The sequence below is a fragment of the Mytilus galloprovincialis genome, chromosome 13, assembly GCF_965363235.1.
Source record: "Mytilus galloprovincialis chromosome 13, xbMytGall1.hap1.1, whole genome shotgun sequence".
Lineage (NCBI taxonomy): Eukaryota > Metazoa > Mollusca > Bivalvia > Mytilida > Mytilidae > Mytilus > Mytilus galloprovincialis.
In genome coordinates this window covers 6,651,066-6,723,154 of record NC_134850.1, presented here as the reverse complement: position 1 = coordinate 6,723,154, position 72,089 = coordinate 6,651,066, and the positions used below count along the sequence as shown (strand labels likewise).

General features: G+C 31.7%; 2 protein-coding genes and 1 pseudogene across 2 annotated transcripts; 1 reads left to right on the top strand and 2 right to left on the bottom strand.

Moving 5' to 3' along the window:
• Window positions 1-13,188: 13,188 nt before the first annotated feature.
• Window positions 13,189-23,547, bottom strand: LOC143057377 (vitamin K-dependent protein Z-like). The gene is made up of 8 exons (XM_076230683.1): window positions 23,541-23,547; window positions 21,289-21,390; window positions 19,558-19,575; window positions 18,377-18,400; window positions 17,149-17,184; window positions 16,157-16,180; window positions 13,951-13,986; window positions 13,189-13,355 (listed from the first exon to the last, which is right to left on the bottom strand). The coding sequence occupies exons 1-8, from the start codon at window positions 23,545-23,547 to the stop codon at window positions 13,333-13,335; spliced, it is 270 nt and encodes an 89-aa protein (XP_076086798.1). The 3' UTR covers window positions 13,189-13,332.
• A 30,180-nt stretch (window positions 23,548-53,727) lies between these two features.
• On the top strand, window positions 53,728-58,255 carry LOC143056688 (uncharacterized). The gene is made up of 6 exons (XM_076229838.1): window positions 53,728-54,202; window positions 54,756-54,898; window positions 55,177-55,487; window positions 56,135-56,257; window positions 56,623-56,815; window positions 57,283-58,255. The coding sequence occupies exons 1-6, from the start codon at window positions 53,792-53,794 to the stop codon at window positions 57,806-57,808; spliced, it is 1,707 nt and encodes a 568-aa protein (XP_076085953.1). The 5' UTR covers window positions 53,728-53,791; the 3' UTR covers window positions 57,809-58,255.
• On the bottom strand, window positions 58,126-62,514 carry LOC143056689 (uncharacterized; annotated as a pseudogene).
• Window positions 62,515-72,089: the final 9,575 nt, after the last annotated feature.

Here is a 72,089-nt window from a genome sequence, read left to right as displayed (position 1 = left end):
GTATATCAACAACTTGCTAAACGGCATATGGGGTTGTTATATTCGACACAGAATGGTGGATTTCGAGCGATCTAGAAGAGATCAAGGTAAGTAAAAGTATCAAAGTTCTATTTCTGAGAATTTTGATGAAATTGACTTTGTAGTTAATTTTTCGTCGAAATGAAATGTATCGCTCGGAATGTCAGATTTTGAATCTAATGGATGTGAGGCATTTATCAAAATAATGATATATTTGCTAAGAATTTGGTTTTTTGTGACAGTTACTCTAAGCCACTTGACCTTCTTGGGGTTCCCTCAGATTTTCCCCTTGATTAAATGCCCCTTTCGCAACCTCTCTCGGTAAAAACAGTAATTTTGCCACTTTCAAATTTTAACACAAATATAGTTTTCGTTTAAAATTTCTCTTCTTTCTTACAAACAAAACTACGTTTGCAGCTTTGTTGTGTTATCTTTTATCATGATTATTATTCTGAATATATTTTTTTTTGTCTCCATCGTATTGAATAAAAACTCAATAAAAACAGAGATTAAATTTTTGAAAAATATTATTAATTACAATATAAATGATTGCATGTACCCTCTTCTTCTAGGATCAAGAATAATGACAGAGAGTGTTCTTACTTCTGAACAATGTTCTCCATAAAGGTAGTTTTCTTTTCGGGACCATCGTTAAAAGAAACAAAATGAGACGTCAGACTATGTTTTAAATTAGTGCATCGAAAAACTGTTCTGAAGTACCCACTTCAAATTGATTTACAATTGTCTTTATTGAAGGATACGCTACAAAAAAGAGTGATTTTCTTACTTTTGATCATTTTCATTTCCTTTGCAAAAAAAATGACCACGTGTGTCACTAAATGTGAAGTATCCAATAAGATGACAAATGATACTATTTAGCTACCCAATTTCATGAGAAAAAAAAAACAATCAACATATTTATTAATTAACCCGTTGTTGTCGTAATCGGCTGATTATTGATTTTCTATCAAAACTCGTTGAGTGAAATCCCGGTATTATATGGTCAGCGAAAAATAAACAAGATGGACAAAATTGAATCGCTGCATTTCTTTCGCCAAAGTCTTATGCCAATAATGAATTTAAAACGCCACAATTTGAAATCTTTTTGAAGCGGATTTATTCTTGGCCACAGGGATCATACAATTCCGACTGTGTATCCTGTATTTATCATTTTGCAACTGAAAACCATTAGATCTTTTTACTGACTTTAGTACCGTACCTTCATATACTTTACCGTGTTTAATTGTTCGACCATAGTTGTTGAGGTTGTCACATTAGCATTAATACCACATCTTATCATATCAATGGAAACGAAAGTATAAACGCATGCGTTTATCGTGTATTCGAATACGACATGATCAACCGTCGAATAAAGTCTACAGCTATCTTTTTAACATTGGAAACTTTTACATAATTGTCACTGTTACGTTGTGTGTTACAGATAAAACAATATTATATAAATACACTTCCGGAAACAAAGGATAACTCACCGGAATATTTTACTAGGAGGTTCAATGTATATGATGTTGTCCATTTGGTTGATGTGTTTGAGCGTTTGATTTTGCCATTAGATTAAGGACTTTCCGTTTTGAATTTTCCTCGGAGATCAGTATTTTTGTGATTTTAGTTTTTTTCCGAAAGATGGGACTGGTTCTTTTTTTATGATTAGGGACACCTTTTCCAATTTCTTCTTTGTCTTATGCTAAATTGACTGTTGCTGAAATTTAATGGAACTCACTTAAGATAGAAGAGAACCCCTGGTCAATATTTCTGTTTTGTATTTAACTTTTGATTCCTCCCAAATATGCAAACCCAAAGAGGACTTTAATTTTGCTTCTCTTCTAAACGTTTGAATAGTATTCGTAAAACTTAAAACATTGATGTTAACTGATTAACTTCTCCCTTAAATGGTAATCGTCAATATAATCACGGATCCTTTTATATTAAAAAAATACCCAGAACACATAACGATTCCAACATAATCTAGGTGTAACTTAATTATTTCATTGTAGCATACATTGTGTAATCATGCATTCAAGGAAATTATTGCAATAGGTCGAGTTACTACGTTAAAATAAGTAAGTATCGTGGAGTGTTTGGTCGAAGTATTGTGAATTTTTTTAGATTCTATAATCATTTCAATAAATGATATTAGAATAAATAATGAAATTGTCTATCAATTAGTGAATTCATTAATAAAATTAATAAGACATGTTTTGCAATTATCACAGCTTATACGATTCTAGTTCCAATCTACAACATACAGCGTGTCTAGCAAAGGACTTGTTATATTTGACAAGGAAATGTGTCCTCCACAAACTTGGGAAATCATCTGAAAAAAGAAAAGTTTTAATTGATTTCCTTAATGAGTAATGAGATAACAAGAGTAATGAAATTTTTTTTTTTACCATATTGGATTTCTGAAATAAAAGAGACAGATTACCATAGGATTGAGATAAAATAATTTTTTGGATACTCATTCTTCACTTTACTAAAACCATAAATAAAAAAACTACCCAAAGAAATAGTATTATATAAAACATCTTTAATAAACAAAAACTGATTTCCATCACTATAGCTGTATTTAGCAAAACCCTTTGGGTTCTCAATGGTCTCCAAGCTGTACTTTATTTGACCTTTTAACTTCTTGATTCGAGATAACTGATGAGCTTTTGTAGACTGACGAAACGCGCGTCTGGCGTACAAAAAATATTGGATTTCAGTCTGATTGGACTTAATCCCATATGTCTTTTTTATGAAATCAAAGCGCTTTACTTGCGCAAAAAAACCCATCTATTTTATACTCAAATATATATCGTTTCATTAGACGCAGTTTCATTTTTTTTTTAAATAAAAAATATGTAACTCAAAAGATCAAGCGCATATGCAAGACATACTTGCCATATTACTAACAGTAGTTTATGCAGTATACCAACAGCCAGCAGATGAAAAGCCTATGATCTTATGCAATTGGCATGCATAGCGCATTAAATAAGAAAATTTACACAAAATCAATGACAATGTAAACACATCTTCCTTTTATCACCCATTATGACAAACAATTCTTTTAGGTAACAAATCATTTGTAGGACACTTGCACTTTTTATACGCGTCCGTATTCTCTTCATTTACAGAATATTTTGCATTTTAGTCACTATTCGATATCAGAAACAAAATAAAAATACCTGCAAACCCTATTTTTAGTTGAGGGGAAAAGGAGGGGGGTGGTGTTAAAAAAATGCCAATACCTCACTTAATGACTAGTAAATGAACTTTAGTCATTTTGATCAAAACATCATTCAGTAATGTTCAGTTTTTTAGTCAATTTTCAGAATTCTCCTTTACGGTAAATTCAGGACTGTTCAGAAAATTCGCTTGCGGTAACTTAGTACTGTTCAGTAACTTTTCAGACAATTCAGTTTAATGGTAATGTCAATAGGTAAATAATAAATACTGAACAGTCTGAACGTAGACTGACATAAATGACTGAAAGTGTGTTATCCAAACAGTACTGAATTGACTGCAATTGAAAAGTCTATAAATTGACAGAAAGACTGAACACAAGCATCCAATTATTTTTCGAAATACACATCAAGTGCAGTAATACTGATAACTTTAATGATATTATCTAAAACTCAGGCTTTGCAATAAAAATAGAAATGGGGAATGTGTCAAAGAGACAACAACGATCAAAGAGCAGAAAACAGCCGAAGGCAATCAATTCAATTCAATTCTTTATTTACACTTAGACACAAAATATGTGTTACATGAGGACAAATTACAAATCAAATACAATAAATGACAGAATAGACAGGTAACTATTAACAAAAGTGTAATTTCTAAAGATAATAAAACTTGTAAGATACACGCATCTTTCTAAATGAAGGTAGACAGTTTATTAATAAATATAGCTAGATTATACAATAACTGACAGTGACACAATGACAGCATATTTTGCATTTTCAGTACAGATGGGTATGTTGTATAATATTTCGGTATATATTTCTTCCGAAGTTCAGTAATAGAACTATTATTACATACATATAAATAATGATATTCATCACCAATACATGATTCATTACATAAGGTACATATGCGATCTGTTCTAGCGATGTTGTACCATCTGCCAGTTTCCATAGGAATTTTTAGGTTACATGTTCTCAGTTTTGAAATCCATATTCTTTTATCCTCTGGAAGACGTAATAGATAATTTTCCAGACCAAACTGAGATTTAAATAACTTATAATATTCGCCACGAGACGAGTTATCAATATTACTGGACCACTTTTGAAGAAACTGATCTTGGAGAATCTGTTTTATAACGGGTTTGAAAGTTGAATAATCAATGTATTGGTTGAAAAATATAGATTTTACAAATGACACCCATTTAAATTCACAAATACCATCAGCATGTAATTTGAAAATAAGCTTATACATAGAACTACTAAGTTTGTTTTCATTTTTAGCCATTCTACTCCAAAACAATAACATTCTTAATTTTACTTTAATTTCTAGTGGAAACCTTCCTAATTCTCCATATACCATAACATTTGGAGTACTTGATCTCACATTTAAAATTCTCTTGCAAAATTGTAGATGAACTTTTTCAATTATATCAATGTTTTCAAATCCCCATATTTCTGATCCATACAATAAAATAGGTTCGACAAGATAATCAAACAATTTAAGTTGTAGGTCAATAGGTAAATGTAAATTTCTTATCTTTGTATAAACAGCAAAAAGTGATTTTTGCGACTGTTCTACAAGCTTTTTCTTTGCACAAACAAATGACCCATTATAATTAAGCAAAAGACCAAGATATGTATAGCTATCTACAATTTCAAGAGATGTACCATCAAGTTTAAAATCAAAATCCATTTTCGATTTTCTTTTGCTAAAAACCATCACTTTAGTTTTACCAATATTCACACTAAGTTTCCACATTTTACAATAGTTTTCAAAAACTTTGAGAGCATTTTGCATTTCATCATAATTATCAGCAAAAATAACAGTGTCATCTGCATACAACAAAACAAAAATTTCTAAAAATACATGTAATTCATTATAACATTTTTCTTTAATTAATTCTAAAGGTAAAACATGAAGTTCTCTAAAGTAATCTTCTAAGTCATTTAAGAATATGGAAAACAAAAAAGAGGAAAGATTTTCACCCTGACGAACTCCAATCATACAAGGGAAGAAATCTGATTTCGTATTGTTGTACTGAACACATGATTTGATATTAGTATACATATTATATATAACTTGGAAACATTTTCCTTTTATCTTGCTTTTTTGTAATTTAAACCAAAGTCCAGTTCTCCAAATGGTATCAAAAGCCTTTCTAAAATCTATGAATGTACAAAACAATTTTTTACTAAAGGACAAATACAATGAAACAAGTACATGTATGACAAATATATTGTCTGTAGTTGAATGGCCTTTCCTAAAACCGGCTTGATTTTTAGAGATCAATTCCAGTTCATTAGAAAAGAAATTCAGTCTTTCGTTTATAATCGAAGTGAAAAGTTTACCCAGACAACTAATGAGTGTTGTTGCTCGAAAGTTGTCAGGATCTTGTGGATTTCCTTTATTCTTAAACACCGGCTTAATTATACCCAGGAGCCAACTATCTGGGATAATACCTGTGTCTAGCACAATGTTAAAAAGTTTACAATACATTGAGATAAACTCAGGTGGGGTGTTTTTAAGATATTCGTTTAGAATGCTGTCAATCCCAGGTGCTTTACTATTTTTCAATTTTTTAATAGCTTCAGCAACTTCTGTCTGGGTAATAATCCCATTTAATATTTCATCATATATAGGATTTTCTTCTTGCATTTCATCCTCCGAATTATCAGAGTTAAGATTTTTGAAATATTCTGAAAAAGTTTCGACAGATATATCCGGACTATCTTTTTTAGAGTTACTAAATTTATTCAACAACTTCCAAAATTGCTTCGAGTCGGATTTTGAAAAATTTCGCAGCTCATTTGCGCACTTATCTTTATATTTATTAAAACTGTTGCTCATTTGCTTTTTAAACTCTCTGGATCTCTCATTAAGCAATAATCTGACATTATCGGATTTGTCATGCTTAAATTTTGCCTTTACCTGATGAAATGCATCCCTTTTCCCTCGACAAGCTCTATCAAACCAAGGTTTATTACTATTACTCGATTTATATGAACGAATATTCGAGTTGCCCAATACACTACTGGCTGTCTGGGTCAACACATTGCCAAGGTCATTGACAACCATATTTACCTGTTCAGTTGTAATGTTTTGGTTACTATCTAGGTCATCTAGCGCGCTGTCAATTTCACCTAAGCGATTTGATAACACCTGCTGAAATTGGTTAGCATGAACAGGATTCCACTTAATTTTAGTATGATCTAGGTCATTTATGTTTTTGGGATTTACTTGTTTCAAAGTCTGGAAACTCAAGGTAAAATGTATTCTGTTATGTACATCTGAGATCATCGGATCAAAATCTAATACATTAAAGTTTGTAATATAATTAAATAAATCAGGAGAAATAATCAAATAATCAATGAGACTCACATTTTTACACGTGGTTTTACCAATTGTATCATCAAATAATCTACCGTTAGCAATATACAATGAGCACCTTTTACACATGTCAATTAATTTTGAACCAAACCCATTAGACTTTTTATCCTCTGAAGATCTTTGCAAAGGGATATTGTAGTCTAATAAAAAATTGTAAGAATACATATTTTTAAGACTATCTACATCCTGATTATCAGTTAAATCTAAAATGTCAAATAGTGTATCATCAGGAACTATAAAATCAGGCATTGTTGCAGTTCTAGCATTAAAATCACCCAGCAATATTGTAGAACTAGCATTTTCCGAAAATTGCATCATTTCTGTTTCAATTTCAGAAAACGCATTATCAGTTAAATACTTAGAGTACTCAGGGGGAATATAAATTCCTCCAACTAAAATATTGGCCCGTAACCCAGTTAATTCCGGGGAAATTTCAAACCACTGAACATAGTCGGAATCAGTATCTAAAAATTTCAAATGTTTGTCAAAAATTTTCTTAAATGCTATTACAATGCCGCCTGACTTTCTTTCGAATTTTTTTCTGTGTTTTGCATAATAAGAATAATTTACAGGTAAGTCGAGTACATCATATTTATCAGTTTTTGTTTCGCAAAATGAAAAAAAGTCATATTGATTGATTATATCACAAAAGTCATTGTTCAATAACTTGGATTTTAATCCACACACGTTTACAAAGGAGAATCGTAATGACTGTTCATGTGTGTCTGATGTGTTGTCCTAACTTCCGTGTACATGTTGATCAGGGGGTGCACCACGGGGTTGGGGCTCATACGGCTGGCCATCGACAATGAGTTGATCATATACAATTTTAGCGTTTCTACGGGCCCTTTGGAACTCTTTTAACTTCGGTACTAATGCCCGTCTACGATCATTAATTTCAGCGGGGTACTGCTGCTGGACTGAATAACGTGACTTATGCCTTAGTTTTGCTGGGACGACTCGAATCACACGTTGGTGGTCATCGTATTTTGAAAATTTCGCTATAATATTTCTCGGTTTTCCGTCATTTCTTGGTCTGAGTCTATGAACATTCTGAAAGGAAATTGTGTTAGCGTCTCGGATTTCAAGTTCAGTTTCGATAAAGTTTTTTATTACACTTTCAGTATCTTCTTTGGATTCATTGTCCTGCTCAGTTATACCACTAAAAATCAAATTATACTTCATTGAATGTGTTTGGAGCCTTAGAAATTGTTCTTTAAGTTCAAAGTTTTCATTTTCAAGATATGTGTTGACTTGTTCCATTGACTTTACTCGATCTTCTATGATGTGATGGTGATTTTCTTCTTTTGCCAACGTATGTGCTTGTTGTTCTTGTGTTGCTTTAATGTTATTTATTTCAATTTTCATATCTGTCATGTTTTTTTCAAATATTTGGAGTTTTTTGCTGATATCCTCCAATAAGTCAAGTTTTTGTAACTGTTGGTATATAACTATGTTAGAATTGCTGACACTTTCTAGTTTTTGATTCATAATACTCATGTTTGAAAACATCATTTGTATTGCGACATTGGGGTCTGAATTAATTGGTAGGGTAGCAATTGATATAGGTAGCCCTGAATTACAAGAAGATATCTGTGGACACGGCATTGGAGACTGAGAGATGCGTTGAGGCTCATGCACCGGTGTACTTTGCAGAGGGTAAGGTGGTACCGGGGGTCTCTGAAATATTGATTTACTACAGTGCTGAGAATTAGGTTCTACAAATGAGACTGCAGCTGTGGGACTAATGTTTCCATGTAAAGACTCATGTGCTTCGGAAATTACTTGCGACAGGTCCATTGTTTTGTTTTGGTCTATTGTATTTGACGCCGCCATTTTTGTATTTGTTTTCTCCGGTGGGGTCAAACCTGTTTTCGATGAGTTGTTTCTTCGACGCTTTTTTCCCATTAAACCAGTGAATATGTCCAATAATCAATTGGGAATACACCAAGCACAAAAATGTTAATGTATCTCACTAGTATCATGGTGAAATTATAATTTTCGTTCTCCCACTACTGACGTGGACCCTGTCTATTCCGCCATTTTTATTTTTATTAAAAAACTTCAATGGGTCTTCAACACAGCGTAAAATCCTGCACCCGGAGTCAGGTTTAACCGGGAGCTTAAGCAAAAAATGTGTAATAGTTCAGTGAAAATGGCATCATACTAAACTTCAAAACATGTATTTTTAGACTGTTATGTAAGGAAATTTGGTAGATTCAAATATGTGTTTCTTACCTATATATAGTTTTATTTTCATGGAAGGGAGATAACAGAGATCTTTCGTTTGAATTCACATGAATTTAAAAAGAAATTTATGTTGTGTCAGTTACCCAAATAACAGTACTGCTACAGGACACCACTACACCAGCTATACTTTGCAAATCACCATTTATCCACTGAGCGGCTGGTACATAGTTCCCAAAGGAAGGACAGTTGTCTTTTATCTATATAATAATAACAATATCAACAAAATGATAAAAAACCATGCAGACAAATTGATTACTGTATGTATAACCAAAATAAATTAACTTAAAAATGGAGTATATCCACAATGTTCAAACATTTAATCAAATAGAAATCAACGGAATTTTTGTCAGATTTTTTATGTTGAGGTAAATTACAGTCTCGTGATGAAAGAAAATTATTTTCCATATACGGACGTCTTATGTAAATGACGTACAATAAGAAATTAAACTTCTAATGGTTTTCTTATACGTATAAATAATCAAAGGTTATATGTTATCCAAATAGGGAGGTAAAAGTTTTGAACGATAAAGTCATTTAAATACTACATAAATTGATAAATCAAAACCTTGAATGCCTTTTAGAAATATACACCTTCCTATGTCATGAATCTGCTGTTCAGTAGTTGTCGTTTGTTGACGTGGTTCATAAGTCTTTCTCGTTTCTGGTTTTTTATATGATTAGACCGTTGGTTTTCCCGTTTGAATGGTTTTACACTAGTCATTTTTGGGGCCCTTTATAGCTTGCTGTTCGATGTGAGACAAGGCTCCGTGTTGCAGACCGTACTTTGACCTATAATGGTTTACTTTTACAAATTATGACTTGGATGGAGAGTTTTCTCATTGACACTCATACCGCATCTTCTTATATCTAATATGATATTCAGGGTTATCAATACGAGATAATAGCCTATGGTGGTAAAAAATGTATGACACGCCTTCACTTATGTACTAAAACACGACAAACAAATCTAACGAAGCAAAGTGAAAGTTCTGATTCTTACGAGAATGTCTTGTATATATAGTGTCAATATTTCCTTGCGGTTTTTTCTATTCTCAATTCCAAAATGTACACAGTATCGGTGAAATCAACATATTTTATTTGAAAATTTAAATGATTAATTGTTTTGATGAATTTTTCTTTTACTATTATTACTTTCTGGAATTGATTGTGTATCCCGGTTTATTCAAAGAACAACGGATTAGTGATGTTTGACATGGCCAAATTCCTAATATATGCCTGTGTTGTAATTAGTATCATGAATTAGTTTTAGTGTAAAAGGTCAGACGCATGCATTTTTTTACAACCGTACAATAAAACATCACTGACTTTGATCCCTCTGTGCCATTTTGATCCAGAAGGATCTTTACAATGTCTCATTACGAGCGCATTAGCAGATTTACCGGAACACTCAACTGCACCATTCATATGTACACTTTGTCCGGAAGCTAGGTCCATGAGAAGGTCTAATTTATTACATAAACGTTCTGAAATATTCAACCATATATTAAAACAAAACTTTACGACAAAAGAGATGATTTCAGCTTTCCAATTGTGAACTTTCCATTTCTAAGTAGCAACATTCCAGCAGCACCTGCATACGGGGTATATATCTCCCAATTGAAACGATATTCCCGTGCTTGCATTTCCTATCATGATTTTCTTGATAGAGGGTTGCTGCTCACAAGGAAGCTATTAAACCAAGAGTTCCAAATGGTGAAGTTGAAATCATCCCTTCGTAAATTTTACGGACGACATCACGAGTTGGTTGACCGTTATGGAATAACCGTATCACAAATGATATCGGATATGTTCCTTACGTCGTAACTACAATCCCATTCCCTTTCCTGAATGTGACCTACCGAATTAGACTATTTACCGGATTTGTTATCACATAAGCAACACGACGGGTGCGGCATGTGGAGCAGGATCTGCTTACCCTTCCGGAGCACCTGAGATCACCCCTAGTTTTTTGGTGGGGTTCGTGTTGTTTATTCTTTAGTTTTCTATGTTTTGTCGTGTGTGCTGTTGTTTGTTTGTCTTTTTCATTTTTAGCCATGGCGTTGTTAGTTTGTTTTAGATTTATGAGTTTGACTGTCCCTTTGGTATCTTTCGTCCCTCCTTTAAGAAATAATTGATGCCAGCTATACTTTATTGTAGTTTTAACATGGGTAGGCATTACATTCGTGATTTCTTTTGCCAGAGCAACTGATTGCAAAGTTATCAATCGTAATAACACAATTAACAACAAACATATTTTACACTTGAGTATCTCTTATTCATCTTTAAGAATGATGGAAGATATCAGTTACTATGCAAATTGGCTGGAAAAAAAAACCAAATGAAATTTACAAAATAATTTAAACGAGTGCGATAAATATTGTTTTTCAGTCTACCTTATCAGTGTCAGCGTACCATCAAGATTTTTGTTACCGTGGCCGTTCCCTTGAATAAACCTTACGCTCATGAAAAAATTAGAGATAGGAATTATATTTAATCAATAGGGAGATGTGTTATCATTGCAAATGAAACAACTATCCAACATCTAACAGTTTTGAAAAATTACGTGCTTTTGGTAGTCCTTTGAAATGTTTCAATTCGGTTGCAATTGACATTTTGTTTTTGACTTTATATAATGAACTTCCTCCGAATCAAATCAAGCAGGAGTTTTTATTTCATTTAATAACGTGGTTCTTTGCAAAATCTGATTGCAAATTTGTTTCTTACTCATGTTAGTACTCATATTTTAAATCATATAAAGGTAACATGTAACTCATGTTGCAACTAATATAAAGCTAACATGTAGATCATGTTGCAACTCATACAAAGCTAACATGTAACTCATGTTGCAACTCTTAAAAACAGTTATTCTAGATACAGTTACTTGAACTGTGATTAGTTGAATCAATATGTTATTTTTCATATTGTCACCTCTCTATACGTTTTTGCAATATAGTATATCGACAGGCTGTAGGTTTTCCTTATCACCAATATCGCCCTTGACGACGAAATTCGATAAGGATCCGCCATAACTCCTTTTATAAGAAAAACCTACTTATCCTTACTTTGATATTTTTCCTTCAGATTATCAGCAGTTCTCTTATTTATTCTAAGTACGAAAATTAACAAAATGAAACTGACTTTGAATAAATTTGATGTAAATGCCAGTATGTCTGCTTTCCTAGATTAACTGATTTTTTTAATAATAATGATTAAAGTGATTTTTTATTTTCGGGGATTATATCTGGGTCACATTAGCCAGCAAGATACTTCTCCTTTACATTTTATTGATAAAACCGATATTTATGTACAAAATAGCCCCTAAGGTTAAAATGTCGTATACATTTAGCAAATACATAGTTTGAAATCGAAAAACATGTTCATATTTTGACCTTGTCTCAGAGGTAAAATATAATTTCGTTAAGACATTTTGGGAGTATCTATAACTTCATTGCAAATACAACATTTAAAGGTGTGTCTTTTTCAAAAGATTTAATTGGTTTCATCAAACTTATAGTGTGCGTATAGGATTTGAATATTAGATTATAAAATATATATTGGGTGCTAAATATTTTTGATGGTTTCAGCTGTCAACTTTCGTCATCTTTGAGCGTTGAAAATGTAAGTGTTTCATCGATATGATTACATTTAGCGTTATTTTTCTTTGTTGAATTTGGAGGTAGACTTTTTCAACAAATTGTCGACTTTCCTTCGGGAAAGAACTTTGCGACTCACCTTGCCGACCATTCTTATTTTCATATGAGTTGGAGTTCCTTCAGACACTTATCCAAAACAAGAAGATCAAAGAAGCTAGATCATTTTATTCACATTCTGATATATTGATGATGTTCTTTCTATTAACAATCCAAACTTTTCTGATTGAATTCCATTAATATTTTCTCCAGAACTAGAAACTAAAGATTAAATCTTCTTCCGCTTCTTTTTAAGACTTATACATAAGTGGTAATTGCAGTACCAGAATCTATGACGAACGAGACGATTTTAATTTCATAATTTAAAATTGCCCCACCTTAGCAGCAATATACCAACTTCACTTGCATCTGGGTAAAAGTAAAATAACAAAAATACTGAACTCCAAAGAAAATTCAAAACGGAAAGTCTTTATCGAATGGCAAAATCAAAAGCTCAAACACATCAAACGAATGGAAATCAACTGTCTTATTCCTGACTTGGTACAAGCATTTTCTTATGTAGAAAATGGTTGATTAAACCTGGTTTCATAGCTAGCTAAATCTCTAAATTGGAAGATATTATATTGACAACAATGAATGAGCAAAATAGACAGACTTAATAGGTAAAATGTCAAAAATTGTGGTACAGCAGTCAACATTGTTTTATAATCTTTATCACAATAAAAACTAATAGCTATCAAAGATTCCCAACTCATTCTGTATTCAAGAGCTTGCAGCAGATACTCAGACTTTATAAAACGTCAACAGTGTTTGAGCAGAAAGTTGATAAACCAGGGTTATGTTAAAGAAAGTATCGTCCTTTTCCTAAAAAAGAAAAAAACTTTTATCGGAAGATACTAAGACCTTGTTGATATATATTCCGTATTAACTTCATAAATGATACATGATCGTCTTGAATATAGATTATAGGTACTGACATTGTTTATAATATTAATTACGTGTTATAGTGCTCTTTTTATTTGTCGTTATATACGTTTAACCTTTACTATTAAGACCATGTTTTAATATACTTTTGGGGTGGCTCGGTATTTATACGTCCCATCATTGTGCTATAGTGCCATGGTCCTGGTATTTTTTTTTTTATTTTTATTTTTTTTTATGTCGTATATACCGAAAGTAATATACTATGAATGCGTTTTAGAAATTTCATGCGTCCGAAGCGCCTTTGTGGAGTTACCTTCATCACTTACGTTCACAATCGAATATTATAAAAAGCCGGAGGAGTTAGGGAGCTATATGACAAAAGGCAATCATACCACAACTTCTTATCTTTCTAAACTCAGCATGATAGCCAAATACATCTAAGGTCAACTTTGTCTGAGGGAGCTAAAACTTTAGTTTCTCAATAATTTCTAAATTCATAAATGGACAATTTGAAATATAAAAGACAGACACGTACTTGATCGTTTTCCGTGAGGTCCAAAAGGTAGCAGTGCTGAAATGAGTTGAATAATTAATCTTATAAGTTAGTAAAGCATTAGAGCGGTCTGAACAAGAGCATGGCATCACATATAAAGAAGATGTTTTATTATTTTTACTGAATTTCATATAACACTAGGGAAATGTTTGGTACCTGTTAATGATATAGCAATGCAACATGTCGTTCTGTCGGCCTGTTTTCGTTTGTGAAATAACTGAATAAGTCCTAATAGCAGATTTAAACGTGTAATCAATAAAACGCGGAAAGACAAATCTTTACAAATAAAAAAAATAAAAAAACCAAACAACCAAAACGAAAACATAATCTTGAAATCTGTTATGACTTATATTACTAGTTGATTTAAGATACTAGGCTTACTACGCTAGCTGCATTTTCCAGATGAAACCAAATTTTCTTTAAAATTGATCTCAAAGTAATAAAATGTACAACAAAAGGGAACTCTAGTGACCCGAATATCTCAATAGGAAAATTCTTGCATTTTAATACTTATGTCACGTTTTTGTAGGAAATTTTAATATTGAAAAGATAATTTTTTCTTCACCCCTTGAATTTGAAAAGAAAACCAATGGTATGTCGGCGTCATGTTCAAACTAATTGTTAGTATTTTGATGGTACGTATACTTAGATAAATGAAAGTAGCATTATATTATTGACGTTATATCAGTTTTAAATCGTTGTGAACCAATCACAACGTTAAGGTTTGAAAATATTAACCGGGATGAAAAGATCTGGAAATAGTAAATTATAAATCTACTAAAAGGAATTATTTTGATTTTCACAAGATCTTATATTAATCTGTGAGATTGCAAAATGATTTCTTTTAATCTCTATTTGACTTAAATATTTGAAGTAGAACTGCAAACTTCAGTCATCAACTTAAGAAATGTCAAATATTGCCTAGTTATATTGAACTTGTTATTGCTTGTTGGATATGAAAAAAATATTTTTTCAAAAAGATTTTTTTGTTACAAGATGTTAATGTAGGTCATGTATCCTATGGTGTGAGGATTTGGTTCATATCTAATATTGCCAAAAAACTATACGTAAAATTGTATATATGGTGAACGTTTGTGTCAAAAAGGAAAATTCCGAAATAGTCATGATGTCATACAATGTCATATCGACGGCACAGCTCTTATTTCCGCACAGACATTTTCATTCATGAATAAAAAAACATTTGTGACAAAACTGAAATACAACTATCATGTTCACTACAGGGGACTATTGATAAAGGTGTATTGCAACAATTTTGAGGAATATACCTATATATCATATTACATGAGCTTACATTTTAATTTTTCAAAGAAATCGATATAAAATATTTAATGCTATATTATAATTTTTGTTATCAAACATCCCCTCATTCTCATTAAAATAAATAAATATTTTCAATTGTGCAGTTCCCGAGTGGGTTAAACAAAGACTGATTTCACTATTTAGTTCTTCCGTTCAGCGAAAAAACTATTAATAGGAGCACAATTCATTATGAAATATTAGCTAAAACTTGCCCGGCAACCATCCGTCCACATACAGACAGACATTTGTTTAGAAGTCGTTTGAAAAATTTAGTAGATATGTAAGGAAGGTAGATTTTTGACATTTTGAGCATTGCTATTCCCCGTCAAATATCGTTAAATATAAGACATTTTATACATTTTAAACTCATTTTTGTATCTTCAGTGAGTTTGGTCGCAACTTTTAAAAGGTAACACACCTAAAGTTACACTTATAAGGATTCTGACTAAGATATATTAAGAAATTGATTAAATGCAGATCATTTGAAAATTCTCGATAGCGCAAGAAAGGATCTTATGGACATTGTTAAATATAATAAATCTCGAAAACCGTAAATCACTTCAGGTTATGGGTTTTATGCTTAAATAGTCAATCAGATGTAAACGGGGTCATTATGTTTTATTGCATATGACTGATGTTCAGACTCCAGAAACTATACAACTTAGAAAATTAGTTATGTTACCGTACATCTTCCCTTTATAATTATTGCATGTATTGATTGGAAGCGTTTCTGAAGAAGTAAATTCAGAAAAAAGTTGTACGTTATTTTCATACAATGTTATGTCTTTGATTGATACATGATCATTTTACATCTTGTTTTTAAAAAAAATATGTACTCATTTTGTCTGATTATAAATAACTGACTTACGTCCAGCTCCAGAAACTGTTGTAGCTGTAAAAATGTCATGCAAATGTAAAAAAGTTATTAGGTTTTTTTTTATCAATCCCTGATTGCAGTTTTATTAAAACAGAACAAAACACACATTTTAACGATGAAATAAAGATACGAAAATATTGAATTATAGTATTCCTAAGAATTGTTTACTAATCTCTTGACAACAACTTCCACAGATGGAGAAAACGCAGTTTAAAATCATTTAATTAGAATCTCTAAAACTAAGCTGAGGGATAACAGAATTAAAAATATTTTCAAACACCAAGATGTTTAGCTCAAAAACAGGTATCTTTTCCTTGAAAAAGAAGGGTATCAATGTCCGTATATAGCCAGAGAATATGAAGTCTTTAATAACTACAATCTACAAATGAGATAGAGAAAAATATTTTTTTTAAATAAAATAAGTAATTCAATATCTTCAATGTTTTTTTGCGTAATAATTCGAACGTATTTATCAAAATTTAACCTATTCTTTAATTTTCGGAATGCTCAATACAAGAAATAATAAAATTCAGAGATACTTTCTCACCACATATGCAACATGTATACACGTTCTTTTATCTTTAAATCTGATCTGATCGGCAAATCTACCGATTGTTTGCTATACCTGATTGTGACTTTTTGACTGAGTGATGATTTGTATGATAGGAGATACATACATACTTAGAGACATCACTAAATTAATAGTTGTTCTTGGCTGTTTCCAATACTTTCCGAATCCCAAATATACTCAAAAGTAAATATAGAAAAAGGCAAATCTACACTTTGTGCAAAGTACACAAACCCGATTTGAACTCTTCGAAATTTTTCCTAAAATTTCCAGTAATTTAGTAACTTTTTAGGTAAATGCAAGAACTTGTTGGTAACATTTCAAGTTATACTGAATTTTTGACAATACATTGACCTTGCTGCACGTACGCATTTCAGCAGACTATATATACATGGCATATCATAATTTTACATACTTGATAGTTGTCCATAAGGTCCTAAAGGCAACAATGCTGGAAGAAGTCAAATTTACAAACAATTTAATCTTATTTTTTTAAGAAAAATGAACAGGATGACAGTAGACGAAAATATTTAATTGGTACCCAATTTCCCTTCGTATAATCGATAATTCTTTTTGAGTGCAAACATACACGTGATATATATGTTAAAAATTCAAGAATTCCGTTTACTTTCCTCATTTAATTGAAGAACAGCTTCTAAGTTTGATAAAATGATATTAAATATAACCACAAAAAACTTGATTTAAAAATATAATACTTTTCATTAAACGTCCATAATATATCTTTGTGATGTTTAAATAAAACGAAAAAAAAAAAATGAATTAGGGCAACATATCTAAAAAAAAAATATTCATTCTCAATTCATTCTGAAACGTGACTGTTTTGTACATTTGTAGGCAATTCTCTGAGTTCTAAATGCAACGTCCTCTTCATAAACGGGAGAAATGACGCCGAATTGCGTAAATTTTGCAGAAATTACAGAAACCTTTATACAGTCATTAATGGTGTGACAATAATAGTAAATATTGATCTTCTTAGGATTTCTATGTTCTGTCAAATGTTCCCCTTTTTTTGTGGTTCAAAAAACCATTATTTCCATTTTACAACTATGTTGTATTTTGATGGAACGACAGTTGAGTTGCTTGTTGAACCATATTATTATTTACAAACTAGAACCTTAGTATCATAATTGGGATGCGTCAAAAATATTTTGGAGTTTAAGATATGAATTTCACCAAGATGTTTCAGATGACGGACAGTTAGTTAATTCAAAGCTAAGTTACTTCAAATGCCACACTTCCCGAAAAGTCAAAGTAACGTCTTGTATCTTGACCACACTCGTCTTCTGATTTTAATTGTCCCTATGGGATCTTCTGACTTTTTTTTTTATTTTACTCATGCTATAGTTAAATACACTATCATCAGGATGGCACAAATTTTATGAACAACTGTATACTTCTTTGTCGCGACAAGGCATTGAGCGAACATCTTCCGCTTCACAATGCATCAACTGTGAACATAACTGATAATGTAAAGCTAGGAGGTGCTACAGGTTGATTTTAATTTTGTAAATTTTTTCATGACAATATTTGCCTATGTTTGTTGTACAGACCATTTTTATTTTTATTTTAATAAGATCAATGTGTATATAAAGTTAATTTTTAACATGAAATGAAAAACTTACGCATGGCTCCAGTCGTTATCGCTGCTAAAAAATACATAAATACATAACGTTAATACGCAAACTAAATAAGACATCTTTGAAGCAAGTGGGCTAGATACCGACCTTAGCTCTTAAATTGGAGTTCTATGGAGAAATATTCTATTAAACTACAGGTTATGGATATTTCAAATAATTCTAGCAAATCTAAATTGAAAACAACGTTCAAACCTATGATTGCGTTGGATAAAAACCTCAATTTTGTACGTGTGCATATAAAACAAATTTCGTTGTAGAGGGGTCTAAATACAGCACAAACAACATTTTCCAAAAAGACCAAAAAAGTGAAAAGCATATTTTAACAAAACGCATTTGACTAACAGGTCGAACAAATGATGTTCTTCAACCCTGCTGACTGCCATTGACGATTGCCAAATAAATTGATCACAAGATGTAAAAATTGATCTTTATTTTAATTTATATCAAATAGAATGGAAAACCACAAACATGAGGTGCTTAAATTTATTTCACCATATCCAGATTTCCACAATTAATGTCTCTTCAGTGATGTTAGGGATCGAAACAGTATTTGGTCGGCCATATAATTTACCTCAATTTAGAATAGACTCTTGAATTTTAAAGAGTCGAAATAGGATGAACGGGTTATATAAACCGGAGGGAAAACATAATACAAGCCCAAACGAAATAAATATAGAAAAGTCTAAATTGAAAACAACGTTCAAACCTATAATAGCGTTGGATAAAAACTGCATTTTTTATACGTGTGCATGTAAAACAAATTTCGTTGTAAAGGGGTCTAAATACAGCACAAACAACATTTTCCAAAAGACTAAAAAAGTAAAAAGTATATTTTAACAAAACGCATTTGACTAACAGGTCGAACAACTGATGTTCTAAAACCCTGTTTCTATTTGATATCAAATTAATATAAAGATCCATTTTTGCATCTTGTGATCAATTCATTTGGCAGTTGTCAACGGCAGTCAGCATATATCAATATTTACAAGGGCATGTTATCTGGTAGACTCACCACATGGTTTCGATCCTGATTTTTTTGGTTTGTAAATCAATTTACAACATTTCTAACACTCTCCTCTTACCTAGTTAAAACCATGGGAGCAAAGTTTGTTTTATGCTCGTAACCTGAATTACATTACCATTACTGAAAAGATAAAACAACTTACCGTGTGTAGTAGTCAGTGCTGAAAAATTAGTGTTTCACTTTAAATAATTATCGCACTGTTATTTCGCAAAAATCGTACAAACCCCAATATAACCATTATGATACATTAAACAAAAAACCGGGTGTTCCGGATGATAAGCAGATTCTGCTTCACATGTGGCATCCGTCGTGTTGCTCATGTTAGGTAGCACTCCACAGTTAGGTGCGCATTTAGGCCCCTGTGGATTTTTCAAATGTGAGAGCTAGTGTGCAATAAAATTCATTTTTGAATAGCGGAAGACAAATTAAAATAGCCTTCATAGAGGGTTAAAAGGAACATCAAGATTATGTAATGTTTGTAATATGTGTTGTTTTCTGTATGACAGTCTGTATTTGCATGTCCATACCAAACATTGGTCAGGCAATTATTGTAATGTATTTTTCCAACTTTTTGTCGCACGAACTTTGTGATTAAATTTTACGAAAAAAAGAAGGCGAAAGACACCCATTTTTTAATTGATCATTTGGTAGATAAATGTCAACATTTATGAAAAGGTATCACTCAAAGGCAGTGAAATTCTAGTTTGATCCAAATTTTGGGGGGATATATGACATTTTCACCCCCTTTTTTTCCAATATTTTATTGTAAATAAATGCAGAATGCTGCCATGGATACACAAAAAAGAAATTATATTTCACCATTTCAACTTTTGAAAATTAAATCTATGGAAGATACAGATTACATATATATGCACATGTATAACACAAACATTTAGGTTAATGTATTAGAAAGACAGGAATATAAGAAGATAAAACATTTTGTGGTTGAATTTTTATTTGATTTTCTAACTGTGGAATGCTACCTTAGTACAAATCGGGTAATTAGTCTAATTCGGTATGTCACATTCGGAAAAAGGGGACGGTATTGTAGTTACGACATTAGGAACAAATCCGCTATCAGCTGTGGAACGGACATTCCGTAACGGTCAACCAACTCGTGATGGCGTCCGTAAAATTTACGAAGGGATGATTTCAACTGCACTACTTGGAACTCTTGGTTTAATAACTTCCTTGTGAGCAGCAACCCTCTCTCAAGAAAATCATGACAGGAAAAACAAGCCCTGGAGTATCGTATCAACTGGGAGATATATACTCCGTATGTAGAAGCTGCATGAATGTTGCTTCATAAAAATAGAAAGTTCACAATTTGGAAACTGAAATCGACAGGAAGCACAACAACAATTAACAAAAAGACGAAGAACACAGAATACTAATTCTGTATTAAATGAATTGAAAGTAAAGACAGCTTAAACAGCATACAAGAAAACATGATCCTGTTCAATGCCAAACTATAAGTATAGACAGAATTTAGGAATTTTTTAGTTATATTTTATATCATTAATAACAAAAGCAGAATTAGAACTGATTAAAAACAATATTAAGCTATTTTATTACAGTGTTTAATTGTTAACCTTAAGAACCAGTTTTGTCAAAGAATCGATTTTCCTTGATGGACTGTGTCTAATTAACAGGTAACATAGACATCACCGTTATAATTTTTGTTTGGGGGCGAGGGGAGGGAGGAGGAGGGGATATTCGATGTATATAATATTGTGTTACTTAAATTTACTGTTTCAATATTTTGGAAATAAGCAAAAATCAATAATAATTAATCATGCTTGGTATAATTATCCATATTTGGTATGATATTTGCTTCTTGGCTTAGCATAATTCTTTATCTTGCATTCTTTACCTTGATCACATTTGGTGCCTTCGTATCCAGGTTGACATACACAACTATATCCTAAGACGTTGTTTTTACAGGATCCATGGGCACATGGATTCGTGGAACAATCTAAAAAACGCAGTCATCAATTTAGAAATTGTATTTATATTGTAATAATCGATTCTTTTGATAAGGTTGGTTGAAGTAACTGTCTAGAGGACAAATATATTTAAACTTATATTATTTCTCATTTAGAACAAAATTTGGTATGCTTTCCGACTATCAAACCAAAACAAAATTAATTTATTAATTTTTTGTACATGTTCTCAAATGCTTATATCTTAAATTGAACAGAAAAGAAACAATAGACTTTAACTATGATAATAGAATGATTTTAATATGACAAAAGTACTTACGATTTATAACTGAAAATTGAAGAAATCTTGTGAAAATTTACTTAAAATAATAACAATCTTTAACATAAGCATAGAATAACTATACATTGCCTCTAAAAATAAACTGTTTTATGCAAAGCTATGTAGAAGTTCTTAACCTGTCGATACATCGTGTTTCAATCCTTTTGGAGTTCATGCCATTACCTCAGATTTTGTTTGTTTCCTTTATTTATATCTTCTTAATCGATTTACAAGATTTAAACATAGTTAGTCTTGTATTATTTTAATTTTAGTTTTAGTTGGAAATTAGTATGGCGTTCATTATCACTGGACTAGTATATATTTGTTCAGGGGCCAGCTGAAGGACGCCTCCGGGTGCGGGAATTTTTCGCTACATTGAAGACCTGTTGGTGACCCTCTGCTGTTGTTTTTTATTTAGTCGGGTTGTTGTCTCTTTGACACATTCCCCATTTCCATTCTCAATTTTATTAAACTACTGTTTTCTTAATTTGGAAAATGAAAGAATGCTAAGCTTTGTCGATTATTCTTTTCTTTATCGAACCGAGTACAAATCAAATTTGCACAAACTTTGGTATGCTTTCCGGCTATCATTTAGAAACAAATTATTCATCAATTTATGACTGTTGTCTCTATACTGCTGCAACCCTTACAACTATTTTTAATCAAATATATCGGGTAACCAGCAGAGTAAAAATCAAATTTGCATTCGAAAAGAATTTATATACAAATGTATGACTGTTGTTTTTATATTGTTGCAACCTTTACAACTTATTTAACGAAACATTTCTGGTAAAAACGATAAACTTTGATTTTGAAGTGCACGACGTGAAATTATCGCAATCTGTATTCTTCATTGATGTCATAGGTAAGAATCGACGGAAACAAATTATCGATGTCACAAACAAGGCGACAGACTTTCTTTGACTATATATCACAAATCAATATACGGGTAATTTAATTTGACTGCGCAATTAGCACAGTTACAGTATATAATTTAGAAGATGAATTGTAACTGTTTTAAGCTTAGTCAAAGAAACAACGCGTCGGTAGGTAAACTCAATTTGCGTCAATCAACAAAGGCCACAAGAAAATTGTCGTTTATCCTTGGGTTTCGTAAGTAAGAAATAACTGACTAGAGGAAATGGTTGGTATTTGTATGAATCTGTCTACAATTGTAATTATTTTGGATAACTAAATAATATAAATAAAAAATAACAAGGTTTAAAAATCAATGTTATGCATTACCTATTTAATTAACATAAATATAAGAAGATGGGGTATTATTGCCAATAAGACAAAACTTCACCAGAGACCAAATGACATAGAAGTTAACAACTACAGTTCACCGTGCAGTCTTCAATAATGAGTAAAACTAATACCGCATAGTCAGTTTTAAAAAGGCCCCGAACTGACAATTGGATACAATTCAAACGAGAAAAGAATGGCCTGATTTATGTACAAAATAATGAACGAAAATTATGATATACATCAGCAAACAACAACCACTGAATTACAGGCTCCTGACTTGGGCCAGGTACATCCAGAATATGGCTGGTTTAAACTTGTTTGAAGGCGCCAATCCTCCCCTAACCTGGGACAGTGTTTTAACAGTACAACATAAGAAAAAACTACAAAAAGCAAACGATTAAGTCTTAATGTACACAAAAATTGGAATATTTAAAGGAAAGTTATTAAAATCACCAAGGAGATCATGTATGCGTTCAATTCGTTTGCATTTACTAGAACAAAACTGAGCGCTTATTCTTATCTTTTAAGTTGTTTTTAAGGGACAATTGGTACTTTTTATCAGATTTCATTAAAGGGGTTGGACAATTGAATAGAACAGGATATACAGTCACACACATTCCATTTTATTAATAAATAGATTTTTAAAATGTTCTGTAAATTGTTTGTAAAAGCTCGCTGCCGGCATGGAAATGTTTTTCACTGCAATGTACTTCTAATAATTAAAATTTCTTATCGTATGGTTTACCAGTTGTTTGTGAAAATCAAGGATTCGTTTAAAATTTCTTCACTTTGTATATGGATTATGCTTTTTTCATTTTGAATATTTCAAGCAGTGGATCATTTAAAAAAAATTAATCATTTAGAATAGCTTTTAATCAATATCACAATATTGCCTAACTTCTTTATATTAGCCTGCAAGTGGCAAAGATTAGATAAATCGTATATCACAATTCGAAGACATGGAAGTCTTTTTCAGTATTTCATTTTTTTTACAGTTGATCTTTTGTTTTCATTTTCTCTTTTTTATTTTTTTTTTTGTCATTGTGTATCCGTTTTTTTATGGGACTTTATTTGTTATTGGTTGAAGCCGCTTTTTTCTTGTCTCTCTGTTTTCACTTGTTATTTTACTGGTCTTAACCTGATAGTCCTATTTACAAATTAATAAATAGTGTGGTATTCTTATATGTTAACGACACAGCAACTACATTACGTAAACACTTATCGAAAGACTTCAAAGAAAGTTGCAAAGATGAAATGCCTCAGTATCAATGTATTAGTGAATTTCATTGTAGGATTTTTGGGGTTACATAATAGCTCAATTTATGTTCCATACCTTGTTCACATCTCGAGCCAATGTATCCGGTTTGACAGGAACAACTATATCCTGTCGGGCTGTTTCTACATGAACCATGGATACATGGGTTCGGAGAACAGTCTACAAGAAAAACAGTTGTTAATCTAGAATCATTGCAGGTTTGAAATAATAATCGGTCATCTTTTGCAGATTTAAAACACACTTTAAGTAGGTCCTTTAAATATGTCTGATTCGAAATATATGATATAACTTCCGTTCGTATCACAAGATACAGAAATAAAAATATATATGATATATATATATCTTTCTAAAAAAGCAGGTGTGATTTAAATGTCTAAAAAAAACACAAGGATGAGAGAGGAATAAAAATATGGTAACCATTGGTCTTCCTTCGACCGCAGGTAAAACCCTCCTCAAAGTGAGGCGTTCGTTTGGCTGTGCAGAATGTATAAGTTCAAAGCCTCGTCCGATCAGAATGGGGACATTTAATTTGATGTCTCGTATAAAGAGAGTGCCAGTCTCTTTGCATTTTAAGATCCCTTGCAACAATTTTTTGAGGGGTCAAGTTGAAAGACAAATGTTTATGTCCCTATCCAATATACTTTGTCCCGTCGCAGTCCAAATTTCCCCGACTTTCATCCCGGACGGCCTTTATTACAAGACCCCTACGTATTGTATTGATTGGTAACTTGTATTCGTCCTGAACATGCATGAAATATTTGCCACTGAACGTTTAGCAAACAACAATCAATCAATCAATCAATATCAAACAAAAAATCGAGGGTAACGTAAACCTTTATAGTAAAGATTTTAATTGTAAAAGTACTTACGATTTATAACTGAAATATTAAAGAAAAATGTAAACATTTACATTATAAGCCTCGTATTTTCAATGAGTGTTTTTTTCATATCAATATAGTACATTGGAAGAAATATAATTTTAAATTCTTAATACTTTACAATGTTTCTGCATTTACAGATGTCCCATCCTTTTCGTCAACCATAAATAATATTACAAAGAAATGTGACTAAATGTTAAAATGCAAATATTTGACTGACCGGTAGGCATTTGCATTTCTCATTTAAAACTTGACGTTTCTGATTTCCAAGTTGACTTTTCTCTCTCCAAGTCGTACTAAGAAATGTGACTTTGGAACTTAAAAATATTAAGATACAACTTGGAAATGTGAAGTATGAAGTTAAAAAGTTAACTTCAAATCAAAATTGTAAAAATATGTTATTCCAGGCAGTCTTTCGAACAAACACGACCATGATAACATGTTATGTTCTGGTATGGTATGATTTCTTCATTATGACAGGTTGGAAATCAGGATTACAATTGCACAATTTCTTGAATATTTGCTAAAATTTAGTTCATATCGTATTTCGATAGCTATATATAAAAAGCAGTTTTTTTTAAGTTGAATAGTGTGTAAAGTTGTCAGATAAATCATCATAATTATCTCAGAAATTATAAACATTAACTTATCGTATTCCTTTATTTTCTCCTTCCTGACAAATTATCGACTACATGAAATGACTGGACTTTTACTTTTCATATCAATGCAACTGATGTCTAATTTGCATGAAATCTTGTTTTCCTGACCACAAGAAAATGATGGGTTAAGCCTGGTTTAAGAAAATAAGACATAGCTAACTAAAGGAAAATGGTCGCATGTGTATTGACATGCATACAATTGTTACTATTTCTAGTAGAGTATTACCAATGTTATTTCAACTGATCGGGCGGAGCTTACGTTTTAATTTGCATGAGGACAGTCGATTAAAAATGTGTGTGATTACGATGATTGCCGTTATAGTTATTACTGATTTCTAATCACCTATCAGTGACCTCGAAGGAATTTACAAAAGAATAACTTGACAATGCATTGATGAGTGTATCCTAAAACACCTATCTATAGATGGACTGGTTTATTATGAGCGAACTGGATAAACTCCGCCCAGTCAAGTGAAATAAATTGAGTAATAACGACTAATCAATTTTATAAGAAAATGTGACTTAGCGACAAATTTTAATTAAACACGTATATATATAGTCTTAACATTCAATGTTATGTTATGCAATACTTTTTTTTTACTTAAACCTAAATATCTACACACATAATTGATTATTTAAAGAAAGTGATTAAGGATACCATAGAGATCATGTTCGTTTGTATTACTAGAACAAAACTGAGCGCTTATTTTCATCTTTTAAGTTGTATTTACAAAACATTGGTACTTTTTATCAGATTAACATTAAATTGGTTGGGCAATTGAATAGAGCATGATGTCACATGATGTACAGCCACATTCCCTTTTACTAATAAACAATTTTCAAACATTTTTCACTTCAATAAACTTATAATAACTAACATTTTCTTAACGTATGGTGTGCAGTTTGTCCGTGAAAATTAAGAAGTCGTTTAAAATTTCTACACATTACTTATGCTTTTTTTAAATTTGGACTTTTTCAAGCTGATGCTACACATTATGAATAATTGTTTTAATAGCAAAGATTAGATGAATCATATATCACAAATTGATATTGAAGTCTTTTCCCGCATTTCAATACATTTATTTTTCCAGTTGATCGTAAGTTGTAATTTCCAATTTCTATTTGTTTTTTTTGCCATTGTGATGTCTGTTTTTTATTGGACTTTATTTTCTATTTTTCGATGGATGCTTTTGAATTTTCTCTCTCTGTTTTCACTTGTAATTTTACTGGTATTTTTCATGGTCATAAAAGAGGGACGAAAAATACCAAAGGGACAGTCAAACTCATAAATCTAAAACAAACTGACAACGCCATGGCTAATAATGAAAAAGACTAACAGAAAAACCATAGTACACATGACGCAACATAGAAAACTAAAGAATAAACAACACGAACCACATCAAAAACTAGGGGTGATCTCAGGTGCTCCGGAAGGGTAAGCAGACCCTGCTCCACATGTGGCACCCATAACCTGATGGTCTTGTTTACACATTAATGACAATGTATGGTATACAGGTACGTAAAATTGCAGCAACTAAATACCGCAAAAACATGCCAATAACAGACGGCTAAAAAATATAAACGGACTGGTGAACATGTATACATACTGATGGAATTGTAGACACATTAGGTAGATATAAAGACCGACTGGTATACAAGTAGACAGACTGGTGGACACATGCACAAACTAGTAGAGATGTAGGCAAACTAGTACGGGTGGAAACGTAAATTAATTAAAAACATGTAGATAGACTAGTGAACACAGAGACAGACTGGTAGACCTGTAGACATAATAGTAGACATAGACGGACAGGTGAATATGAACTCAAACAGTTGAACATGCAGATAGACAAGTGGACACATAGACAGACCGATGAAAATGAAGACGGACTAGTGGAAATCGACAGACTGGTAAACATGTAGACAGATTGTGAACACATATCCTGCTGAGAATGTAGACAGACAGTCTGGGTATGAGAAATATGCTCTTTTGAAATATGTTTAGTTTGGGGATGGTTTCCTAGACGTAAATTGTACTTCTAATTTTATTCGTCTCGTTAAGCTTCGGTCGTAATGACGAATACGCCTTGTTTTCATTATTTGCGCTGTTACGCTATGTATGTTCAATAATACTTCTTTCAAAAATGCTGTGAACGGGTACTCTCTTATATCGTAGATTCCACATCTTTTGTTTAATTATTGACGTCGTTTGTCACATTTGTTTATTGGTTGTGTTGTTTGAGTTCTGATTCATTGACAAACATGCCACATCTTTGTTTACTAATTATGACGTATCGTATTTTTGTACGGAAATAAACATAAATTTTATCATTTGTATCGTTGAACTACTGTGTCATTGATGTATATTGCTCATCATACTTATCGTTTGTGTCGTAGGATACTGTTGCATTAACGGATCGGATGTGTAACATTTTTTTAAATATGTATCGTTAGGTACATTGTAACTGTTTTTCGATACTGTAGTTTTGACAAATATGCTACATTTTAATTTGTGTCGTTAATGATATGTGTGGTACAGTATATATGTTTACCAGAAAGGAAAAGGGGAATATTTTCAAAGAGACAACAACCCGACCAAAGAGAAGAAAACAGCATAAAGCCACCAATGGGCCTTCAATGTAGCGAAAAAATCCCTCACCAGGAGGTGTGCTTCCGCTGGGCCCTAAACAAATGCATACTAGTTCAGTGATAATGGTTGACGTAAATGCCATCACATGTCATATCTTTCTTTCAACCTTTCTACTGTTCGGTATTGTAACCTTGACGTATATGCCTCATTGTTTAATTTCTGTCATATTAGAGTCTCAATAACAAATATGTCACATCTTTCTTAAAGTTTTATCTTTTGAGTTTTTCGGTACTCTATCCTTCACGGATAGTCCATACATAATTTGTGTCGTTAGGGTACTATATGGAACGCCAAAAATGTCTTGTTATGACCATTTTCATTATATGATGTGTATTTACCTTTATATGATGTGCACTTGTCATTATATGATGTACAAACACCTTTATATTACTTGGAAATATGCTTATATTAAGAGCAAGTATCTTTATCTGATGTCCAAACATCTTTATATTATGTGCAAATATACTAATAGTATGTGCATACATACTTATATGATGTGCAAACATACTTATATGATGTGCAAATGTACTTATATGATGTCCAAACATACTTATATGATGTCCAAACATACTTATATGATGTGCAAACATTCTTATATGATGTGCAAATGTACTTATATGATGCCCAAACATACTTATATGATGTGCAAACATTCTTATATGATGTGCAAATATCCTTATACGGTGTACAAAATGTACTTATATGCTGTGCAAATGTACTTATATGATGTGCAAATATCCTTATATGATGTGCAAATATCCTTATATGATGTGCAAACATCCTTATATGATGTGCATTTCCCTTATATTATGTGAAAATATAAACCCGGATCAAATATGTAGCTATCATTTTGAAAATTGTTGAGATTTTAAAAGAGAAAAACCTTGACATGTTTGTGTTTTAAGATGAAAAAATCACACCAGATAGTAATCGATGGGTCTTCAATCATGAACATACGGTGTTTACAATAATGAGCCTAGAGTTAAAGTTATTAAATCAAAGAAATTATTCTTTTATACCATGCTCTATTCTAATTGTTCTAGGCTTATATCTGACAATATCTTTATACCTAGCGTAAGCGTTTTATTTTTTAGAGAAGTAAATACATGAATTTCCAGAATGTTCATTTTTTTGTAAAGTTTGCTTTACTGATCATTTTAGCTTTGGATATTTCTCTTTATGTATCACTTTTCTCAATAAAGACACAAAAATGGACAAGCATCGGACATTGATAGGGTAATTACTAATATAATGGACCGGTCATTTGCAACCCCCATAAAGAAGGGATAGGAAGAAATTAAGGGAGCCTTTAATTTATAATTTGTTTTTAATAAAATGGTGTTATTTAATTGTTTATAGTTAAAGATTTGCCGCCGTATAATGTTTTGGCGATGGGATCTTTGTCCTTAAATACGCTGTTGCCAGACAATAACTTTTTAGAAATTAGCGGCCAAAATGGGACCAAAAACACACAATTCTTCGGGTTCTTTGATATGCTGAATCTAGCAATATATTTAAATTTCGGATATTGGACAATATTATATATTATGTGTCAACAACCTATGATTGACCTAACTGTTAAGGGTTCGACCCTCGTCGTACTCCCCCCCCCCCCCGGTAGAAAAATAATAGTTTTGACTAGAAAGACGTCAATTTTTAAGCCTAGCGCCGCTAGCCTCAACTGTTAAAATCTAAATCCTGATTTTCAACAATTAATTTCTTCCGGTATGGCCACAATAACTTTCACACATGAAGTTCTAGGTCCACTATTGGTCCAAGGACACAGTTATCGAATATAGTCCCTAGTGTAAACATTTTATAACTTGCATGTTTTATTTGATACACTTTCCCAATTTATTTCTTGATATTAAATGCATGAAATATTAAATAGGGGGATGTAATTGCATGTTAAACAAATTTGGGTGCTGAATCTTTATGTTAAGTAGTGATTTGGTCCAGTTCAAAAAGGTCAAATTTTATCACGTTTGAAGCTGTCAAGCTGAATGTTACACCCCCTTAACACAGAATTGTCAATATTGTGAGTTAGAGTTGGTAGAAGTTTTTATAATTTTGATATTATTTGTCACACTGGTAGTACACTACACTGTAAAAATCTTTTAGAGAAAGAGCAGGTGCGATTTTTTTAATTTGAATTTATTGTCTTAAAGAAATGCACTACGAAATAACTGTGTTCTCGGGCTAAACGTGCTATTTTAAACTTCTAATGTAAAAGAAAGTTAATGCGTTTTTTGTTCATTACGAACAAAAGCATTGCGAAAGGTGTGTGAAATTGTTCTATTACGGGTTTTTTTAAGGGGGGATGATAAGTTTAAGTGTTTGGAAAGAGTTTTGATTGAGTTTTTTCCTATGTCAAGGTCATGACTTGGAAAAAATAATTTACTTGTTTTAAATCTGTTCTTATCTATACTATTTTGCTAAGAAAAGAAAGATTTCTCTATAGATAAGTTATCAAGATATTAGGCAATAAAACAACAAAACTCATAAGAGCCAAAATTGCCCAAATAGGACCTTAAAATTTACCACAGAATATTTTCAGACACAGCACTATTTTTTTTAATCTATTGTAGTTTTAAATATAATCGCAAAATATTTAAAGTCACCGCCGTAATTCTTCACTTAGACAAATTCAAAACACAACTCTCTATCTGTCAGAGACCACCAGTCCTCGGTAAACAATAAATAAATACAGTGTGTTTATGTTCAATCAGGCACAAATCTAATTAAATTACAGATATTGTGTGTCCAAGCTATGCTTACGTGGATCTGAAAACGCTCTATTCTATTTTCTGTTTAAAGACAATTGGGATTCTCGGTTTTGTCGTATTCATATGCACCTTCAAAAAATGTGAAGGCGGAATTTCATTGGATGACGAAAGGAATAAAGTACTGAACATCGGATGACCGCAAGTTCTTGTGGGTGGTCACACGCACTTGTCTAAAAACTATATCTATACCTGAAATTGAGGTTAATTTACAGAGATATATTTTTTTTCTGAGACAAGTTCGTGCGTGGATGATGAATAAATAACAGGGAATGCAACCTTACCGTAATCACTATTATGTTGTAGTGTACAAATCAGTATACTCTGGTTTGTTGTTATATATCATATTAATATTTGTATATACATGTACAGTAACAGTTACATGTATATATATATTTTCATCCATTTGTATATCATTCTATTAATCCAATCTCATAATAGTGCAGTGCAAGTGCATGGTGAAAACTCTTCTGTAATAATTTGAATTTTCTGATAAATTGGATTTAAGTAGGCTTTCATATTTTCCCGCAAAAACGTTCTTGAGATATATATTCTTCACAATTTTTCTGTACTTGTGCATAGATATTGCTGATTTTTTACTTGCAAAATGTATATACACATTTCTAACGACACAACATTTTCATATTTATTTATTAATTTAATATCTTCTAAAAAAAAAATGTTTTATGAGTATTACTTGAATCGACAAGGAATGTTATTTTGCACTCGATAATGGCTGCATTTTTATACGATCCGTTACCAGTCAAAAATGAAAAAAAATCGGTCATCGCGATGTAAATGAAGCGTTGTCAGATCATTCTAATCAAAGCTTAGACAGATTATCTGTACATTGTATCTTAATCAGATAGGTTAGGCACCGACTCTTCATCTAGTGTGGACCGGAGCACGTGTACTTCCTTGTTCCAGGACAAACATATTTATCGACTTTAATGAAAAATAAACTTTTTTTTAAAATAACATGGTAGTTTTTTTTAATTACATTACTGTTTTATTTTCTCTCTCCCTTCAATGGAAACAATTATTTTCATTCCCTTCTGAAAAAGATAAAATATCTTTCAAGAAATTTGGAATCAAACTATGCCCCCCCCTCTTTGCAAATCACTAAAAAAAAATGGTCAGTCTTTTAGCCCTGTTTACTAGAATCTGGCGTTGCATCTAAGCGGCATTCCTTTTATATTACGAGTAGCTGTCTAGTGGCGGTGCTTTCATGGTAATGTTCGCCTCAAGTGTGGCTGGTCGTGGGTTCGAATCCCAGCCGGTTCAAAATAAAAGAATTTAAAATTGGTATTTGCTGGTTCCCTGCTAAGCACGCGAAATTAAGGAGTTAAATCAAAGACTTGTTCCGCTCGGAATAAGAATAATGTGCCGGGGTAAGGTGAAATGTATGAACTAGCTTGTTAAAAATCCGGCTCAGGGTGTCGGTCTAGTACAAAACAGTCAGGAGCCTGCAATTCAGTGGTTATCGTTGGTTGATGTGTTACATACCGGTATTTGTTTTTCGTTCCTTTTTTGTCCACAAATTAGGCCGTTAGTTTTCTTGTTAAATTTGTTTTAAATTTGTCATTTCGGGGCCTCTTATAGCTGACTATGCGGTATGGGCTTTGTTCATTGTTGAAGGCCGTACGACGACCTATAGTTATTAATTTCTGTGTCATGTGGTGTCTTGTGGAGAGTTATCTCATTGGCAATCATACCCCATCTTCTTTTTTGATATATATCAATTTTCCGATCGACGTCAGGCTTCCATTCATAATCATGCAAGTGAAGCTGTGCAATAAATGCATGACAACATAATAAAAAGATGCACGAGTTAAGATCATTCCATATCTCATTTAATTCATTTTTTATGGGGGGGGGGGGGGGGGGGGTCGGTAGCCGAGTGGTCCAAATATCTATATATATATATATATATCTCTTTATTCTCACAAACCAAATTGCAAAGGTATAGAGATAATTATACATATTTCAAAATTACATAAATAAATACTGTACGAAAGAAGATAGAGGCATTCACAATTGTTCACCCAGAAAAGTTCAATTTGTTATTGATCTCCTTAATAAGTTTACATAGTTCGTTCAGTTCTGTACATTTTTTTGAATTCATTAAGTCATAAAACTTCAATGTGTTTGGTCTATTTCTATAGTAAAATGCAATACATTGTTTTCTACAGTTATCAAAAGCTGAACAATTAAAAATGTAATGGTATTTATCACCAATGGCATCTGAATTACACAATACACATTTTCTGTTTTCTCTTTCTATGTTTTGCCATCTTCCAGTTTCTATTGGAAATTTCATGTTCAAAGTTCAAAATTTAAAAAATAAGGATATTTGCCTGTCATCCAAAATATTTAAATATTTCACAAACTCAAAAGAATCTTTAAATAAACGATAATTTAATGCTTTTGGTGATTCCTGTAGGCTTGCTAGCCATTTTTGTTTGAATTGATCTATTAAATTCTGTTTGATGGTTACATGTAGCCATGTTTTATTTACAAATAAGATATTGTCCCATACATATGACAAGCCACACGTGTCTAAGATTGACTTGACTTGTTTCAACAATAAAATATTTGTACCATATTTGGCAGTTGCTAAGTTATACAAAATAAAAGGCAATTTGTCAGGTTTTCCGGTTACCAACTTGAACCAATAATTTATCATTCGTAACTTAATTGAAATATCTAATGAATATTTTCCCAATTCACCATAAATCATAAAACCAGGAGTAGCCCTTTTTACTCGAAGTAATATTTTACAAAATTTAATATGAACCCTCTCGATTATTGAATTATTTCCAAAACCCCAGACTTCACACCCATACAGAAGTATTGGTTTAACAATTTTATCAAAAAGATCAAGTTGGCATTCAATTGACAGATTATGTTCTCTACTTTTCGAATAATATCGTACATAGCATGTGTTGCTTTTTCACATTGCTTTTTTTTTTAGCTCTTGAAAAGTTTCCTGACCTAGACAGTAATACACCAAGATAAGTAAATTCACTCACAATATCTAGTATTATATTATCATACTTAAAAACAATATTCTGCGGTAGTCTACCTTGTTAAAAAATTACAATCTTACTTTTTTCCACATTTACTCTTTGTTTCCATAACTCACAATATTCATATAAGGAGTCCAGTTGTCTTTGTAAATCTATCTGAGATTCTGCCTTTAAGGCAGTATCGTCAGCATATAAAATGACAAACAATTTAAATAAACATTTAACTCTATATCTAACTCATCAGAGATAGTGCACAAACCTTCTATATTATTATTCTGTAAAAACGATTCCAGATCGTTAAGATAAATAGAAAAAAGCAAAGGAGAGAGATTCTCTCCCTGTCTAACACCAATGGAACAAGGGAAAAATTCAGAAAAATCTGATCCAAAGTGAATACGTGATTTGATTTTATTGTACATGTTGACAATAACGTTATACATCTTTCCTTTAATCGAATGTTTAATAAGTTTTGACCAAAGACCAGACCGCCAAACAGTATCGAAAGCTTTCGCAAAGTCAACGAAAGCACAATATAGTTTCTTCTTTTTCCTCTAGCCTGTCAACACTTAGGTTGTGAGTCCGAATCCGACTCGTTGCAGGTAAGGACTCCAATCTTAATTGAAAAAAAAAAATATTTTATCCTACCGAAAGTCGGTGGTTGTATCCGAGACTTCTGCTTCATCCATCAATATATACTCACCGCCACGAAATAGCATGATAGTATTTTACTCGATTCTGCCAAAGCAACATTTGGTACACAAAATTTTAATAGAAATATGCTGAATTGTAATAAAAAGCATAATAAACAATGGTATAATTTTGATTGTAAAAAGGCAAAGAAAGAACTGAGAAAGACACAAAGAATGTATAAACATTATGAGTCAAATTTATTTAAAGAGCAATTACGACACTGTGGATATTATCATAAAAGTCTAATGGACGAAAACATCAAGAAGTATAATAGAGAAATAAGTGAAAATATGAAAAAATTTAAATTCAAAAATCCCAAGGAATTTTGGAAATTATTTAACAAAGATAGACAAAGAGAAAAAAGCAATATATCTATTGAAACTTTATTTGAATTTTTCAAAGAATTGAATGAAAACAAATTTGATCTGAACTCAAATCTTGTAAATGAGACACTGAATGGTGTGATTACTCATGACGAAATTATTAAAGCTATCAAAAAGGCGAAAAATAACAAATCGCCAGGTGAGGATAAAATAATCAATGAATATGTTGCAAATTCTCTTGACAGTATGATTAATTTATATGTTAATTTGTTTAATCTTATTTTTGATACGGGTATTCTGCCGGAAGCCTGGCTTAATGGAAACATAATACTAGTTTTCAAGAACAAAGGATGTAAATAAGACGCAAAAAATTATAGGCCTATTACTTTATTGTCATGCCTTGGTAAGATTCTTACATCTATTCTTAATAATAGATTGGGGGAATTTGTTGATGAACTTAATATCTTTAACGAAAATCAAGCAGGCTTCCGACAGGGCTACTCTACTAACGATCATATTTTTTCATTGTATGCACTCTTTGAGATCTTTGAGTTGCTATTTATCAAACGACAAAAATTACATTGTGCATTCGTTGACTTTGAAAAAGCCTTCGACTTTTTTCAAAGAAACTCGCTTCTGTATAAACTTGTTTTAAAAAGAATAACCGGTAAATTTCTCAGAATTGTAGAAAATTTGTATAAAGATGTGAAATCAGTGTTGTACATAATAATTAAGCATCTGACATGTTTGTTAGTGATATTGGGGTCCGCCAAGGGGAGAATCTTTCTCCTTTATTATTTTCTTTATACTTAAATGATCTTCATGGATTTTTAGAAAATAGTGATTTAAAAGGTATACATTCAATTACATCTGATATAGAAGATGAACTGGATATTTATTTTAAGATATTTGTCTTATTGTATGCTGACGACTCGATTTTACTCGCTGAGACAAGCACAGATTTGCAATTACTTCTAAATAGTTTTTCTCAATATTGTGAAAACCGGAAACTTAAAATTAATGTTAACAAGACAAAGGTTATGATATTTTCAAAAGGTAGACCACAAAATAATTTGAAAATTTATATTAATAATGAAGAGATAGAAATTGTTAAGAACTATAAATAGTTGGTGTTATATTCTCTAGAAATGCACCTTTTTTTGCAACTAGAAAATATCTTAGAGATCAAGCTACTAGAGCTATGTATTGTGTTATTAAGAAATGTAGATCAAACCATCTATCTATAATAGAATGCCAGCTCGATATGTTTGAAAAAGTTGTTTTACCTATACTCATATATGGGGCCGAAATCTGTGGATACGAAAATCTTGATATTTTGGAAAGAGTACATTTGAGTTTTTGTAAGCATGTTTTACGGTTAAAAAGATCGACTCCAAATTTTATGGTTTACGGGGAATTGGGAAGATATCCGATTTCTTTAAACGTTAAATTACGGATGATAAAATTTTGGTGCAACCTTCTTAATAACACACTTGATAACAAGATTTCGTCAATGTTATATAAGTTGATATTTATTAGTATAATAAGTATGGAATTGAAATAAATGGTGGTTATTTATCAAAAGTATTTTTGATAATTGTGGTATGTCAAACATTTGGCAAAATCAAGATTGTATCTAAAAAAATTGGATTGTATTAAGTATTGAACAAAAGTTAAAAGATCAGTTTAGACAAGAATGGTTTGTAAATGTAAATCAATCATCAAAAGGTTTATGTTATAAATTATTCAAAACAGAACTTAAATTTGAAAATTATATTTCAGTTTTATCGTTAAAAAAATGCACTGAAACTTATGTAAATTTAGATGTGATAATCACCGTTTGCCAGTGGAGACAGGGAGGTGGCAAAATGTTCAAAGACCCGAGAGGCTATGTCACCTTTGTGAATCTGCTGACATCGGCGATGAATTCCATTATGTAATGTCTTGTCCTTTTTTAAAAAAAGAACGATATAAATATTTACCACACTATTGTTGTACAAATGTTAATATTCTTAAATTTAAAAATGAATTCACTACAGTCAATATTGTCTTACTAGAAACATTGTGTAGATTTATAAACTATATATCAGTGAAAGTCTGTCCTCCTGGTTGAACTACATTTATTTATGTGTATTTCACACATGCAAAATATGTTGTATTGTATATATTATCATCTCTGTAACTATGTTATTTAGTTAATGAGAATAAAGATCTATCCATCTATCGAAAGTGGCGTTTTACACCAATCACTCAATCAAAAACTTAATCAATCAATCATCCATACCGGAATAATTATGCAAGAGTACACAATTTTGTAGCTGTCGTTATGAAATATTTTTAAAATTGAATTTGAGTTCATTGGTGTCTTTTGCAATGAATAGAAATAAGAAAGTATGGTATGCGTGCCAATGAGACAAGTCTACATCCAAATCATAATGCGAAAATAGTAAACAGTTATAGGTCAAATTACGGCTTTCAACACGGAGCATTTGCTTAAACTGAACAGCAAGCTATAAATAATAACCCCATAATTTGTTTTATCATATTTTCGCCGCAGCCGGGAAATTCTTCAACTAGCTCCTGTATTAATTGATCTTAATCTTCCTCCGAAATGTTTGAAACTTTAATTGCACTGAGTCTGTATCACTTTATCTTGAAATTCACTTTCGATAGCGAAAGCAACTTATTTAAGAACTATTTCTTCAACTTAATAACTTTAACTGTATGCTCTTTATTGTAGACCCTGTATGTTCATTATTGTAGACCCATCGATTATTTTCATCTTAAATCGAGGAACCAACACGTCAAGGTTTTCTCTTCTTAAATCGCAACTATTTTCAAAACGATAGCTACAGATTTAAGCCGCGTTTATATTTATTCCGTAGAAGCAGATCGGAATCAGTTTTAACGTAGACAGTAATCATTATAATCGTAATAATGTTCATTGACCATAACGACGATGAAAGCACATCATATAATGACGTTTCGACATCATATAATGAAGTTAACCGAACCACATGATATAAGATTACAAGCACATAATATAATGACACAACCACATCATATAAAGATGTTTGCACATAATATAAGGGGAAATGCACATCATATAAGGATGTTTGCACATGATATAAGTATATTTGCACATGATATAAGTACATTTGCACATCATATAATGATATTTGCACATGATATAAGTACATTTGCACATAATATAAGAATGTTTGCACATCATATAAGTATGTTTGCACATCATATAAGTACATTTGCACATCATATAAGTATTTATGCACATCATATAAGTATATTTATAGTATAACTAATCGCCGTATTTGAATATAAAAAAAAAAGACAACGCGTGACCGAACGACGCATGGATTAAACGAGTGCGCAGCACGAGTTTAATCCATAGCGGCGTTCGGTCACAAGTTGTCTTATTTTTGATATTCAAATACGGCGATTAGTTATTCTTTTTATTACATTGGCAAATGGCTTTTTTTTTATGAAATTAATGTAGAAAATGTAAGGAACTATATCTTTTTCCTAAGCATTGACAATTTGTTTTGATCCGACGTTATCGACGTCTTGACAACGCCTATTGTTGTATGACGTCAGAGAGGGAAATAACCACGTTTATTTCACATGTGAAATTATCGGTTTTATCTAACTGGGAAATCAATGTAATTTATTGCAACCAATGTAATAATTGGACATAATATAAAGATGTTTGGACATCACATAAAGATGTTCGGACATCATATAAAGATACTTGCACATAATATGAGCATATTTGCACGTCATATAAAGGTGTTTGCATATCATATAATGACAAGAGCACTTCATATAAAGGTAAATGCACATCATATAATGACAAGAACACATCATATGAAGGTAACTGCACATCATATAATGAAAATGGTCATAACAAGACAGTTTTGGCGTTCCATAGTACTATCTCGTTGACTGATATGCCACATCGTTCTTTTATCTTGTATGTGTCTCTAGGAATTGTCTCAATGACGGATATTCCGCATTTTTATGGTCCCGCAACAAATCAATATACGGAGTTTTTGTCTAAACGCCTTAAAATATTTGGCTTATTTTTGGCATATGAGTTAACGAAGATGAGTTACAGATCAAGTTTAAGTTCTGTTCTGCTCAGCTCATTTTTGTCGAAATTACAGGCTATGGACTTTGATAAATTGTTGAAAATCACAGTTATACAGTTAGACTTTTTTTTCTATACACATCCAGATGTGTGTCCACATGTGTTATTGAAATTGCAGATTTTTCATTTTTTATATGTGTCGAAAGGGTTCTGTCTCATTGACAGATATTCCACGTGAAGGTATGGTCTGTTTAATGTATATGACACATTTATTCTTATCTTCATGTTTTGTTAGGGTTGCCTTATTAATGAGCATGCCACTTACATTTTCTCAAATATGTTTGGTTTGAGTACGTTCTGATTATCCTATATGATACATTTTTTGCCCATGGTTAAGGTACTGTCACATAAACGAAAATGCTACAACTTTTGTTTGAAAAGTACTGTGACATTGATACATACGACACATTCTATTTAAGTCATACTTTTTAAAAAACTATATTCCAAAAATATTTCCCCCTATATTTCATTTGATTTGTTTTATTGTCCCATACAAGTAAATGTATGATGAGGGGTTGGGATTTTGACCGTTTAAAAGATAAAAACACATTCTCAAATGGAGGAGGGAGGGGTGACACCATGAACTAAGCCAATGTTGTTTTTATTTAATTTATTTTCCTGTTATCATTACTGAGGAACTTGTGTGTCTATGGTGATGCAAGGTGATGGCACAAGCTCACATGAGGGCCTTTGGGTCCAGGTAAGCTAAAAAGGAGTACCAGTGAATGAGACAGCAAACCCAACAACACAAAACCATTTTCCAATTGTTCCAATTTTATTTACTAATTACACATCCCTAACAAAATGCCTTTATTTTGAAAACATACAGGAGTTTTTTTAAAGACAATAATTAAAGAACAACAAAAACAAAAATCTCGAAATGACCATATCAAGTTGATTTGTTGTCACACATCTAATAAAACGATGATCACTCAATATATGTACATAAAACAAAATAATACTATTGTCAACTGTACAGATCATAACAATCAAATAAGTCAGTAAAGAAAATGTATTTGAAACTATTCTGAATGACTAATGCAGAAAGAGATCCGAGTCCGAATAAAATAATTGTCTGCATTTAAGAACTATTAACTAAATGTTAATTTATGTTGTATTTCATTGTACGTCAAAAAGAATAACCTTCCCGTTATCTCTATTACACACAAGCATAATATTTTCTTGTTTGTCAAAATAAATTCCACTTGGATCATGTAGTCCATCTGCTTCAGTAAGAATGGCTCTATGGTGTATCCCATCCTCAGATAATACTACTACAGTGTTGGGGTGATAATTAGACACATAAATATTCCCCCTATCATCTGTTGTCAAACCACGCAAATTTTGATATCCATCATTTCTCAAATTCCAAGTTGATGTTCCATCTAACGAGCAGCAGTATATTGATTTCTCGTCTCTCAAGACCAACCTGTCTCTGTCTACTATAATGTCGAGGATACAAGAGACTGAATGTAAAGATATAGAGCGTATTACTTTACCAGTCAGGTCCATCACTTGGATTATATTCCCCAAAATAACAACGTACAGGTTATTATCATTGTAGGACATTCCGTTGCAGATATCACTGACGATGATTGTACTGGTGATAGAACGTGTAGATATATTTATTATCAGTATGGTTTTGGCAAGTCCACAGGATACTGCTATAGTAGCACCGTCTACTTGCGTTACAACTCCTGGTGTAGAGGGCAGAGGCATGTGATGAATGGCAGTACCGTCATCATTACAAATAACAAGCCGGTCTTGATTATAGTCGGTAAAAACTAATGTATTGCCTGTTTTGATACAGCTAGCAATGTTCAGCTTTTCATTATCAGAATTTTTCAAATATATTTGTTTGCGGAAAGTGGCAGAACCAGGAAGGTTGACATTAACAGACATTTGATTCTGAGCAATTGGTGCTTCTGAAATAGATAAATAAAAAGCATTGATCAAATACTTGAAAAAATGGCTTGAATGTTGTAACATATATTTTGGTTAAGTACACTATGGAATGTTAATTGGGAAAGTTGGAATTGGCTTTATTTTCATCGGTTACTACACATGCGTATTATTGTTTGGCGGCTTTATTTTCAACTTTTCACATTTTTTTTTCATTTTTTTTAAAGACATATAAACGTTTTATTCCTAAATATTTCCTGTGTACAATTACCTTACTCGTCCAGGATCAGGCTAAGGGTCCCTGTTTACAAAGTGAAACCATATATTCAGGGGAAATAGAAGGCAAGAAAAAAGTAGTCCACTTTTAACCTTGGATTCACATTTAGTGTAAAAAATATATCCATAAAATGTTAGAAGCATCTAACAGTTCTATACTTTAAATTCAAAATAGTAAGTAAATAAGTATAAAAGAGGGACGGAAGATACCAAAGGGATAGTCAAACTCATAAATCTAAAACAAACTGACAACGCCATGGCTAAAAATGAAAAAGACGAACAGAAAACAATAGTACACATGACACAACATAGAAAACTAAAGAATAAACAACACGAACCCCTCCAAGGTACCCACATAAACGATGTGCATTTACTACAATAACCATGATAGGCTTATGCTTTTTTTATCATTTTGTTTTGATACAATCATTATTGGAATACTATAAACCATAAAAAATGTACGTTGACTCAAGCTATATTATACTATATAAAATGTCTAAATAAATCTTCATTATTTACAGACTCCAATTTTGTCTTATCAATGATATCAACGCCTTTCAAAAAAAGAACAAATTTTAGATTTGTTTCCAGATTTTATAAATATCTTGTGGTGTTTTAGGCGTTTTATTAAATTTTATTGAATTCCTTATTTTCCATAGTGTCCATTTAAAATATATGATAATTATGTTTGAAAAATTATCATATTTTAGTTCTCCCGTGTTTTTACCCAAAAGAACCTCCTTTTCACCAAAAGGATTATTTATTCCTATGTTTGACTTGACAAGTATTTCTTGGAATTTTTTTTAAAAATTAACTGTGATGTACTAGAACTGAAAAATAAGTGTTGCAGGGTTTCTATATTATTGTCATTTTGACAAATGTGGCATTTTCCATTTGATATCTTCATTTTTTTTAATCGTTCTTCAGTATATAAAATATTGTGCAAGGATTTCCATTGGAATTCTTTTACTTTATTTTCAATTTTCAAATATTTTAATCCCGACCACATATCTTCCCAAGGTATATTTTTTCCAAATATTTCCTCCCACTTAATTTGACATTTTGGAGATACATCTTTATTTAAAACCGTACGAATATAATTGAGTTTTAACTTCGATGGTTTGATTATTTGGTTGTTTAAGTTAATGATCTCAAGGTCATTTGATATGTTTAATTTACTTTCATAATGCGAATTCTGGTTTCCGCAAGATTTTAAAATTTGCACGAAATCTTTAGGAATTGCCTGTTTAATTTTTGAAAATTCGGCAATACAATTTCTCCGATCAATCAGCTTCCTATAAATTTCATTACAGCTAATGAAATCCTTAGTTTCTTAATTCCAAATGTCCTGGATAGTTGTGATACCGCTTTTTAAAAAAGGAGAGTAAAACAATGGTTTATTTTTGAAACGAATAGAAGAGTTTCCAAATATCCTCATATCTAAAATAGCACTTTTATATGGAGGTATTTCAACATTTTGAATAAATCCTGACCACGTATTTATAATTTTTTGATAAATTTGTGGTAGTTGGTTCATATCTAAACCATTTAAACTTGATCATTTACATTAAAAAAAAAAGCATCATTATATACATGTATACAATTTCTAACTTTTTCTATCATTTGTCTCCAAATATCATCGTCATCTATTTCATAACCATGGCACACCTCTAATGTTTTTACATTGCTGTGATCCATTTGATTTTATCAAATTTAAATCGTTTTCTTTTAGAAGCCCCTAATAGTAAGCCTTTTGTTTTGTCATAGTTTATCTTAGAACCCGAAGCTTTTTCGTATAAGGACAAAATTTTAAAAGTATTTTCTACAGATTTTTCATTTTTATTAAATACCTGGTTGTCATCTCCAAACATACATAATTTGGTTTCTATAAAGTTCCCTCCCCCTCCTGGTAATTTTAATCCTTCCATTTTAATGTCACCCCTTATCGCACATACCATGGGTTCAGCTTGCATGATATACAAGAGAGGCGCTATTGGACACCCTTGCCTAGCGGAGCGAGTAATAGAAAAGTATCTGGACACCAACCCATTAATTTTGATACACGTAGTAGCATTGTATAATAGCATCTTTATCCATGCTCTAAATTTCCCGCCAAATTCCAATTTCTCCAATACAAAATCTATCCATTCCCCTTCAACCCTATCAAACGCTTTTGTTGATCCACAAATAATATAATTCCTTCTTTATCTTCGTTGTCAATATATTCTATAATGTCCTGAATCATTCGGTAAGCCTCACTTATATTTCTGCCTTTGCCAAACCCCTTCTGATCGGTAAAAATAATTTTTGGCAAAACTATTTTAAGTCTTTCAGATAGAATCTTTGCACTAATTTTATAATCACAATTTAGTAAAGTTAGTGGTCTCCAACTTTTCACATTATCTTGTATGTTGTGTTGCATAATATTCTTTCGTTGTGATTTAGAAAAATTATATATTTTCAGCTCGAACCAGACCAGGATTTTCATTTTCAAAACCATCTTGTCCTATCCCATTAAAGATCACAGTCGTCCCCTAATCCAAGAAGGTTGTTTATAAAGGAGATTGAAAACAAAATAGAAATGTGTAAGTATATTCATGAACTTGAAAAACATAACCAGTAATAAAAGTAATATATTTGAAGCTATCTATTTAGGCCATGTATTTAACAGATCTATACTTTGGGAAAAGTAATTTATAAGACTGTATCTACATATCTCATGTACTGGACAGACCTATTTGAATTAAGTGGGATAAATTATTTACATGACACTATATATTTATTTATGTCATGTACTGGACATATCTATGCAGTCGGAGACGTAATTTGTTTAACTCTATCTAGGGGATGTACTTGACCGACCTATGCAGGGGATGAAGCAATTTGTTTGACTCCATCTGGGGGATGTACTTTGTTTGACGCTATTTATGTCATGTACTGGACAGACCTAAACAGTGGGAAAGTATTTTCTTATGCTACCAATCTATGTGATGTATTGGACAGACCTATGCAGGAGGAGAAGTCATTTGTTTGACGCTTTAAATCGTTTTCTTTTAGAAGCCCCTAATAGTAAGCCTTTTGTTTTGTCATAGTTTATTTTAGAACTCGAAGCTTTTTCGTATAAGGACAAAATTTTAAAAGTATTTTCTACAGATTTTTCATTTTTATTGAATACCTGGGTGTCATCTCCAAACATACATAATTTGGTTTCTATAAAGTTCCCTCCCCCTCCTGGTAATTTTAATCCTTCCATTTTAATGTCACCCCTTATCGCACATGCCATGGGTTCAGCTTGCATGATATACAAGAGAGGCGCTATCGGACACCCTTGCCTAGCGGAGCGAGTAATAGAAAAGTATCTGGATACCAACCCATTAGTTTGATACACGTAGTAGCATTGTATAATAGCATCTTTATCCATGCTCTAAATTTCCCGCCAAATTCAAATTTCTCCAATACAAAATCTATTCATTCCCCTTCAACCCTATCAAACGCTTTTGTTGATCCAAAAATAATATAATTCCTTCTTTATCTTCGTTGTCAATATATTCTATAATGTCCTGAATCATTCCGTAAGCCTCGCTTATATTTCTACCTTTGCCAAACCCCTTCTGATCGGTATGAATAATTTTAGCCAATACTATTTTAAGTCTTTCAGATAGAATCTTTGCACTAATTTTATAATCACAATTTAGTAAAGTTAGTGGTCTCCAACTTTTCACATTATCTTGTATGTTGTGTTGCATAATATTCTTTCGTTGTGATTTAGAAAAATTATATATTTTCAGCTCGAACTAGACCAGGATTTTCATTTTCAAAATCATCTTGTCCTATCCCATTAAAGATTACAGTCGTCCCCTAATCCAAGAAGGTTGTTTATAAAGGAGATTGAAAACAAAATAGAAATGTGTTAGTATATTCATGAACTTGAAAAACATAACCAGTAAGAAAAGTAATATATTTGAAGCTATCTATTTAGGCCATGTATTTAACAGATCTATACTTTGGGAAAAGTAATTTATAAGACTGTATCTACATATCTCATGTACTGGACAGACCTATTTGAATTAAGTGGGACAAATTATTTACATGACACTATATATTTATTTAAATCTGGACATATCTATGCAGTCGGAGACGTAATTTGTTTGACTCTATCTAGGGGATGTACTTGACCGACCTATGCAGGGGGAGAAGCAATTTGTTTGACTCCATCTGGGGGATGTACTTTGTTTGACGCTATTCATGTCATGTACTGGACAGACCTAAACAGTGGGAAAGTATTTTCTTATGCTACCAATCTATGTGATGTATTGGACAGACCTATGCAGGAGGAGAAGTCATTTGTTTGACGCTTTCTATTTTGGTTCTGCACTTGATAGACTGGATGCACTTGATCGACCTAAGCTGTGGGAAAATTATTTGTTTGACGCTTTATATCTATGTCATGTATTGGACAAACTTATGCAGGAGGAGTAGTAATTTGGTTGACGCTTTCTATAAATTAATAAATAATCTGTATTTCAAGAGGATAATCATAAAAGTTAAAACTAATCTTTTTGAAGGTCCTCAAAATAATTACAACATATGTATAAAGTACAATATTTTGATGATATACACACACTATACAATCGTAGATAGATATTATTGTAAAAGCTTATTTATTTGCACAATATATAAACAATTGCATCATTAAATTTCAAAGATATAAGTGTAGTACTCATCTTCATTTCTTGTAATGAACTGTTCCATATTTTCATACCAGAACATATAAATTAATTTACTGTTTTCTTAAAAAAAAATGAGATTTTGGTTTCGGAAGATTTATTAGTTTTTCATAGTTAGGAACCATATAATTCAATAAATTAAATTCAAGTGCTGCCTTTTGATATTTAATTAATTTTCCATATTTGAGCAGTATACACTATTAAATTATAATCTGGAGGATGTCATTATGTCAGCTTCTACTTTAACCCTAGCAGATTTTAAAAATAACTTATTTAGCTTATTTATTCCACTTTCATAACAGCTACCCTTTATTTGGTCTATATCTATCTTTTTATGTAATGTACAGACATATGCAGTGGGAGAAGTAATTTAGTTGACGCTATCTATCTTGTTTTTGTACTGGACAGATATATATATGCAATTGGAGAAGTAATTTGTTTGAGACTATCTATCTATGTCATGTACTGGACAGATCTATGCAGTCGGAGAAGTAATTTGTTTGACTATATATAAAATAACCATACATTGTCTCGAAATATCAATGTTATTTGTACAAGGCTTAGAAACAGGTAGAAAGCGAGGCTGTGCCGAGCATTTCTACCTGTTTCGAGCCGAGTACAAATAACAGATTGATATTTCAAGACAATGTATGGTTATTCTTTATATACTGGAACTCTTAAAACTGTTCTAAATGAAGTATTTTGGGTAAAAAACATCATTTCTTAATTTGAAGCGGACGATATTAAATTTCCGCGAACCTGTATGTTTTATTGACGTCAAAAATAAAACTCTACGGAAACACATTGTCAACGTCATAAACAAGGTGATATACGGTCAGTGACTGTATATCACATATGAATATACGGTCAATGCAATTTGACTGCTCAGATATCACAGCTGCAGTACAGCCTCGCTTTCTACCTGTTTCGAGCCGAATACAAATAACATTGATATTTCGAGACAATGTATGGTTATTCTATATTTATGTATTGGACAGACATATGCAGTTGGAGAAGTTATTTCTTTTATGCTACAGTGGAGATCACTTCTAACCTCAAATTAGAACTGTCAGAATAATCTGTCATAGAACTAAACCAGTTATAACAATAGATCTGTAAGCAAAACTGTCTAAAACTGTTCTAGCCCTAGAACTGACCAAACTAGTCAGGATTGTAGTACAGTTCTAAATGACGTCACTGTAGATAGGTATTTTGCGTAACGAGAAATGTTTAAACCTTGCTGTGATGAGAATTTTGTTAAATATATTATATTCTTTTAAATCATTTATATTTAAGACATATTTAGAGTTCTTAAAACTGTTCTATGGATAACTTAATCAATTCTAGCATTAGAACTGACCAAAGGTGCCAGTTTGACAGATCTACAAACTGTCCGATAACAGTTCTTCTGACATATTCTGACAGATTTGATGAGAGGTTAGTGATTTACACTGTGTGTCTCTATGTCATGTTCTAGCAAATATGATGTATAAGCTTCCTTTGTCCTTCAAAATACAAGAGGACACTGGTAATAACTTTGAATAAAAGCCGAAACACATTATTTAGCTGTTTCGATGTTGAACGCAATCCCGTTGAAAAATTATGAAATCGCTGAAATCGTGTTGACGTCATGAAAAATTTATGAAAATCGTGAAAATCATGATGACGTCGTGAAAAAATTATTGAAAATCCAGAAAATCGTAATGACGTTGTGAATTAATGATTAAAATCGCAGAATTAAATGGAGCTTAATTGACTATTAAAATGTTAATAGTCACTTAATTGTCTATTAGTTAATAGTATCTTTAAAAGTGATTCAGGCAACGCTATTAAATCACTCTATTAACTAATTGTCAATTAGATATTTAATAGTGTATTAGAAGTCTACCAGAGATATAGGATAGAATAGTTATCAAAGGTACCAGGATTATAATTTAAAACGCCAAACGCGCGTTTCGTCTACATAAGACTCATCAGTGACGCTCATATCAAAATAGTGATAAAGCCGAACAGGTACAAAGTTGAAAGGCATTGAGGACAAAAAAATCCCAAAAGGTTTGCCAAATACGGGTAAGGTAATCTATTCCTGGGATAAAAAAAAATCATTAGTTTTTCAAAAAAATCTAAGTTTTGTAGCAGGAAATTTATAGACATGATCATATAATTGATATTCATGTCAACACCGAAGTGCTGACTAGAAGAGTAGATTTGCAATAGGAATTTTAAAATTAATTTCACCATAGCAGTCATATGTGAGTTGACCGCTAAATAGAACACTAAAACTCATGTTAATAGGGCCTTACGTAAAAAAAAAAAGACTAACTATTCAATGTTCATCTTAACATGTTCCCGTCTTTGAAATGAAAGAAAAAAATGTATCACTAGACGTAATAATCTAACAGCAATTCAACAGTTTATCACTTGTCAGCTTACGGTGTTACAGCACTAATTTGGGCCCAGCTAGAAAGCACATACCAGAAAGAAGTACATATAAAACAAAAAATACTTCCTACGGATGAGCTTTTCTTCCAAAATGTGAAGAATATTTAGGTATTCTTGGTATCAAATAAAAACTAAAGGACTGGAGATCATTGTAGAACACTTTTGGACTTTTTCAAATTTTAAACAGGTACATTTTGTCTGTTTGTCAGATCTGAAGTAACTGTTTTGGTACACCCGTAGTTCCGGAAACTAGTTCTGTCTTATATGCCCTTACAGGTTTTTGTAGTACAAGACACCATACAGTGTTGCTTTGATATGCAATGATTGCCACTTTATTTGAGCTTAAAACAAAAGGAGTGCATGTATGCCTGCTCGAAATGGAGGAATTTAACATAGAAAGCAATGGGACTATGAATTAGTGGTACTTATATTATATAATATTATATTAGTAGCCTTCCTTACCACATAGAAATGCGTTATTCTGTTTTCTCTACTATTCTTCATGACTAAACGTAATTATAACAATACTGGGGGATTTTAAATACAATTAGTTGCACCCTACAACTATCAAAAGATGTTTTTTTCGGTTACGCTCAGATCTGACAGGGAGCAAGCTTTACAAGGGACGATCCCAACCCATCATGAAGGGATTGGTACAGATATAGATATCTCGGTCTAATGGACTTTGTCGATAGTTGCCTCCAGTGGATCTTCGGGATATATTAGTACGCATCAACATCAAACTAGAATTAGGTAAGTGCATTTGATGACTCTAGTACGACTTTCTTCAGTTTTGAGGATCCATTTGTTGCCTATTTCAAAAAGAAAGTTTTATCTAGAGGAACCATAACATTTTGAAGATCTCAATATGTCTTTCATACTAGTGGATCAATTTTCAAATGACTATTAAATGTTCTCATTATATGCTATTTAAGAATATAAATCATAGCAAATAGGATTTCTGCCCCCCCCCCCCTCCCAAAAAAAATATTTACAAATTTTATGTTGGATGACTACTCATTGATTAAAATGCCATACCCCAGATATATAGTGAACATAAGGAGGTAGACCTATGTTAAGGGAAATAACTCTTAAAATCATCAGTACGTTTGTGTCAACCATTTTCATAAATATATTCTAAGCTTCTATGTTACATATATTATTTCCAATCTATTTTAGGTAAATGCTTAAAATAGATTGATAAAACTTAACTTTCACAAACGCATCACTGATTTAAAGAGTTATCTCCCTGAACCAAGGTCTACCCCCTTAAAGGATACTTATGGGTTAGACATATGGTGACTAACAACTATGTCTGGGTTACGAATAAGAATAAAAAAAAAGTTCATCGGCGGATACAAAGACCTTGTTGATAAATATTTAGTATCATTTTCATAAAGAATACTTGATGGGTTTAAAGTTTAGAAACATCATGTTTTATCATCTTAATTAACCGGTTCTTAATTACGTGTTGTAGTATTCTGTTATTAGAAAATTATCAACTTTTACAGATTATTCCAATTTTACTAATACCCTGTTGACGTTGACTGGTAATTATACATCCCGCCAGTGTATTATTGTCTTTCATTATTGCGTAGTGCTTTGTCTATTTTTTTATTTTGTTTTTCCTTGTTGACCTATTTGTTTGTCTTTATAGTGAATACGATAATATCACTAAGTTTAATGCAGAACCCCTGATTTATGACTTTTTTTCTTATTATTTCTGTGTTTGTTTTGTTCACTTATTGTTGTCAATATAATGACATAATATGAAACTGTCATTCAAATGAAGTGAGAGATTAAGCTAGTTATGAAACAATCTTTAATCCACCAGTTTTTTCACACATAAACTTTTTTTCACATTTAATAGTGAAATAGAAAATACGTTATATGTATAAACCTTTTCTGTTAGTATTTAGATTGCCTTAAAATAAACATTACTTCCTGTTCATATACGATGAAGATTTAAGTCATAAATATGAAAAATGCAACTAACAATCTATTAATTTCTTTCAGCACTTTTTGACTTTAACTACATCATGAACGCTTAAAGGCGAAATATTCGAAAGCCAAAGATGTATCAGCACCCATGCATACAATTGAAAAGTAATATGATCAAAAGGAACCAAAAGAAAAAAAACTCAAATCCATTGCAAGAGCCAACTTTGCTAATGAGTTGAAAACTTTTTAAAAATATAATTGAAACAATTGTTTTGACGTGAGAACGTCACTATCGTTTTATCGATACACGTTTTTGAGGCAAAGTTTAAAGTTTCAACCATGTCTTTAAACAATGGTCAGAAAAAAACGATTGTTAAGCTGAAATATACGTTAAAGAAAGAAAAGTCTCTAACTTTAGTGTCTATTCTTCTACTAGACTGGAAGTATCCGATATCCGATAAACTTATTAAGATCTCAAAAAGCAGGTGTAACCCCGCCGCATTTTCAAGATTCTCCCAAGTCAGGAGCCTCTGGCCTTTGTTAGTCTTGTATGATTTTTAATTTTAGTCTCCTGTGTACATTTTGAAGTTTATTTTGACGTCCATTATCACTGAGCTAGTTTATACTTTTGTTTAGGAGCCAACTGAAGCACGCCTCCGGATGCTGGAGTTTCTCGCTGCACAAAAGACCCATTGGTGGCCTTCGGCTGTGTTCATCTTTGGTCGGGATGTTGTCTCTTTGACACGTTCCCCATTTCCATTTTCAATTTTATTGTTTTAGATGAATTCCGTGTTCCCTGCCGAAATAAAAACAAATTATGGTTTCATGATCTATCTTGCAATTTTACAAATAAATGTTTGTTTTTATTGAGTGTTAATCGATTACAATATATATTACAAAATAAATATAAAGAATGATAATTGACCATAATGTGACAAACTTGATATTTATATCAGAAAGATGGAAAATTGTTAACAAAAAACATGTTAGTTGACGAATTGAAAATCGATAGTTGCGAAAAAAATATTGTATTAGCAAACGACGTGGCGAAAAAAAATCGACCCAGGGGAAACCATGCTCTCACCATTTGAAAATGGAAGTCTGTTTAGAAACTAAAAAAAACATCATTTCTGAAACATTAATGTAAAAATATTATCAAATGGTGCGTACGGATGACAGGACATTTTAGAAAAAAGTGTGTTAAACATGGTTTTATAGCAAGCTGAACAAATCATTTGACAACGACCCGTGTTTACAAAAAACAAATTTACAACTTATTTCAATGATTCGATTCAGGATGTAAACAAATAAAAACCAGTTAAACTTACTTAATACTCGTGATTATTCATGATATATTTGCCACTGAACATAAATTAAAGAAATCAATCAGTAACTCTTACTTATTTCCAATGTAACGTTTGCTTTTTATAAGTTACATTGGTTTGAAAGGGACGAACGTATGATGACCGTAAGATTTCTTTTTTCGTAGCAGTATAAATGAGATGTAGCCAAACCTTCTTCCATTCCGATTTAACTATAGCGAAATAAACTGTAAGAATTATTCATGCTGAAAACAAACGACAATGCTTATTATATTTCTGTTTCCATTTATTTCTGAATTGCTAAAAAGATATACAAATTAAGGGAATCCAGGAGAGTTTGTTTTAGAAATTTAGTTTTAAAAGATACAATAAATTTTGAAATGATCTTTTTTCACTTTTGTTCGTTCAGTCTAAATTTCGCTGTTTAAATTGTCATCCGAAATATATCATTTCAATTTATTCTATCTTGTAAAAGTGTATCGAGAGAGAAAAAACAACATTAAAAGTATAAATTAAAGGTTGTTTTTACCTACCGAAATATAAAGTATGAAATAGTAATTTTTTTCTTTTTCTTAATTCCATTTGTATCAGAAGGAAATTGAATAAACTAATGTATATTTTGATTTCAAACCACCAACAGAAAACTTGAAAAACAAAGGTAAATTAATCAAATCACATACTACAAGAAATGTAATTCTTCAGAAATAATTACAAAAAAGAAGTGACCAAAGAAAATTGATAAAAAAAATAGAAGAAACAAACACAGTCAGGTATTACAGAAAAGTATTCCATGATTTATTGTATGTCTTGTGTTGTCTTAATTCTACGTTTAACCGAATTAGTGTTTTGTTTCATATTTAACGGATACCATATTTAACATGCACTTGTCTAACAATTTCCACGTGTATGACCGTTTAAAAAATACGAGTTATAAACATATTATATTCATTAAAGTTAAAAATCTCAACATATATATCTATAACAATTGTACACATTTTTTAATTATTCCACCTAGAACCAATTATAGTAAATTTCTATTCGGTAATTAGGATTTACATATTCATTACGAGTTTTATAATTCGTCATGACGGATTAAATTTGTGCTAAATAACATGTTCAATCAGCTATCAAATTGTTTTTTTTTATTTGTGAACACAGATGTAATAACTTGAACATGTTGAAATTGATTTCATAAAAAAAACTGTGATAACGAATTTATTTTATGTTTACAAGTTTTATTTCATATGTTTCAATATCACGAAACAAATCGTTAGAACAAATTGTAATTGATGCGGCGATGTGTTTAAATTTGTGATAATATATATTTTTGTGTTCCACTGAACGGAAATTAAACAACAATCGATCAATCAATCATTCAAACAATTATTTTAAAGGAGTAGATCCAGTAAGACCCCTTTTTGGCCACAAATGTTAAAATGTAAACTTTCATTTATTAATTGGAAAGTAGAATCCTTCTGCTTTATAAATATGCGATGCTTTTGACAATACAATGCTCATTTATCGGATACTAGTATCATTAAGCCATACTAAATTACTGCTATCTTCCCAATTTTAGCAATAGTCTTGTTTACTAATTTATGCAGACATGCGCAGAAACAGCTCTGGGTGGATGCGAAAATGTCGGCACCACCCACAATCTTATACTTACAAGACACTTCATTTCATTATTATAAAATAAAAAATAGTATTTTCAATGCATTTTAACAATAAAATATGAAACATTTAAATACTTTTTTACAACAATGATACCATGACAACATCAACTGTTTACACTAAACAAGTATGGCGACCCGCGAAAATTTAAAGAAGTTATCCATCGACAATCTCCGCAAACTGGCTACAGATCTTAATATAAACACCACCAAAGTAAAAAAAGATGACTTAGTAGGTAGTTTGCTGGTCCACAATGTTGCAGAAACAAGTTTAACTCCGGTTCGAGCCGTGTCTGAAGCTACAAACATAGGTCCAGGGGCTAGCGGGAAAGAGAATCTACCCCCGTTCCTGTCAGTACACTATTCTCCTCTTCCACCTACCTTTTTCGACAGCACTCCAAAGCCATCCTTTGCAACCATCTACAATTTCATGATTCTGAGATCAAGAGATGATGGTGGTAATGTCAAAAACTTCAAAGGACTTTACAGATCTGTGAAGCATTTTGATGCTGGGGATATCCATGAAATATGTTTTTCAAGGGTAAGATTTAAAAATCATAATTGAATATTTGATGGGTCTTTGATTTGATAGAATATGAAGTACCTTTGCTTTCAATCATAAGTGTATGTGTATCTTATAAAAATAAGGAGATGTGGTATGATATATGAGACTATCCAATAAAGATCATTTGAAGTGGAATTAATAAGAAATATATTGATAACAATAAGGCTTTCAAAATTGGGAAAAACCCATACTGTTCAGTCAGCTATAACATGCCAAGACACAAATAAATATGAAACGTTATAAAACTAAGTTTAATATTTTAAAGATATTAAAAAAAAACAATTATGTCTGATATGAACCAACATCAACCACTGAAGTACATGTACATACTCCTGACTTTGGACAAGCACATTAAAATATATGGAATAAGGACAGTGCAACCTTTCATAAAACAGATCTGACAAGGAACTTGAAACAAAAAATTAAGTATGAAAAATACACAATATTTGAGATGTGTTGATATGAACTTTAATGAAATAAAATAAGAAAAACAAATGCTTTGATTATAAATTTCTTACTTTTCTTACAGATTGATGAAGTAACATTTTACCTAAAATGTTTCTGTCTGGCGTCTATGAAGAAGCAGCGCTATCAAGTTTATGTGTGTGTGACTGTTTCACCTGACCAGAAAACCATGACAATTGATTTTGCCTATTGTCAGTGTCCTATTGGGTATGTTATTTTTATGTTATCATATTTTTCTTGTCTTAATGTGTCATACTTCTAGAAGATCTGCTTACAGTATTACATTTATACATGCAGTTAGACACCTAATTGCACCTGCAAATGCTCAACCTATTATCATACATGTGCTCCTACAGACATGGACTTTAAACTGAAATTGACTCTTGAAATTATTCTCACTGCTAAGCCAGCCTATATGATAAATTATATATGAATATATAGATATTAAGAGGAATTCAAATTAATAAAAAAAACATTTTTTTTAGGTTAGCCCAGTCATGTAGCCATATTGGTGGATTGCTGTTCGCATTGTCTAACAGCCCCTCTAGTAAGCAGCAACAGCAGGATAAGAGCTGCACATCATTGCCGTGCCAGTGGAAGGTCCCTAGATCAGTCAACCAGAAGGCTCAACCACTGAAATGTCTTGATTTATCAAGACCCAAGCTAAACAAGGATAAACAGGAAAAGACCACCAGCATTGCCACTTTTGATCCAAGACACTCAACTGACAGAGCTCCTGATATAAACAGAGCCCTAGATCATCTATCAGAGCTAAAATCAGTATTTCCCAACAGTGGTAAGGATGATGCAATATAATAAATTTATAAAATGTGGAAAAGGAGCTGCTTACTTACAACTGCAGACCACCAATTAAACCATATGCACTAATTTCTAATATTTTACAAATGAAATACAGAAAACACCTTTTCAATTTTTTCTTAAATAAAGCAAGCAACAAAGTTTGAGGTTTTAAAACTGTATTAAACATAAATATATGTTTATATAATAACAAAGTATAAATGACTAGATCATAAAAGATACTCATTCAACAATCATAATAATTTAAAATTTTGACACACTACATGTACATAATAATTTAAAAATTTTACACACTACATTTACATACTAATTTTAAACTTTTAAAGTTGGTTGTATCTAATCATAATTATTATTGTTAATTATCAATTTTATTCTGTCCTTTTTTTCTCATCAATAAATTTGTAATTTTCACTCCTATTAAAATGTTACAATGTTATACAGCGATAATAGTTTTGTCTATGAAAACACAATTTCTTATTGAAACAAATAAAATAACCAATTAGTTGTGTCCGTCATGTGTTATATACGTACAATGCCATAACCACAAGAACAGCACAATATTTGTATAAAACAAGCAAATAGATTGAAATATTGCACTTTTAAGTATGACAAATTATTTTATAGGTATGTGTAGCCTTTGGAACATCCCTGATAAGGCCCCAGAAGCAATGGTTGTTGAGGAGGTCACTACAACAGAGTCTCCACTTCTGCTCGCTATGAGAAAAATGGTGTTTACTTCAGACAATAGTGAGTGTTATAAAAAACAACAATATCAAGTCATAAACAAGTCTCATTATTAGAATTGAAAAAAATCATAAGGTAATTTTTTTGTCAATGGATTATCCCTCTTTGATCATGATAAGCACCATTTATACATTGTCAGTGTATATGTATATATAAAAAAAAAATGATGTGATATGATTGCACTGTGGACAACTCTCCACAAGAGACCAAAAATTAAATGAGATGCAAATTAACAAGTGTCGGTCACTGTTCATCCTTCAATAATGAGCAACGTTCATAGGCATAATCAGCTGTAAAAGCTAGTTTTCCACAATCATAATTTTGTGAGAATATAATTATGTTACTGTATTTCAAAATTATATTTTCAGTTCCACCAGTTGAGATAAGCCTGGAATTAGTGACATTTATTGAAAAGGAGACTTGCGACCAAAGAAAAAACCAAATGTGGAAAGACCTTCACATAGGACGTATCACAAGCAGTATGTTTGGGGATATTCTCAGATGTCATTCCTCACAAGAGCATCTGGTGAAACAGATTTTAGAAGGATCTAGCTTGGATAGGTACACTTCTGCTTTCAATTGATTCATATTAAATAATAACAAGATGCTTATCTGTTCTTCACTTCTCTTATTCACTATTGCTTAATAGTTTGTATAAATGAGCATTCAAGCTAAACATTCATACACTACATTATCTCTTTTACATTTGTAAATAAATCAATGAAATAAATTATTTACTGTAATTCATAGTTAACTACATGTATTGACTCTCAAAATGAGTTGACAAACATCACACAAGTAAGTCATTTCAGGCTAAATACATGTACATGTATTAGTTCTTTTTTTTTAATTTAATGAGTCTTTTAAGTCAATTATAAATAACCCAGTATGACCTCACTAAACTGTAGCTAAATGAAATACAATGTAAGTTATAATTTTGTTTGTGGTTGGTTAATCTAGCTACAAATATTTGTAAAACTGATAGTTTCTATTAATTTTATTTATATATATGTATCTTATTCCCACAGGTATCCTCAATTACCAAAGGCCATGCAGTGGGGTGTCGACATGGAGGACCGGGCAAGGCAGGAATATGTTACTTTCCAGAAAGCCTTAAAGGGAGATATAACAGTGTTACCCACAGGGCTCACGCTTTACCCACATATGTCTTTTCTTGGAGCATCTGGTGATGGAAAGGTTTTAGACGGTTCAGAAACTGGGGTACTAGAAATAAAGTGTCCTTTTTCATGTGGTGGAGTTCCAGTCAATACTATGGAGATAGAGGACATTTTAAACCTAAATTCGGCTAATTTCTGTTTAGAATGGGGACCAACGGGACCACAATTGAAGAGAAATCAGAAGTACTATGCTCAAGTGCAAGGAGAGATGGCAATTATGGGTCTACCATGGTGTGATTTTGTTGTATGGACAAATGCTAGCAAAAATAACATTTTTATCGAGAGAATTTGTTTTGATGAAGTTTTTTGTAATAGTATGTTGCCAAAACTACTTGATTTTTATATGACATGTATTTATTCCAAAATTTGTGAATGAGCTGAAATGTGATGTTTAAACTCTCATTAAATACTTTTATTAACTTATTTAACATCAACTGCAAGCACAAGGTAAAGTGTCAAATGGGCACTCAAAATTATTTACTTGTTCTTCTAACCTTTTAGCATTTTAAAATTTAGTTCGAAATTTTATCATTTCAAAATTTAATTAGATATGAAGTAAGATACTTTTTTAATATTTTATTTCTTGCAATTCTTCACAAACTTAATTTAAAGATTTTCAATACACAATGCTCAGGTTAAAAATAATACCTACATGTACATGTATATATATATATATACTTTTCAAAGTCCACATTCAGTTAAATACATGTAAGTCATGTTGATCTAAATCAGAATAAAAAAAGTTAATTATTTAAGTTATATTATTGTACTTTATTGTTTAAAGATTTTGCAGTATAATGGAATGAATTTCACTTGGCCACATTTTATGAATAAATAAACAGGGTAAAAAAACTTAAATTTATACAGCAGATTTGAATTACAGATCATTTATATCATCCTGAACTAAAGGAACATCTAGATTTGTCAACCAGCAACATGTTTGAAATATTTTAGTACTAAGTGGAGCAATTGACAATGGTAGTACCCCTTCTAAAATATGGAAGTTTTTAACTCGTCCAATACTTCTTTCCACATGAATACGAAGTTGTGCAATTTCTTGTGTCTGAAATACTTCATCTGTCGTAAATTGGTCCTTAATACCTCTGAATGGTGGAATATTTAAAGCACACTGACGTTTTACAAGTAAATCATTTATAGTAAATCCTTTGTCAGCCATAACGCTATCGCCAGGCTCTAGTAAATCAAGTATACCACATTCAATTGTTATTTCACGGTCTGATACTCTTCCACCCCAACCTTCAGATACAAATGAGATAACACCTGATGGTGTGATGCCAACTAGAAATTTAAGAGTGTTATGGTGTTTGTAGCTGGAATATGTCAAACTCTGATTTAAAAGACTGGAAGCTTTCTGAATAAAAAGTTCAGTACAATCAATGATCACTCTGGTAGATGGGTATCGATCTTTAAAAGAATTTGGCATTGTTCTGGTAATGATGTCTCTAGGTGGAAAAACGTTAATACTTCAAGTTCAGCATGAATAAGGTTGAGCCAGGTTGTGAAATAACTAGAATAAGAAGAAACAGAAATTGAAAATCTATCCGCTACATCCCTCACATACAATCCTAGACGAAGTCGCATCATAACAGCTACGAACTGTTCAATAGGCTGAAGTCGGGAAGTAGACACCCTAACCCTATCTTTACTGGGTGTATTTCCATCTCCCTTCCAATACTGCATTCTGGAACTCTTTGCACATAGGTAACTGAAACAGAAACAAATAATTATAAATGACTGTCTTGAAGAAGTTTAATGAATAATTCTGGCCTTTTCATATGTGTTACATATAAATACCACAAAATTCTTGAATCAAGGCATACAAACATCATAAACTTAGTATTCTGTTCACGATTTTATCATTTTTTTGCATAAATTTTGTATAATTGTCAAATTTTTATTCTCAATTGGTCAGTGTTGTTGTGAAAATATGGTAGGTAATCATGTTTTGATGCTGAGGTTTAAGGATTGTCACCTGTTTGTCAACATCATAAAAAAGCATGGATATTTAGAACGTGTTTAACATGTGCAATTAGATAATAGTTAAGGACATCCATTCAGCATTATGCGATCACTTGATTTTTATGAGATAGGTCAATTTGCATGCAAAAAATATGTAAGGGGAAGGAAGCGATTAAGATAAAGTAAAATTCTTCTAAATAGGAACGAATTAAAGAATTTTCTTTATATTTCTTAATGAAAACTGTACATTGAGTTATAAAAAACATCCGCATTATTTTTTTTATTTGAGGTGTCTTATGACTATAGGACCAATTTTCTGAAAGAAGGGAGATAACTCAAATTGAAATCTGAAACCGCTCTGAATTTGGATTGTATTTTAATTTCTGACACAGCACAGGTATCTGACATAGAATGAAGGACTTCAAAATGTACTTAATAGCAAACAATAACCAAAATCTAGATTCAACATAATTAATATTAAAGAACACCCAAAGATTAATTGATTTTTATGAAATTAAATAACACCAAAAGATTAGTTGTTTTAAATGTTATGAAATCTAATAAAGTTTAATATTTGATTATGAATTTAGAGCTTGAGCTTTTTAATGTACTAACTTGAACAACCAGAGAAACACTGTGAATGTTGGTAACCCAGTGTAGAACTTGGTAGCAGAGTCATCATCTTTAATTCTGTGGATACCACTATTCCTCTTTGATTCTTCAGAAAGCTGGTCTTTCAATTCCTTAATCTCTTTCCTCAGGAGTAGATTTTCCATTAGCAATGGATCAGGGTCACATTGAAAACCTTAAAAAAAGATTAAATAAAACATGAATGACCGTGTCAAATGATTTACAAGTACATAAATTGAGCAATATGATTGGTGTCACATGTTGAGCAAGACCTGCTTACCATTCAGACGCAACCGAGCTCAGCAAAGATTTTTTGGGGGGTTTCATTATTTCATCAGGTTTTAATTTATTGGGTTATATATGGACTGCCCTCTTTTTCCTACATGGGATTCTAGCTACATCTGACTGCCAGTATTTGTAATTCAGTGGTTGTCGTTTGTTTATGTGTTACTTATTTGTTTTTCATTCATTTTTTAATTTTCTTTACATAAATAAGGCCGTTAGTTTTTCTCGTTTGAATTGTTTTACATTGTCTTATCAGGGCCTTTTATAGCTGACTGCGGTATGAGCTTTGCTCATTGTTGAAGGCCCTACAGTGACCTACAGTTGTTAATGTTCGTGTCATTTTGGTCTTTTGTGGATAGTTGTCTCATTGGCAATCATACCACATCTTCTTTTTTATAAGTACTGATTGGTATTTAAAATATGAATTTTGAAATACAAAATGTACCTATTGTTCTTGTTTGCACATAGGGCAGTTCTATGTCGTCTTCCACATCCATGGCATTGTGGTCCACACTTATTTCTACCTCTGGCTCTACAGTGAAATAGGAGTGAGCAAGAATAGCACCGTCTCTATTTGTCTGGTCTATACATCTCTGCAGTTGTTCCTCTGCTAATAAGTCCTGTTAAAGCAAAAAATAAAGTAAATGAGTAATATGCACACTGTATGCATGTAATTTACAAAAGATTTATGATTGGTTATCTTGGTCTTTTTTTATAATCAACAAATTGAATATTATGGCTTGATGTCTCAATTTGTCATATCTTTATAGTTTATTTAATTTAATATTTTAACTATTAGGTACGATACTCTAAAAATATTATTGAAGTACTGAAATTAATTTATTTTGATTGATTATCTAAAACAAATGAACTTATAAACCCATTTTAGGGCCTAATACATGTAGCCGACAAGGCAGTTTGTGCTTTACAACTATGTTCACGGTTTATGTCTGTGCCATTTTGGTCTCTTGTGGACAGTTGTCTCATTGGCAATCGTACCACACCATCCATGGCCTTCTTTTACTTTAATGGTCCCAGCCCTTAAAGATATATGCTGAACCATTTTTACCCCAAATTTTACCCTAACCCATATACCTTAACCTTTAGGGGTGTGCCATTTTTGCCTAAAAAAACGTACCCATTTTAATATAACATTCACTGAAATTCAATACCTATAGTTATATAGAAATTTAAGAAAGAATGACCTATTCTTATATACAATATTTAAAATATGGCCCATGCTTATAAGCACTAACTCATCATCACTCATAATTCATAAATATACTAGCTACCCTTAAGTTTTTATATATGAATTGACATGGTTTGGTGCACATATATTTTATAATGTATAAAGATTCTCAATTTAGCATATTCATATATGATACTATGTAGATCATATCCCAAATCAATATACATTTAACAAACGTAAATGCATTTTAATATAGGATGTCATTAAAAAGGAGGGTCATTCTTATATAAAATCTCGCAAAACTATGACCCATATTTTTGGCACATCCCCGTATACCCAATAATAGGAAGTTGACCCCCCGTGACCTGATACCCACACAAATTATAGGTTCATTTCATTCATTAAATTGATGAAACGTTTTTCAGTCTGATATTATAAATTCATAGCTAGCTCAAGAGATATTTTTATGAGTCCCCCCTCCCAATATTTTTACCTATTTTTTATCATGTATTAAGTTCTATCAAGTATTTTTAAATGGCCTTCATTACTCATATGACAATAAAATTAAGGGGGGGGGTATTTTGTTTTTAAATTTTAACCTTTGTTTCTTGTCTGGAGACGGTTCTAGTTTCCCGTGCCTTCTGTTTGGTGCTGAGTGGCTTTTCTTTGTATGGGAAGATGGTTGGAACATAATTAATATCATCTGGGTCATCACTGTGCCACCCGTCAACAAAATGTAGTGAGCAGATGCGGACGCTGTCATTTGGCTCCCAATCAGCTCTATTTATTACCTTTGTCCACAATGACCGCTTTCTTTTATCCTTTGGGAACCTAAAAAAACTAATACCGGCATTTCTTGCTGCTTCGTTTGCCTTACTGTGGCACATATACGCACAACAACTCTTCACCATTCTCGTTTGTTTACGCTGTTGTTATGGATCCACCCAGAGCCCGTTACGCGCATGCGTGAGATTCAGGACCGCAGTTACAGTGAATAAGGTTATTTAGTTAACTTTTGACGGTTTCTGTCTTAAAAAGTGGTCGCATCTGTGTTTATTCTTCATATTGATATGGAAGTTGCATTGATGATAATACATAACATAAATAATAAAATTAACGGTACCAATTTTCTTGCACCAGATGCGCATTTCGACAATACATGTCTATTCAGTGATGCTCGTGGTCAAAATTTTTGAAATCCAAAGCTTATATAAAAGATGAAGAGCTATAATCCAAAAGGTCCAATAAGTATAGCCAAATCCGTGAAAGGAATCAGAGCTTTGCATGAGGGAGATACATTCCTTAATTTATAATAATTTCTAATATTTTGTAACAGCAAATTTTAATAACACAAAAAATTCGTATTTTCATGCCAGTACCGAAGTACTGGCTACTGGGCTGGTGATACCCATGGGGACTAATAGTCCACCAGCAGAGGTATCGACCCAGTGGTAGTAATAAAATTAACGGTACCAATTTTCTTGCACCAGATGCGCATTTCGACAATACATGTCTCTTCAGTGATGCTTGTGGCCAAAATATTTGAAATCCAAAGCTTATATAAAAGATGAAGAGCAATAATCCTAAAGGTCCAATAATTATAGCCAAATCCGTGAAATGAATCAGAGCTCTGCATGAGGGAGATACATTCCTTAATTTATAGTAATTTCTAATATTTTGTAACAAGGTTGATAATGAACACGGATGCGGCCACTTTCATTTTTGACAAAAACCATCTGAAAAGTGACATTTTTGGGACATAGTTTATTGATTTTTCATTTTTAAGCTTGAATCGGAGCGTTTTTAATGACTAAATCAGTTAAAATATTTCACTTAAAGTAATTAAATCACATGAAAAAGACACTTACGTGTTTAAAAAGTGTCAACAATTTTACGTCAGATGAACCTGATATTTGAGGCCAAAATCGGTCCTTACCGGACCTACTCCTTTTAAACGTTTTCTTTTTATACATATTATTTTTAATAATGGACAAAAGGATTATTGAACTAAACCTCAAGGTTTGTCCGTCCTGTGAATACTCTGGTATACCAGTATGAATGAATATATTTAAAACACTTCGATTACCATTTATTTCTGCATTGCTAAACATTGCAATTCAAAGGAATGTAATAAAGATCTTTTAGAAACAATAAATACTCATCTGAAGAAAGTTTGACTTTCTTTCTGATTTACTATTTGCAAAGCACCATATTCTTCCAATACACGTATATTGTGAACATTGTTAACTCCTGTCAAGGTTCTGAAATTTTTGTTTTAAACTGATTATTCTCATTTTGATGTTTATAAAATGATAATATATAAGGTAGTAGCCTTAAATCACAAAAATGATCAGCAAGTGGAACTTTGCAGATATACTGATTTGACTGTCACTCATTGGAGTGATTTCCCTTAAATTAGTTTTATTACCACCCAAACTAAAAGTTAAGCGGGGGGTGTGGGGTGGGGGATTGTTTTACTCCTGTCCACCCGTCTGTACGTCCGCGTAAGAAATCAACATCCAATAAATGAATGATCTTAAAAAAGATAAAAACAAAGACAAGATATCTTCGTTTTTCTTCATTCTTCAGAATAAGTTTAGGGAGATTGCAAAATCGTTTAGTGAAGAAGTAGAATATCTTTCAGACTAAACAAAAACTAAAAGCATTCTATATTTCTAAATTCTCATTTCTAAAACTGTCAGTTTGTACATCAATAAAGGCGGTTTAACACATAGATTTTCATAAGCATAATATTTTAATTGATAATTTTAAAGAGGAGGCATGCTGTCAAAAATAGTATTATAATTAATACTAATAATCTATGTTTTTGTTTTTCTTTCAATGCTACATGTTTGTAGTGTTTAATGACTATTGTTTTGTAATTAATATGCCACTGTCTGTTTGTTTGTTTGTTTTTGTGTATTTTAGTAACAATCCTATTGTTTGGATTTTAGACTAATGAAATTCTTATTCTTATTCTTATTCATAGATTTTCATTTTTTTGACATTTCTACCTTACCTATCATGTCTGTTTGTTTGGTTTATACATCGTTCTTAATATAATGGAATTAAATGCAACTGTCATACAAGTGAGAGATTACCTAGCTATAAAACCAAGTTTAATCCATCATTTTCTAAATAATAAAATGCCTGTACCAAGTCAGAAATATGACAGTTATTATCCATTCGTTTGATGTAATTGAGCTTTAGATTTTGCCATTTGATTTGGGACTTTTCGTTTTTAATTTTCCTCAGATATCGTTTTTTTTTGTGATTTTATTTTTCTACATATACGAATTGGTATATCGCCATTAATATATGTAAAAAAAGGAAAACAGTTTAGAGTTATAAAAAAAGAAGAATGTGAAAGAAAAATATGTAAGTAATGGTTTTACTTGGATTTATGTCGCCCTGTCTCGTTCTTATTTCCGCTCTGTCATCAGAAGTCCTTTTAACCTGAAAAATACAAACATTTTACTGAATAAAAAACAACACATTTAAAGATGCAGCTAAACTGTACTTTATGTTCTACTTATCATAAAACACGTATTATAACTTGTGTACGAGGCGAATAAGGAGGTTAAAAACAATATAATCTCTCAGTTATTCTTTCAAGTATCTACAAATAAGGTGTTTTCAACAACCGTATTTACAACCTTATGCTTTAATGTTTTACATGTAGCAAAAAGTCAACAGTCAAATATCTGTAAAATATGCGTGTGAAACTGTTTTTTTTTAATTTGATAAAGAATTTTAAATTTTCTAAATAAACATGCAATTCTTTAATTAAGTGAAATAAGAAAAATACCGAACTACAAAGACAATTCAAAATGGATAGGCCCTTAGGAAATGCTCACACGCATTGATCGATTGGAAGACAGTTGTTATATTCCTGCCTTCGCTCAGACATCTTCTTATGTAGAAAGTGGTGTATTGAACCTATTTTTAAAGCTAGCAAAAACGCTCTCCTGTATAATCGTCGAGTGAAATCTTTTATATTAACAACAATGTGTGAGCAACACAAACAGACAAAATAGGTAAAAATTGCACACAATTTAGCACCAATGAATATAGTGTTGTTATCCTAAACAATACAAAAAAAAAAACACTTTGTCAACAAAGAAAAAAAAATTGCATGTAAACAAACTGTAAAACCGTTACGTGATAAAACGATTGCGAAAATATTATGAAAAAAAGGTAAAAGGGTATCAAATTATGTATTGTTGAACGCCGTACGATGACCTATAGTTGTTAATGTTTGTGTCATTTTGGTCTTTTGTGGATAGATGTCTCATTGGCAATCATACCACATCTTCTTTTTTATATATACACTGTATAAGATAAATAAAACCAAATATTTGATTACATGAAGAAACCTAGTCAAACTGACAAATACCTAGCTATCAAAGATATCACCGTTCGTCAAATCAAAGAGAATAACTATCTAAGAAAAATCTTACAGAAGAAGGCAAATTTGACATTATGTTAATAATAATAAATCAACATGTTAAAGCAATTAAAAAGTTCATTCTTTGTACTTATATGATTTAATGTTTTTTTCTTAAAACAAGAGAAACAAACAATACTAATTTCCAATAAGGGAGATGATTTCAATCAGGGAGAAACAAAGCAAAAAACAACTAAAAACCATTGTTCAAAGAACAATTGAACGTCTTTCCTCATCAATTCTCTCAATAAGCTTTTTCTGGGTTATTCAAAGCTACTATTGGCATCCAATAATATGTTTTTTATAGCTCTATTATGTACAAATGTAAAGAAATAATCAATTAAGTTTAAAATGAAATTTAAGATGTAACGAACAAATACGAAAAATAAATTTGTCCATATATTTTTGTTACAGCGGAGATACACTAAGAAGAAAACAGTGTTTGGGAAGATTACTTGCAAAACAACTATGTACATGACAAAAAGGTTTGGTGGAAGAAGAAAAAATCCCAATCAGAACAAATACAATAGGGCTTTCCACTTCTAAAATAAGTATTTGGAATCATACAGATGATTAACCTTTTTCATTCATGAGTCTCATTCTCATGAAGAAATAATTCGTTCTTATTTATAAAAAACAAACAATCAAGAGGCACTTAAAAACAAGAGGCTCTCAAGAGCCTCAACCGCTCACTTGTGATATTTTGCTTACTGATGTTCGCTACCCAGTTTCAAAAATGACAAGCTCTTTAAAGACGGTTATAAGTTGATACATAAAGGACATAAAAGACAGAACAAATAAAGGGTCTATGTGCTTGTTTTCGAGATATAAGCTTTAGAAATTTTGGCGGGAAATTATTCTCTCTAGACTTTGCATTCTTCTAACATTGGCACCCTTTTACATTTAAGAAAATATGAGAGAAAAAAAGAAGGATATTGCAGCACTCTTAAGGTGGCTCTGGACTATTCGACTGCGCATAATTTCACGCATAAATTACAAAAGTATCTGTCGTAAATTCGATATAATGTTTTTCTATATTTTGATTGATTAGAAATATTTAATCATTGTAGTTATGTTACTAATAGAATATTTTCGTTATTATCCGTATTTCTGAAAAGGTCAAAATGACATTTCACCCATTTTCACCATTTACCAGCCATAATTTGGGTTTTAAGGCAGACATGTTTTTTCCTTATCGGTGACCTATGTTTTTTATTGGCTCATTCTTTGAAGCTATATTCCAGCTTTTCATATTACAATTTTGGTCCAATTGTCATAGAACGTTTTTATGGTATTCCGATAAAAATATGTCAACACCTCTATTTTCCCTACCATTTCTTTGAAAAATGGTCCCTTTTACATACCTGTTTAAAAGTAAAATTTTGAGCTTAAATGGTCCGTGACCCCCTATTTTGTTCGACCAATGTAATTCATTTTCTTTAAAGAATAAAATAACTAAAAAAACGGCACTTCTGATAGAAACTTCGAATACGCCCGAACCACCTTTAATTTGATTTATTCAACTTTATGACAATAAAATATGAAAAGAAAAGCAGGGATAAACAGGGGCAAATATAAATAGTAAAACATGGATAAAAGCAGAGAATTTTGAATTTCTGGCCAAATTAAAAAAAAAAGAGGAGCGAACATCCTGAAATATTTCAACAATGATTATTTTGCTTTTTAATATATATAAATGAGTGGCTTAAAAATACCTTTTAAATATTCATTGCATCTGTTAACAAAATGCATGTTACTACTACGTCCCATTATAGCCAAAGTGGTGATGTTTCTTGACGTACGACGAAATACAATACATGATGTATACTAGATACTCTAAAACTCATTTAGGTCAAGATTGGTTGAAATTGATTCTGCAGTTTAAAAGGGGAAGATTTTTTAAGTAGGCAAGCTAATTATAACTAGGTGAACAAATTGTAAAAACACTGTCTATAAAGGGTAATAACTCCTTAAGGGGACATTTGACAATTTCTTTTGTAGATCGTTCTTCGCTAAACATTTTTGCTGATTACAGTTTATTATTATTTTCAATAATATTCAAGATAATAACCAATAAACATGACAATTTCCTTAAAATACCAATTGAGTGACAGTAATCAATTAATGGGTTGTTTAGTTCGTCTCAAAATTTCATGGTTGATAGATCTTGACCTATTGAACATCTTAATCCCATGTCAGATTTACTCTAAATTCTTCAGTTTGAAAATATAAGCCAAAAACTACATTTGACCCGTGTGTTTTATATTTAGCCATGATGGCCTTGGTTCGTGATGGATACAATTCAAGATCAAGATACCATCAGGAACATTTAATAAAAGTTTTAAGGTATTTGGCCCAGTAGTGTAAGAGGAGAAGATTCTTGAAATAGTTTACGACGACAACCAAGGACGACGGCGGACAGTAGATACAACATTATGTTATGCATATTGCTCATAACAAAGAATAGCAATGACATATCATATAATTATTATACCATAGTTTCTTATTAGGGTAAATAACTTTTTGTCCTATAAATGTCACTTTTTATTACTTCTGTAGGGAAATTTTTTGTTAGTTGATGTATTGTAATTTCAAACGTTTTATACATACCTCAGTATTCATCCACAGCGAGTATATCTCTTCAGATCGATGTGCTGTATGATGCTGTGGACAGTAACACTCGATGTTTTTTGTCAAAGTTTCATATTCAAAAGTATCTTTATTAGTGTCGCCATCACTGCATTTAAAATGAGTTTTAAAGGATATTTTCACCTGATACTTCTCCTTTATGTCTTCAATAAGTTGTGTTACTTCACTAAAGATATCGCTACACGTGCTTCCGATTCCCTTCTGTTCGGAAAACGACAAAACCTGAAGAGCAATTGCATCAGTCGACATAGTAACCAGAATCTTTTTACAACCAGATCCATCAATGTCAAACATACAAATTCCACGATATAAAGCACTAGTATTATCTACTTTGCTAGGGTGGTATTTTCTGAGAAACCAGGCAGACAGATGGTTGAAGAAAGAAGGTGGGAGAAAGTCAAATTTAAAACAAAGCCACGATGACCTTTTGCATTTTTCTGTTAGAATGCCAAAATTTTTACAAACATCTTCAATCGTGGCAGCCGGTATCATGCTTGGCATTATATAATTTGAATTCTCAATTTTGACCAATATATCAAGCTTTTCCATAACTGCATGCAAATTATTTGTCTGTCCTAAAAACTGACTTTCATCTTTTGCTTTAAAGAGTTCTGTTATTAAAGATTCACTTATTTTGCCTTGCCGTATAAACAGTGTCCAGTCCTCGCGGTGGTGCAAGCTGCTGTTATCAATTCTATCTGAAACTAAACATCTGAAAGCATCTGCTAACCACTGAGGATTCAAAATGATCAAATCGCGTATATTTTCAAAGAAAATAATGTTCCCTGCAATATGCTGAAATCGGAGAAATAACAGCAAATCATCCTCGTTTGATATATTGATATCACTATGATTAGCCAGTTTGGACATTTCGGTAAAATTGACGAAATTTTGTTGATCGTTTTTATTGATTTCGATCAAATGTTCTAAAAGAATCCATTTTAATGGAAATGGTTTACCCCAATTATCCATTTTCTTTGCAGTTTTGTAAATTTCGTATCGCAAATTTTCAAATTCTTCGTCAGTATCCTTCAAATTTGATAAATAAAACGTTTTATGCAAGTGATGATACTTGCTTTTAAATCCAAAAGCTTCGTCTATTTGTTTAGTAAGTTCCTTTTGTCTATTCTCAAATCCTCCCTACAAAACAAGACTAACGAATCAACAAATATTATGTTGGATACTTTAAGTATTAGATACAATACAAAGATAACAAAGAAACAGGCCGGTAACAACCATTGCCGGATATTTTTTTCTGAACGAGTAGTCAGGTCAAATCCTAGGCGATGGCCGAGGACATAGACCTGATTAAATACTTATGCAGACAATCTATATGGCTGGTTGTTACCGGGCTGTTTATTTGTATTGTATCTGACTTGTACGACGTTTCAAGAAAAAAGAAGGTAATTTTGCATTTAGGCGAGGTAGCAAAATTAAACAGATTGACCATGCACCAGTTTAAACACATTATTTTCAGCCGAGTTTTTTTTTCTCAAGGAATTCAGGAATCTAGTAACTCTATAAAAAAGATAAATGTAAAAAAAAAACAGGTTAGAAAGCTAAAATTCGATATTTATTTTGGGGAAATCGGAAAGGAAATAAATCATTTTAAAATAAACAAGCTAGATCCTTTTCTCTTGAAGAGATGCAGGATGGACTATTCCATTCCCCCATCATCCCCCTTGAAAAATGATAAGAATCATTCGTTTGCTACTTAATATATGAATTCATTAACAATATAAACGTATAAAAAGAATTAATTTCTTATTACATAAGTGATTGAAATGTTCTGACAAAATGGATTCTGTCTTGTGTTATGATATTGTAATTATTATGTTTATTTATGTAGGCCTTATTTGTGTTGTATGGCCTGATAGTTGTTTACCAAATAATCTTATAACTGTGCAGTTTAGAAATCACTGGAACAATCACAGATACTTATGGAATGATTGGAACTTTCTATTTGACGATTCTAGAATGATCCTCATAAAAGATGTGTAATTTAAACTTCTACGTTATTCCAAAAACTTCTGTTATACTTCGTTAGAACTTTCCATTTATAGAATGTTCTAGAGATTTCAGTGACAACTATATATATATACAGAAACTCAAGACTTAGACTCAGACTTAGACATTGATAGACATAAGTATTCACAGCATTTGGATTGACACTTTAATTCTGAAACAACATCATACTGGATTGTGACCTTAGTCATGTAAGTAGTGAACGTAATATTCAGATTGGATTCCGTGAAGATTTCCGGATACAGAAAAAGATGAAGATTGGACTCATATTTTGACAGTTAAGTTGACAGTAATATTTGTGTAATACTTCTTGTAAACTTTTGTATAATAAATCTTGTTAATTTTATTATTGATTTGTGTCTGTTGTTGGCTGCAATTTAAATGCGATTTCTGGCCGTAACACTTGTTGTTAGTTATACTGGTATACATTTTGGATTTTATTTTATATTTAATTTTCTTGCTTTTTTATTTGTTTCTTATAGCTCTGATAAGGATTGAACTCGTGTCACAATTTGATCTAATCGTGTATTGACAAGTTGATAGGGTTTTTATCTATTGATTACATTTGATAATATTATATATATATATATAACATGTAAAACCTGTCTTTTTTTAAATATGAACGGCGGTACCAGCATTAATTTTTCTTTGCCTTCAGCATTGTCCAGAATACTATTTATGTCCATCTATTTAGAGAAAAATACATTTACGGACCGACCATTTCGCTTAAAAAAGAGGGTATGCTGTTTTCTGTGTAAGAAAATTCTTTAGTTTTTTAACGCTATCAACAAAATTTATTATTTTTTTGAAATTATCAGTATTTTATATCTATACGATATTCGAAAAATCAGTAAATCAAAACAAGATTTTGTCTTCTGCTTGACCCCAAAAAAAATGCGAAAACCATAAATCCTTTTTGAAGTTAAATGGCCAATTCCTTAGTGTACTGATATGAATAGTAATATACTTGAATTATTTAAGATAGTAAGTTATTGACGGATGCTACGTATTTTTGTTTAATAAAAAAGACACAGAAAGAAGAAATATAATTGAGATTTAACGTGCCTTTGAACTCACTGATCATGCACGAGTGATTTTATTCATAAAAAGTATCCGTGTAAATACAAAAAAGTGTCCATGTATCATCTAAAAAGTGTCCGTATAACACCTGTTAATACACTGTATTGGATAGCTCTGCTGGTGGCAAAGTCGTACAACGATAATTATTGAGCAGATTTCAATAAGTCAAGTGTGTAAAAAACTCACATATAATAGAAGAAAAACGTTGTATAAATGTATTACCTTGTCATATTTGTCCTTTCCAGTGAAAACTAATAAAATTGGAGGACAGAAGAACGCATTAGTAGCTCGTTCGTCGCCCTTTCTATGGCAATGGATAGAATCAAACCAAAATTCAACATACTCTGAAACATGTCAACACTGTTGAATAAA

Bases quoted from the DNA above. Each gene is read 5' to 3' on its own strand.
- LOC143057377 (XM_076230683.1), bottom strand. The intron at 17,185-18,376 runs GTAAGTTTTTCA...GACTTCTTCCAG, and splicing joins GATAACGACTGGAGCCATGC to CATTGTTGCCTTTAGGACCT. The intron at 16,181-17,148 runs GTATGTAAAATT...ACATTTTTACAG, and splicing joins ACCTTATGGACAACTATCAA to CTACAACAGTTTCTGGAGCT.
- LOC143056688 (XM_076229838.1), top strand. From the start codon at position 53,792: ATGGCGACCCGCGAAAATTTAAAGAAGTTATCCATCGACAATCTCCGC. The intron at 54,899-55,176 runs GTATGTTATTTT...CATTTTTTTTAG, and splicing joins TATTGTCAGTGTCCTATTGG to GTTAGCCCAGTCATGTAGCC. The intron at 55,488-56,134 runs GTAAGGATGATG...ATTATTTTATAG, and splicing joins ATCAGTATTTCCCAACAGTG to GTATGTGTAGCCTTTGGAAC.